The 72,089-nt window shown below is 40.0% G+C and overlaps 1 protein-coding gene and 1 pseudogene across 2 annotated transcripts; both read left to right on the forward strand.

Moving 5' to 3' along the window:
* Nucleotides 1-16,465: 16,465 nt before the first annotated feature.
* Nucleotides 16,466-50,982, forward strand: LOC147003506 (sulfotransferase 2A2-like). 2 transcript variants are annotated; one of them, XM_085842172.1, is made up of 6 exons: nt 16,472-16,698; nt 17,749-17,957; nt 21,218-21,344; nt 39,986-40,080; nt 42,532-42,709; nt 50,766-50,982. In XM_085842172.1, the coding sequence occupies exons 1-6, from the start codon at nt 16,563-16,565 to the stop codon at nt 50,876-50,878; spliced, it is 858 nt and encodes a 285-aa protein (XP_085698298.1). In that variant the 5' UTR covers nt 16,472-16,562; the 3' UTR covers nt 50,879-50,982. The 2 variants fall into 2 exon arrangements, with proteins under 2 accessions (XP_085698297.1, XP_085698298.1); XM_085842171.1 differs by lacking the exons at nt 39,986-40,080; nt 42,532-42,709; nt 50,766-50,982 and adding an exon at nt 22,223-23,818 and having other exon boundaries at nt 16,466-16,698.
* LOC147003507 (histone acetyltransferase KAT6B pseudogene) lies at nt 24,340-36,601 on the forward strand (annotated as a pseudogene).
* Nucleotides 50,983-72,089: the final 21,107 nt, after the last annotated feature.

The raw sequence follows: 72,089 nt of genomic DNA on the forward strand, positions 1-72,089 counted from the left end.
CCTTAAAGAATTAAAGGAAAACACAACCAAACAGGTGATGTAATTGAACAAAACCATCCATGATCTAAAAGTGGAAATATATACAATAAAGAAAACCCAAAGGGAGACAACTCTGTAATAGAAATCCTGGGAAAGAAATCAGGAACCATAGAAGGAAGCATCTGAAACAGAATGAGATCGAAGAGAGAATGTCAGGTGCAGAAGATTCCACAGAAAATATAGACACAACAACCAAAGAAAATGCAAAATGCAAAAAGATCTTAACTCAAAACATCCAGGAAATCCAGGACACAATGAGAAGACCAAACCTATGGATAATAGGTATAGATGAGAATAAAGGTTTTCAATGTACAGGGCTGGTAGTTATCTTCAACAAAATTATAGAAGAAAATTTACTTAACCTAAAGAAAGAGATGCCCATGAACATAAAAGAAGTCTACAGAACTCCAAATAGACTAGACCATAAAACAAATTCCTTCTGAGCACAACGTGGAGCAACGACAGAATGTAAACATGCAGGAGTGTGCAACCTGGGTAGCAGTGCAAAGGAAGGTCCTCAGCGGGGCTGGATGAGGAAGGGCCAGGATCACACCCAGACCAACAGCCTTACATCACAGTGTGAAAGGATTTGACATGATCCCCACCCCAGTGGGTCCGACCATTCCTCCCACCCCTTAGGCCTGGCTCCAGGATCCTGGCTGTCCAAGAGAGTGCTGCAAACAAGAATCCGAAGCTGCAGCCTAATGAAGATGGTGAGCACAGCACTCTACCAGCACCCACCTCTAAAATTTACCCTGACATAGAAGAAACCCCTGAGTGGCCTTTTCCCCTGCCCCCACCTTATCCTTGAGCTCCCCAACCTGTACCCCAACCCTCTGCTCCTCCGGCCCCTCTTCTGGCCCTGGTCCCTGGGACCAGAGGAAGAGAAGGTCCTGAAAGAGGAAAATTACTGCTGGCCACCTGAACTCTTCACCCCAGAGTCCTACCCCTCCCATCTGGAGATTGTTCCCGGAACACTCGTGAACTCTTCACCCCAGAGTACATTCCTGAACTCTTCAACACAGAGTTCGATCCCCTCCCAACTGAGGACTGTTCCAGGAACATTTTTTAGATAAAGGCTTCCTGGAACAACCCCAAGAACATTTTTGAGATAAGAGAACAACCTCAGAATGTTCCAATAGATCGGGTACATTGCCAAATATAGGACACGACCCCTTGGTTACGGAAAGCCCCTTGGAAAGCCCCTTGGAAAAACCCTTGGCAAAACCCCTTAGTTATGCAAACTTGTATTTTCCCTGCCCCACTTCCCCCCTTGGCATTTTCCTATATAAGCCTGTGAAAAATTTGGGTCGTCCTCGATTCTCCTCTACACCATGCCTGGTGTATGAGTTTCGACCCCAGAGCTCTGGTTTATGTGCTTTTTATGTGCTTTCTTGTTGTTGCTTTATTAAATCTTACTCTCTACATCTTAAGTTCGGTCTCAGTGTCTTCTTGGGTACGCGGCTGTCCCGAGGCTTGAGTGAGGGTCTGCCCTCCAGGGATCTTTCAGTCCCTCAACAGGGACGAGGAGCTGACTGGTTCCTGAAGGACTGGCTGACTCCACTGTAGCGCTTCCCATTAGGGCTGTCAGACCACCCCCAGGCGATCAGAATGACTTACAACTTTTACACTATTGGCCCTTTTCTTCCTCTGATCTTTATAACTGGAAGATTAATCACCCTCCCTTTTCAGAAAACCCTGCAGGGCTTACAGGCTTGATAGAGTCCTTGATGTTCTCCCATCAGCCTACTTGGGATGACTGTCAACAGCTTTTACAGACCTTGTTCATCACTGAGGAGAGAGAGAGAATTCTCCTCGATGCTCAGAAGAATGTCCGGGTTGATGCCGGACACCCTGTCCAGACCCTGGCCCAGAGAGATGAAGGATTCCCCTTGACCCGCCTTCAATGGGATTATAACATGGCACAAAGTAGGGAACAGCTGTATAATTACCAGCGGACTCTAGTGGCGGGTCTCAGAGGTGCCATACAAAGGCCCACAAATTTGGCAAAGATAAGGAGGTTATTCAGAGGACCACTGAGCCCCCCTCAATTTTTCTGGAGTGACTCATGGAGACTTACAGAAGGTATACCACCTTTGACCCTATGTCTGAAGGGCAGCAAGCCTCTGTGATTATGGCTTTTATCAGACAGTCAGCCCCCGACTACATAAGGAAATTGCAACGGATTGAGAGATTATAAGAGTATACTGTAAGGGATGTGGTTAAAGTGGCTTAGAAAGTGTATCATAAGAGAGAGACAGAGGATGAGAAACAAGAAAGAGAAAAGAGAGAGAGAAGAGATGAAGACAGGAGAGACAGGAAACAGGAAAAGACTCTGACTCGATTAATGGCCACAGTAGTAGATAGAGATAAAAGAGACAGGACTAGGCAATCAGGGGATCTGGGAGAAGAGAAATGGCAGGGGCCAAAGAGACCCAGAAGAGATAGACTGCCCCTGGAAAAAGATCAATGTGCACACTGCAAAGACAAAGGTCACTGGGTTCGTGAGTGCTCTAAGAAGACACAGGGAGCAAAAGTACTGTCCCTTGAAGATGATGAAGACTAGGGGAGATGGGGATCGGCCCCCCTCCCTGAGCCTAGGGTAACATTAAAAGTGGAGGGGACCCCTATAAATTTCTTGGTTGATACTGGTGCAGAATATTCAGTGCTCAAAACACCTTTGGGTAATTAAACAAAAAACAAAAAGACCCTAGTGATTGGGGCCACCGGGCAGAAACCATACCCATGGACCACTTCCCGGATGGTAGACCTAGGAAAGAGCTAAGTAATTCACTCATTTTTGGTCATTCCAGAGTGCCCTATGCCCTTACTGGGAAGAGACTTATTGATCAAATTAAAGGCACAAATAACATTTGCCCCCTCTGAACCAGAATTGTCCGGGGGGATTGAGACACCTCAGACCTTAGTGTTGTCTTTACAATTAGGAGAAGAGTATCAAATTTATCAAAATGAAATGAAACCCCCTGACGGTCTACAGGACTGGCTTACTCGATTTCCTCAGACATGGGCCGAAACAGGGGGAATGGATATGGCCAGACTAATTCTCCCGGTGGTGACTGAACTTAAGTCTGGGACCACTCTCATTGGGATCTGACAGTACCCCATGGGCAGAGAAGCACAGGAGGGCATACGCCCCCATATCACCAGACTGCTCCAACAGGGGATCCTAGTCCCATGTAAGTCTCCTTGGAATAGCCCCCTACTCCAGGTAAAGAAACTGGGGACGAATGACTATCACCCTGTACAGGACCTTAGAGAGGTCAATAAAAAAGTTCAAGATATCCACCCCACAGTGCCCAATCCTTACAACCTACTCAGCATGCTGCCACCTGAACGAACCTGGTATATGATCTTAGATCTTAAAGACACTTTCTTTTGCCTGAGACTACACCCTAACAGCCAGCTCTTGTTTGCCTTTGAATGGTGAGACGCAGAGAACAGAAGAACCGGACAGCTCACATGGATGAGACTGCCTCAGGGATTTAAGAGTTAACCCACCTTGTTTGATGAAGCTCTACATCGAGATCTTGCCTCCTTTCGGGCCAACAATCCCCAGGTGACTCTCTTACAATATGTAGATGACCTTTTGGTGGCCGCAGAAACACATGAAGAGTGTGAACTCAGGCCTCAGAAAATCCTGGCCAAGTTAGGTGAGTTGGGGTACCGGGCTTTGGCTAAGAAGGCACAGTTATGCTGGACAGAGGTGACCTACCTGGGATATGCCCTGAAGAATGGGCAACAATGGCTCACAGAAGCTAGGAAGTGGACAGTGACACAGATCCCGACCCCAACCACCCCTCGCCAGGTAAGAGAATTCCTGGGGACTGCGGGATTCTGTAGACTCTAGATCCCAGGGTTCGCTGCTTTAGCAGCCCCATTATACCCCTTAACAAAAGAAAAAGAAAAGTTCATTTGGGCTAAGGAACATCAATTGGCTTTTGAAACTCTCAAAAGGCACTGCTACAGGCCTCTGCCCTAGCACTGCCTGATTTAAACAAGCCTTTCACCCTATACATCAATGAGAGAAATGGTGTAGCCAGAGAGGTGCTCACTCAAACCCTAGGACCCTGGAAGCACCCAGTAGCCTATCTGTCAAAGAAGCTGGACCCTGTGGCCAGCGGATGGCCCTCCTGCCTCTGGGCAATAGCAACTACGGCTGTACTGGTGAAAGAGGCTGATAAACTAACTATGGGCCAGAATGTGACTGTGGTGGCCCTGCACTCCCTTGAGAGCATGATTCGGCAGCCACCAGACCAATGGATGACTAATGTTGAGATGACCCACTACCAGAGCTTGTTATTGACTGATCATTGGGTGACTTTCGCTCCTCCTGCCACTCTTAATCCTGCCACCCTACTGCCTGAAGCTGACAAGACCCTCGTACATCAGTGTGAGGAGATACTGACAGAGGAAACTGGGACTCAGCCAGACCTAGCCAATCAACCTTGGCCTGGAACGGTAGCCTGGTTCAACAATGGAAGCAGTTTCGTGGTAGAGGCCCAGCTGAAGGTTCTTGAACTCGTGAGGAAAGAAACCTGGGAGCAGTTGATAGAAACCTACGCCATTGACTTACAGGTTCCACATCAGTTTGAAGTGGGAGACTCGATCCTGGTGAGGAGACACTGAGTGGGGAACCTCGAACCTCAGTGGAAAGGACCCAACCTGGTACTATTGACTACACCACTGCACTTAAAGTAGAAGGAGTCCCCTCTTGGTTTCATGCCTCACAAGTCAAGAGGGCTCCCCCTGCAGCTGATCGTGATGACTGACTGGACTCTGGTAAAGACTATTAATCCTCCAGTTGCTCTTGCATAGCAAGAGCGACTCAGAACAGAGACTTCAACCCTCATACTCCAATTCAACAAACTTGGGAAGTGCTTAATGAGGAGGGGGGCATTGTATAGTCAACCACCTCAGTACAAACCCCGTGGACCTGGTGGCCTGACCTCACATTTGATATCTGTAAGTTAGTAGCAGGGTCACTTACCTGGGACCTCCCTGACCTTCATAAACCACCACCTGATAAACAGTTCTTCCCGAGCAGGATAGGGAGCACATTTGGATGCTCGGGACAGTTCTATTGAGCCAATCTTTGGTCTGCAGAATTTTATTTTTACCCTGGCCAAGGCCAACCATGAAAGCTTTGGCTTCAGTGTAGAGGGGCACTGGACTTTTACTGTGCTGCATGGGGTCCTGAGACCACAGGTGAAGCTTATTGGAATCCTATCTCTACCTGGGACCTGATCACAGTAAAAAGGGGCAGTAGCTATGACCGGCCCAACCAAGGTGAGAGAGATAATTCTAAATACCTTGAGAGTGGGTGTGCCTGGTTCAACAGCCCTAATGGACCTTGTAAAATAACTATTGCAACCCCATACATATAAAGTTTACTGACCAGGGGAAATGAGAACGACAGAGCTGGCTTAAGGGAAACAATTGGGGTTTGCGTATGGACGCAGTAGGGAAAGACTCTGGATTAGTTTTCAAAATCAAATTGACTGTGGAGAGTCCATCCCCAGTGCCCATAGGACCTAACAAGGTCCTTCCGGAACAGGGCCTCCCTGCCAAACCCAAACCCCCGGCTCTGATATTTGAGAACCCCCTCAAGGTCGTCACCCCCCAAGATCCCCTGACCACAATCCCCTCAGATCTCTGGATTGGACAGAGACTGTTCTTCTGATTAGAGGAGCCTTTTATGCCCTTAACAGCTCGGATCTGGATGTTACTACTGACTGCTGGCTATACCTATCCTCAGGCCCTCCCTACTATGAAGGGATTGCCTTTAATGGAGATTTTAATAAAAACCAGTAGTCATGCCTCCTGCTCATAGGGCACAGGAAAGAAATTAACCCTGACTGAAGTGTCAGGAAGGAGCCCTGGTCTCTGCATAGGGATACCTCCCCCTTACCACCAACACTTTATGTGGCCAGACTCATCCTGTGTCCAAGACAAATACCAACTATTACCTTGTGCCATATCCAGTCAGTTGGTGGTCCTGTAACACAGGGCTCACCCCATGTGTATCAACTGGAGTTTTTGACCCCTCTCATGATTTCTGTGTTATGGTTCAGCTCCTACCTCGCTTGTGTTATTATCCTGCTTCCCACCTAGAAGATGAGTATACCAATAAGAGATGGAAAAGAGAACCAGTCTCCCTTACCCTAGCTATGTTGATGGGGGTGGGTCTTATGGTAGGAGTAGGAATGGGTGTAACAGCCTTGATTGAGGGTAGGCAAGGAATCCAATCCTTAAGAGAAGCTATAAATGAAGATTTAAGTATGCTAGAAAAATCTATCGATGCATTAGAAAAATCCTTGACCTCCCGGTCGGAAGTAGTATTACAAAACAGAAGAGGTTTAGATTTATTGTTTTTAAAAGAAGGTGGACTATGTGCAGCCTTAAACGAAGAATGCTGCTTCTACACAGACAACATGGAAATAGTCAGATATTCTATGCAGAAACTGAGGGAAAGACTAGAAAGGAGAAAGCGAGATCGAGAAGCTCAACAGAGATGGTTCAAGTTGTAGTACTCTTAAATCTCCACAAATGACCACTTTACTTTCCACTTTAGCTTGACCAATTCTTACTATATGTTTGGTTTTGATCTTTGGCCCCTGCATAATAAATAAGGGAATTGCTTTTGTTAAGAGTAGAGTGAATGCAATGCAGCTTATGGTGCTCCAACACCAATATCAACCCATAGTAAAGATAGTAGAAGAATATGATTCCTACCCCCCACATGAGGATACAGACCTTTAAAATTCTAAGATGAGAATTATTTAGTAAAAGAAGAAGGTAATGAAAGAAAGAAAATTAAATTCAAGGCCCATGATTCATACGTCTCATGATGAGTAGTCAGAAGGTTTACAGACCTAAGGCAGAGAGCATAGCAAAACAGGCCCAGGCATGACCAGACAGGCTGGCACAAAGGCTGTTAAGTCATTCCAGGAACTAACTGGCTATAAAGATAAGAGAGGCATGCAAGGACCATCTCTGGACAAGCACAGTTGAGTAATGGGCCACCTGGTCTGGTATCCTCCTGATATGGTTTGAATTTAACCATATGCTCTGCCCATAAAGATAAGCAACCTGCCTTTAGAGTTGCTGTTGTCCCGACTGCTTGCTGATGTTTAAACTTTTCAATTGTGTGTAACCGCGCCAATTTCTCCTATCCCCTGACTTTTTTTCTATATAAACCCCTAACTTTTGAGCTTCAGGGTCGATTCCTCTGTCTCTTGCGTGAGACACATGTCAGCCTGGAGCTCTATCATTAAACTACCTCTTGTGTTTATATCAAAAAAAAAAAAGGAAAAAAAAAGAAAATCCTTCCAACACATAATAATTAGAACATCAAATGCACTAAACAAAGATAGAATATTAAAAGCAGTAAGGGAAAAAGGTCAAGTAACTTATAAAGGCAGACCTATTAGAATTACACCAGACTTCTAACCAGAAACTATGAAAGCCAGAAGATCCTGGACAGATGTTATACAGACCCTAAGAGAACACAAATTCCAGCCCAGGCTACTATACCCAGAAAAACTCTCAGTTACCATGGAAGGAGATACCAAAGTATTCCATGAAAAAAACAAATTCACACAATATCTTTCCAAGAATCCGGCCCTTCAAAGGATAACAAAGGAAAAACGTGCCAGTATAGGAGGGATATTAAGCCCTAGAAAAAGCAAGGAAGTAATTCTTCAACAAACCTAAAAGATGATAGCTGCAAGAACAGAATTCCAAATTAACAACAAACATAACAGGAAGCAATAAAGACTTTTCCTTAATATCTCTTAATATCAATGGACTCAATTCCCCAATAAAAAGACATAAACTAAAAGACTTGCCATGTAAACAAGACCCAACCTTTGCTACATACAGGAGACCCAACTCAGGCATAAAGGCAGACAATGCCTCAGAGTAAAAGGCTAGAATAAAATTTCCAAGCAAATGGTCCGAAGAAACAAGCTGGAGTAGCCATTATAATATCGAATAAAATTGACTTCCAACCCAAAGTTATCATAAAAGACAAGGAGGGCACTTCATACTCATCAAAGGTAAAATCTTCCAAGATGAACTCTCGCTTCTGAATATCTATGCTGCAAATGCAAGGACAGCCACATTCATTAAGGAAACTATAATAAAGAGCAAAGCACATATTGCAACTCACACAATAATAGTGGGAGACTTCAGCACCCGACAGATCATGGAAAGAGAAACTAAACAGAAACACATGGAAACTAACAGAAGTTATGAAACAAATGGATTTAACAGGTATCTACAGAAGATTTGATCGTAAAGCAAAGAATATACCTCCTTCTCAGCATCTCATGGTACCTTCTCCAAAACTGACCATATAATTGGTCACAAAACAGGCCTCAAAAGATACAAAAATATTGAAATTATCCCATGCATCCTATCAAACCACTACAGACTAAGGATGACCTTCAATAATAACATTCAATTCAAGCCAATATTCACATAGAAGCAGAACAACGCTCTACTCAAGGATAACTTGGTCAAGGAAGAAATAAAAAAAAAAAACATCTTGGAGGTTTCTTAATTAGAAATTTTCTTAATTAGAAATTTTCTGAGGCTGGTGAGATGGCTCAGTGGGTAAGAGCACCCGACTGCTCTTCCGAAGGTCCAGAGTTCAAATCCCAGCAACCACATGGTGGCTCACAACCATCCGTAATGAGATCTGATGCCCTCTTCTGGTGTATCTGAAGACAGCTACAGTGTACTTACATATAATAAATAAATAAATCTTTTTTTTTTTAAAGAAATTTTCTTCTTTTACATTTCAATTGGTATCTTGAAAGTCTACTATACAGTCCCCCTGATGTGATTCTCAAGCCACCCAATCCAACTTCCTGGCCCTGGCATTCCCATGTACCTGGACATATGATCTTCACAAGACCAAGGGCTTCTCCTCCCACTGATTAGGCCACCCTCTGCTATATGTGGAACTAGAGACACAGCTCTAGGGGGTACTGGTTAGTTCACATTGTTATTCCTCCTATAGGGTAGCATACCCCTTTAGCTCCTTGGCAACTTTCTCTAGCTCCTTCATTAGGGGCCCTGTGTTCCATCCAATAGATGAAGGTGAGCATCCACTTCTGTATTTGCCAGGCATTGGCATAGCCTCACAAGAGACACCTATATCAGGGTCCTGTCAGCAAAATCTTTCTGACCTATCCAATACTGTCTGGGTTTGGTGGTGGCTTATTGGATTAAATCCCTTTGTGAGACAGTCTCTGGATGGTCCTTACTTCTGTCTCAGCTCTGAACTTTGTGTAACTCCTTCCATGAATAATTTGTTGCCCAATACAAGAAGGAAGGTAGTATCCACAATCCGGTCTTCCATCTTCTAGAGTTTCATCTGTTTTGTGAATTATATCTTGGCTATTCTAAGTTTCTGGGCTAATATCCACTTATCAGTGAAAGCATATTATGTGTGTTCTTTTGTGACTGGGTTACTTCACTCAAGATGATACCCTCCAGACATGTCCATTTGCCTAAGAATTTCATAAATTCATTGTTCTCAATAGCTGAGTAGTAATCCAATGTGTAAATGTACCATATTTTTGTATCTATTCACCTGTTTAGGGACATCTGGGTTCTTTCCAGCAACTGGCTATTATAAATAAGGCTGCTATGAACATAGTGGAACATGTTTCCTCGTTACAAGTTGGAATATCTTCTGGGTATATGCCCAGAAGAAGTATTGATGGATTTTTCTGCTTGTACTAGGTTAAATTTCTGAAGAACCACCAGACTGATTTCCAGAGTGGTTTTACCAGCTTGCAATCCCATAGAATACCCAAGATACATTTTGCAAAACAAGAAAATAAAGAAGTGTCTTAGTCAGGGTTTCTATTCCTGCACAAACATCATGACCAAGAAGCAAGTTGGAGAGGAAAGGGTTTATTCAGCTTACACTTCCATACTGCTGTTCATCACCAAAGGAAGCCAGGACTGGAACTCAAGCAGGTCAGAAAGCAGGAGTTGATGCAGAAGCCATGGAGGGATGTTCTTTACTGGCTTGCTTCTCCTGGCTCGCTCAGCCTCCTCTCTTATAGAACCCAAGACGACCAGCCAGAGATTGTTTCACCCACAAGGAGCCTTTGCCCCTTGATCACTAATTGAGAAAATGCCTTACAGCTGGATCTCCTGGAGGCATCTCCCCAACTGAAGTTCCTTTCTCTGTGATAATTCCAGCCTGTGTCAACTTGACACCCAGATCCAGCCAGTACAATTGACCCCTTGTCAACTTGACATACAAACACATCACTAGTAAGCCTCAAACCTTAGTTCTTATTCATCCCCAAGATCTTAAATAACTTTAAAATCCCACAGTATTTACATATTAAAAGTTCAATCTCTTTAAAATATCCAGTATCTTTTAAAATTCAGTCTCCTAACTTTGGGCTTCACTAAAAATCTTCCTTCAAGATGGAAAAATATCAGGGCACAGTCACAATCAAAAACAACAATCTCCAACCATCCAATGTCTCGAATCCAACTAACGATCTTCTGGACTCCTCTAAGGGCTTGGGTCACTTCTCCAGCCATGCCCTTTGTAGCACACGTGTTGTCCTCTAGGCTCCATATGCCTGTACTCCACTGCTGCTGCTCTTGGTGGTCATCTCATGGTACTGGCATCTCCAAAACACTGCATGGTCTGTTCAATCCTGAGCCATCAATTGCAACTGAGGCTACACCTTCACCAATGGCCTTCCATGCCTCTCACAGTGCTGAGACTCAGCTGCTCTGTGTGATCCCTTCATGCCTTCAAAACCAGTACCACCTGGGTGACTCTTACACATTACCAAGTCCAGCCACATCACAAGGTACAACTTTGGCTATCTTTGAAACACAGCCTCTGTGCTTTCAGAAAACACTTCTCAGAAGATGTCACCTCAATGATGCTGGTCTCTTCTTAATCACCAGCTAACCAGCATCAATAGTCCCAGTAATGCCAAGGTTTTGCTTTAATAGTTCTGGTATCTTGTTAATCACAGCTGATTCTTCAGCCCCAATTAACCAGAACCACTGAAACTTCACAATCCAAAATAGTAATGGCCCTGCAAACAGTCTTTAATTTTCCCTCTTAAATTTCACAAGCCAGGCCTCCATCTTCTGCACTGTTTTCAAAATTATCTTCCAAGCTTCTAGACAACATCTGACAGTGTTCTTAACACCAAATGGATCTTCTAACCCAAAGTTCCAAAGTCCTTCCACAGTCCTCCCCAGGCCAGGTTGTCACAGGAATACCCCACTCTGCTGGTACCAATTTGTCTTAGTCAGCGTTTCTATTCCTGCACAAACATCATGACCAAGAAGCAAGTTGGAGAGGAAAGGGTTTATTCAGCTTACACTTACATACTGCTGTTCATCACCAAAGGATGCCAGGACTGGAACTCAAGCAGGTCAGAAAGCAGGAGTTGATGCAGAAGCCATGGAGGAATGTTATTTACTGGCTTGCTTCTCCTGGCTTGCTCAGCCTGCTCTCTTATAGAACCCAAGATGACCAGCCCAGAGATGGTTTCACCCACAAGGAGCCTTTCCCTCTTGATCACTACTTGAAAAAATGCCTTACAGCTGGATCTCCTGCAGGCATCTCTGCAACTGAAGCTCCTTTCTCTGTGATAACTCCAGCCTGTGTCAAGTAGACACTCAGAACCAGCGAGTACAAAAAGGAAGACCAACGTGTGGATATATCATTCCTCCGTAGGGAACAAAATACCTATGGAAGGAGTTACAGAGACAAAGTTTCAGAGTGAGACCAAAGGAATAACCATCTAGAGACTTCCCCAACCAGGGATCCATCCCATAATCAGCCACCAAACACACACACTATTGCATATGCCAGCAAGATTTTGCTGAAAGGTCCCTGATATAGGTGTCTCTTGTGAGGCTCAGCCAATTCCTGGCACATACAGAAATGGATCCTCACAGTCATTTATTGGATGGAACAGAGCGCCTCCAATGGAAGAGCTAGAGAAAGTACCCAAGGAGCTGAAGGGCTCTGCAAAACTATAGTTGGAACAACAATATGAACTAACCAGTACCCCCAGAGCTCATGTCTCTAGCTCAGTATGTAGCAGAAGATGGCTTAGTCGGCATCATTGGGAAGAGATACCCCTTGGTCTGGCAAACTTTATATGCCCTAGTAGAGGGAGATACCAGGGCCAAGAATTGGGAGTGTATGGGTAGGGTAGCAGGATGAGGAGAGGGTATAGGGGACTTTTGGGATAGCATTTCAAATGTAAATGGAGAAAATATCTTATGAAAAATACTGGCTCTTTACCTCAGATTTATTTCTTAACAAGAGAAGAATTAAAAATAAAAATAAAAACTAAGATATACCTTCTTAATTGGTCAAAATCTTTAGCAATTAAGGAAATAAAAATTAAACTAGTTTGAGATTTGATCTACTCTAGTCAGAAATAATATGACCAAACCAAAAACTTACAACGAATGCAGGTGAGATAAATGATTGTAATAATTTGGGAAATGGCGACCCTCATGAACTTAAATGCATTTCAATCTGATGAAGTCTCCCTGAAAATCAGTGTGAAAAATATATCATAAGGCACGGATAAAATATTCCTTGAAAATTGTGAAAGGACTTCATATATTACTCCACAAATAGGTTCTCAACCATGTTTATTACTGTTCTAGTCATAATAACTAGAAAACAAAAACAACTTAAATGTCCTTCAACTAATAAATGACTAATGAAACTGTGGTTCATATGTACAATGAAAATTTACTTAGCTGTGAAAATAAATGAAATCATGAAACTTTTAGAGAAAAAGGTGGATCTAGAAATGATTTGTGCATTCTGGCTTTGAATCTGTAAATGTGTGCATATAACTTGGAGTAACCACAGTAACCAGGAAAATTAATAGGAATCGTTTGGGAGAGAAATTCTAGACACTGGATTAGCACACAGGTGTTACAAAGGGAGAAATGGGGGAAATAGTATGGAGTGTATTTTGGAAAAATTACACAGGTCTAATACACAGTAATAGAAAAGACAAAAGGATAAATAATACCAAGGATGTTTTAAAAAATGTAGAAAATCCTCTTCCAGTCCACTCAAGCACCGGGGTAACTTGCCAGTGGAGTCTCCGGACACCCACAAGGACCCACACAGGATTCCCCACGGGATCCTAAGACCTCTGGTGAGTGGAACACAGCGTCTGCTCCAATCCAATTGTGAGGGACCTGAGACTGCATTAACTACAGAAGCAGACAACCCGGCCTGAGGTGGGGCACAAGTCCCTTCCGGTCCACTTGAGCACCAGGGTGCCTTGCCAGTGGAGTCTCTGAAACCCGCAAGGACCCACACAGGAATTCCCCATGGGATCCTAAGACTTCTGGTGAGTGGAACACAACTCTGCCAGGAGGCAGGTTCGAACACCAGATATCTGGGCACCTTCCCTGCAAGAATAGAGCTTGCCTACAGAGAATACTCTGACCACTGAAACTAAGGAGAATGTCAGCCTCCCAGGTCTGCTGATAGAGGCTAACAGAGTCACCTGAGGAACAAGCTCTAACCAGAGACAACTATAACAGCTAGCTTCAGAGATTACCAGATGGCAAAGGGCAAACTTAAGAATCCTACTAACAGAAATCAAGACCACGCACCATCATCAGAACGCAGCACTCCCAGCCCACCTAGTTTTGGGCACCCCAAGACAACCGCAAATCTAGAACCAGATTTAAAATCATATCTCATGATGATGGTAGAGGACATGAAGAAGGACTTTCATAACTCACTTAAAGAAATGGAGGAGAACACTGCTACAGAAAAGAGGAACACTGCTTAAAGAAAAAGAGGAAAACACAACCAAACAGGTAGAAGTCCTTAAAGAAAAACAGGAAAACACATTGAAACAGGTGATGGAAATGAACAAAACCATACTAGACCTAAAAAGGGAAGTAGACACAATAAAGAAAACCCAAAGTGAGGCAACGCTGGAAATACAAACCCTAGGAAAGAAATCTGGAATCATATTAGCGAGAATCAGCAACAGAATACAAGAGATGGAAGAGAGAATCTCAGGTGCAGAAGATTGCATAGAGAACATCGGCACAATAATCAAAGAAAATACAAAATGCAAAAGGATCCTAACTCAAAACATCCAGGAAATACAGGACACAATGAGAAAACCAAACCTATGGATAATAGGAGTGGATGAGAATGAAGATTTTCAACTTAAAGGGCCTGTAAATATCTTCAACAAAATTATAGAAGAAAACTTCCCAATCCTAAAGAAAGAGATGCCCAAGATCATATAAAAAGCCTACAGAATTCCAAATAGACTGGACCAGAAAAGAAATTCCTCCCGACATATAATAATCAAAACAACAAATGAACTAAATAAAGATAGAATATTAAAAGCAGTAAGGGAGAAAGGTCAAGTAACGTATAAAGGCAGGTCTATCAGAATTACACCAGACTTTTCACCTAGTTGGCCATCACTGGAAAGAGAGGCCCATTGGACATGCAAATTTTATATGCCACAGTACAGGGGAATGCCAGGGTTAAAAAAATGGGAATGGGTGGGTAGGGCAGTGGGGGGAGGGTATGGGGGACTTTTGAGATAGCATTGGAAATGTAATTGAGGAAAAGATGTAATAAAAAATATTTTAAAATGTAGAAAATCATATTATCCAGTATTTATCTAAAATCACGTTAATATGCATATATGTTTGAAATATTAATATGTATTTTAAAGATATTTTGCCATTTGGAATGATAATGTTCTCCACAAGAACTATGGACTATATATTAAAAGCCCAATATCATACATGAGAAATATTCTCTAAAGTAGTTTGTAGAATCTGAGAATTCCCCCCAAAAAATAACCTCTTGATGCCCTTGGTTGCCTCCCAGAACTTGAAGATGCAATTCAGACACACAGTTTGGAGGAACTGATCTAAAATAGCCTGGAAATCTCTTGCCAATGAAGTGGTTTTCATAAAGTAAGACCTTGCTCACTATGCCAGGGAGAGGAACAATCACTCAATCTATGCAGGTATGAAGCCTGTGAGCCAGAAGAATGACTTGACTGCAAGACATCCAAAGAGCAAAATGGTGGCACTTTTACTTAGGGTCATCAAAGGCTATACAATTAGACCTTAAGCCTACTCAAATAGAGGAGAGCCATGTCTGGTATTATAGACATAAATCCAGATGGAAATGGAAAAAGCAAAACCCTATGAGTCTCATTACCAACAGTTCCATAAACCAGTGTAATTTCCAGCTGTTTTCTGAGTACTTGAACTTATACCCACAGGTTAATGCAGTTAACCCATTGAAAAAGAACTTTCTTTTTGCAACATGTGGTGCCTCTGGCAAGGATCCACAATGGACCAAAATGTAGATATAACAGAAAGGTATACAACCCAAACTGATATATCTGAAATAAATCCCTACAACCTGAGAGGATCACAGAAAAGATCACAGAAGAGGGTACAGAGTTGCCCCAAATGCCAAGGTTCCTGTTGATACAATATGTCTATCTTAGACACAACAGGAAAATAGACACATGAACTTTTAACAGTATAGTTACCCAAACAAACCAGCATAATGGTACTAGTAGGTATACTAAAGAGGCCAGGGGAAATTCTATATATTTTTACCTTATAAGAAGAAATACTTCATATCAATTGTTGCTAAAATATGGAGAATAGGCTGTGTCTGAAGATGAAATCTCACATTGATTTTTCTAATCTCAACTGCACACCTCAGGATACATCGTGTACAACCTCAAATGCATGCACACAGTAGCTTGACTATATACATGTGTGCATATATAAATAGCAACAGATATTAAAGAAGAGATCAAAATATGGGAAAAGGAGGGAAGGCTTTGAGGGGAAGAAAAAGGGAACTTAATATACCATGAGTTTCTCAAAATCAACCACTATTAAAAAAAGAAAAAGAAAAAGAAAGCAAGAAAGCAAGAAAGAAGCAAGAAGAAAGCAAGAAAGAAAGAAAGCAAGAAAGAAAGAAAGAAAGCAAGCAAGCAAGCAAGCAAGCAAGCAAGCAAGAAAGAAAGAAAGAAAGAAAGAAAGAAAGAAAGAAAGAAAGAAAGAAATTCCATGCAAAGGTTCTGTATGATCTCTGTAATTTTTCTGCACATTCAAAATCATTCTGAAAGCTAAATTATATTACTAGACATTTTAAATTAACTTGCATTTCTATGTCCTATTACGTCATCCTGAGTCTCTGATTCGGGGTCATGAACTTGGCCTCACAAATTCTACAGAATGTTATTTGTACAACTTTAAAATTGCTCAATATAGTAACCTTTGACTGTATGTGACAATATTTATTTCTCGCCATCAGTAAATATTTCAAAACACATAAAAGAATGTTAATAATTTTTTACCTGCACTATAAATCTTACCTCTCAGCATTTGTTATAAGTTGAATAGGTGTCCTGGGCTGGAATCCTAACAGCACCTACAAGGAGTTATTCATGATGTCAGACTATAATTGGTTTGAAGGCATACCTTTTCCTGCCATATCATATCAAAGAGAAATTTTGGAAGATATTCGTAATAAGTTTATGGTGAAAGAAGAAGACTTGTTGATATTGACTTACCCCAAGTCAGGTAAGGATCATCAGTAAGACTAATTCTGAAATGTATAAGGGAGATTAGTACTTTGATCCTAATTCATTTCGGGTGATGAGTAGAGTGTTCTATATATTAATGTGTAAAATGACTTGTGGGCATGGAGATTTGTGTGTGTTCCACTCAGACTGACCTATGTGGGCAGAGGAGGTCAGCTATGGCACCAAAACAATGACAGTGCTCCCTGAGGCAGAATATGTCATTGGTCCCTCTCTCTGGGGAAGAGATAGAAGAGAGAGAGTGATGAGAATAAATGCAAGAAATAAGAGATAGAGGCATGTATGTGAGCATATGTGGAAGAGAGGACAGTTTCAGGTAAAATTACTATGGACCTTGTCCAGGATGTAGAAAGAATCAGAACACTCAAGAAAGCAAAAAGCAACATCATGGTAGTTTTGTGATATGGATGATTGCTGTGTGGAAGAAGCACTGAACATTGAGCAAGTATTAGGTTGTTGACATATAAAGAAAAATGACACAGAAATTCCATAGGCAGTGGGAATATAGGAAAAAAGTACCAGACACTATCTCAGAGAAGGAAGCTAGAGAAACATCCAGTGATAAATGAGCACATAATCGGAAATAAAGTGTGTGTGATAAAAATGCACAAGGGAATTGATTCACCTTAAAAAGGAGAAGTACTCAGTCATATATTGCAGCATGGGGGCATCTCAATGACAGTGAATTAAATTAAAGGAGGTAGTCTCCAAGGGCATGTGCTATGATTATAACATTCTGAAATATATGAGATACAAATTCATTCCACCAGAATATAGAATGATGTTGGCCCAGGTCTGGAGGAGATATTCCATTGCCAGGTTGCTGTTTACTGAGTATAAGGTTTTGCAAATGAAGTCTAGAATATGATGAGTGAATATACTTTGCACTAATGTCACACAGACATTGTGAATACAATTCTGTGTGCTTGAAATTGGGCAGCACTGTAAATTTTATGGGCATATATTCTACTTGAGGCTTTTTCACAAGTAATGTTGAAATGAGTAACAGTCACTTTTCCTTTTCCTTCAGGAACAAACTGGCTGAAGGAGATTGTCTGCTTGATTCAGACCAAAGGAGATCCGAAGTGGATTCAAACTGTGCCCATTTGGGACCGCTCACCCTGGATAGAGACTGATATAGGATATCCTGCATTAATCAATAAAGAAGGACCACGACTCATAACCTCCCATCTTCCCATCCATCTCTTCGCCAAGTCTTTCTTCAGTTCCAAGGCCAAGGTCAGTGTCCAGTGGTTGAAATTTTCTTTGACTAAACACTCTGAACTTATTTTACCTGACAAATCCTGGAGGTCTTGCTGAAATGTGAAGATGGGATTCTCATGCACTAGGTGATGCTGATGTTTCCCCACCTCAGACTATATTAGATAGAGTACAAGGATGTGGACCAGCACACAGTGATCCTGGGCAGCTTTAAGAAATAAAGTGAAATATCACACTGAAACATTCATGAACTACATATATAGGCCAAACAGAGTTCAATCTCTAATGTACAATGGATATTACTATATCATTGTCATCAAAACGCTAATCTTTCTTATATAATGTATAACTAAGCCCTGTGGGTGAAACACCAAAGACACAATTGCCCATAGGGGAACAAAACTGACCAGCCATCAATGTTCAAAGATCAGTTATATATACAGGGTCATCACGTGTGTAGCTGTTTATTGAGATCAGTAGCCACAGAAGTCTCCCATGAAATGGAAAGAGGAACAGTAGAAGTAATCAGAGATATCCACATACTGACCTATGAAAGGTCCTAGTTTGTAAGAAAGTTTTGTGTAAATTCCTCCATCCATAAAAGCTATAGTTTATGCTGCAACTACAAAGACAAACTTAGAATAATCTCTCACTAAAATGGCACAATGTTTGTGGCCATTCATATATATGTGTGTGTCTTATCTGGATTTGGAAAATTTTGACCAGGAAAACTGAAGCTTAAAGAGATGAATTCTATATTTCTGGCAGAGCCTCTCAAAAGACAGTTCCTGACAGCATGCACTTCTTTGCATCGAAAATAGTGTCTTGGTTTGGTTACTGAATATGGGATGGATCCCCAGATGGAGCAGTATCTGTATTGTCTTTCCTTCAGTCTCTGCTCAACACTTTGTCTTCATGTTTCCTCCCATAAGTTTTTGTCCCCCCTTCTAAGAAGCATGGAAGTATCAACGCTCTGGTCGTCCTTCTAGAGCTTCATGTGGTCTGTGAAATATATTTTGGTTATTCTGACCTACTGGGCTAATAATAAATTATCAGTTAATGCATACCATTTGTATGCTTTTCTGATTGGGTTACCTCACTCAAGATGATATTTTCTATTTTTATTAATTTTCCTATGAATTTCAAAAGTCATTGCTTTTTATTGATGAGTAGTATGCCATCGTGTAAATGTACCACCCTTTCTGTATCATTTCCTCTGTTGAAGGACATCTGATATATTTCCATAATCTGTCTCTTATAAATACAGCTGCTATGAACATATCCTTGTTATATGTTGTAGCATCTTTTGGATATATGCTCGGGAGTGGGTCCTCAGGTAATACAATGTCCAATTTCCCTAGAAACCACCAGAGTGATTTCCAGAGTGGTTGTACCAGCTTGCAATCCCACCTGCAATAGATGAGTGTTCCTCTCTCCATTTGTCCTAATGACAGTGTTCTTTGCCTTACAGAAACTCTGCAATTTTATTAGGTCCCATTTGTCAATTCTTGACCTTTGAGCATAAACCATTTCTGTTCTGTTCAGGAACTTTTCTCTTGTGCCCATGTATTTTAGGTTCTTCCCTACTTTATCTTCTATAAGTTTCAGTGTATCTGGTTATATGTGGAAGTTCTCGATACACTTGGAGTTGAGCTGTGTAAAAGGAGATAAGAATGAATCAATTCCCACTGTTCTACAAGCTGATAGCCAATTAAACAGGCATCATTTGTTGAAAATGCTCTCTTTTTCCCAGTGGATGGTTTTAGAAGCTTTGCAAAAGATCACCTGAACATAGGTGTGTGGGTTCAATTTTGGGTTTTCAATTCTATTCCATTAATCCACCTGCATTTCATTGTACCAATAGCATACATGTTTTATCATTATTGCTTATAACACAGCTTGAGATCAGGGATGGTGATTCACCCAGTAGTTCGTTTATTGTTGAGAATAACTTTAGCTATCCTTGGGAAGAAGGAGTGGATGGTTGTCAGAAAACACTTTCATTGAAGCAGGGGGAAGGGGATTGGATTGGGGGTTTACAGGGAGGAGGTAGGAAGCTGAAAAAGGTGATAACATTTGAAATGTATACAAAAACATCCAATAAAAATATTTAAAATTTCTAAGAGGACTTAGCGAGATGGCTCAGCTGTTAAGAGTACTGGCTGCTCTTGTAAAGGACCTAGGTTCAGTTCCCAACACCCACATGGTGTCTCACAACTCTCTGCAACTCTAGTGCCAGGGCATCCAACTCCCTTTTACTTAATGTCTGTGGGTTTCTGTCCACATATGGTGTGCAAAAATGAATGTGTGCACTCAGACATGCATAAATCAATACATTTGAAGATAAAAAGATGAGATATAGAATAATTGGTACAAAATATGAAGTTCATTTTATTAAAAATGATTACTTTGGGTGCTGGAGTGTTGTCTCCAAGGTAAAGAGCAGTAATTGCTTTTCCAGAGGTACTGACATCAATTCCCAGAAACAACATGGTGGTTCATGACGATATGTAATGAGATCCATTGCCTTTTGGTATGTCTGAATACAGCAACAGTGTATACCTATGTATAAAATAAATATATTTTTAAAAAATAATGATTTCTTTTAATTTATTTCTTTTATGTTTTGACATTTTATAATAAAATATAATTATATTTATATCATTTTCCCCTACCATATTACCCTGCAAAATTAATATATAATTTTTTCTCTCTTTCAAATTTATGTTTTCTTTTTTCATTAAATTATGTTGCATATATATATATATATACATATGAATATACATATATATTTCTAAATATATTCCTATGTTTATGTATTCCTATATAGATATATATATATACATGCTTCTAATGTATACAGTATATATTCCTAAATAAATAAATAATCAATGTATTCGTAAATGAATCTGTATATCCCAAAACACTTCAGTGCATCTTTCTCAGTCACTACAGTATTAATTGTATGTTTATTTTACAGGCATGGCATTTGGTGTTGGATAACCAATTGTTATTATAATCTTTAGAACTGTCGAATCAGTCTGTTTTTTTTTCATTATTAATGTACTAGTCATTTTGTTGTTCATTTTTTACAAATCATATAAAATTAGAAAAGGGGAATTATGACTATAGATTTTTCACTTGTGTATATGTTTTCCCACATAGAAATAGCTAATGTAATTAGAAATAATTAGATATTAGAATATATCATGTAAATTATGACAGTTAAAATGTGAGGAATAACTGTTGACCTTCATTTACATTTTCATCCATTCAAGGCGATCTATCTCATCAGAAATCCCAGAGATATTCTTGTGTCTGGTTACTTTTTCTATGGAAACACAAAAATTGGGAACAATCCAGGGTCTTTTGGAACATATTTTGAATGGTTCCTCAAAGGAAATGGTGAGTAATCTGTTAAATATAGGAGGGGGAGAAACTCAGAGAAATTAATTTCATTAATTAATTTATAAATTAATAAATTTATTTATCATATTATATATATTATAAAATTATTTGTTTGTTTGTTTGTTTATGTCACAATATACAGCACCACTCTCCTCTTAATGACCCCTACTCACAGCTCCTATCCCCATCCTCTTCTCTTCGGTGAAGGGATAGTTGCCCTAGGGTACCTCCCTACCATGACACAACAATTCTCCCCAGGACGTGGTGTGTCTTCTCCCACAGAGACAAGACAAGGCAGCCCAGATAGAGGAATAGGATCCACAGAGAGGAAACATGTTCATGGAGAGCCCCAGCTCCAATTGTTGGGAGATCTGCTCAAAGACCAAGCTACAAATCTGCTACATATGTGCAGGGCCCCTAGGTCTAGCTCTGGATAACTTTTTCTTTGGTGGTTCAGTATCTGAGAGTGCTAAAAGGTCCAAGTTAGTTGACTCTTCTGGTCTTCATCTGGAGTTCTTAACCCCATTGGGTACAACAATCCTTTCCCCAACTTTTCCAAAAGACTTCCACAGCTCTAACTAATGTTTGGCTGTGGACTTATATATCTCTGTAATTCAGCTGCTACGTGGAGCCTCTCAGAGTACAGTTATTCTGGGCTATTGTAGGTAAGCATCTAAGAGTATCAGCAATAGTATCATGGATTGTTTCTTGTCCATGGTGTGTGTCTCAATTTTGGCCAGTAATTGATTGCCCATTCTTTCCATCTCTGCTCCATCTTTATTTCTGGACATCTGGTTAGGACACATTTGGGGCCAAAGGTTTTCTGAATGGGTTGCTATTCTTATCCCTCCACTGTGAATCCTATCCGCCTACAGGAGGTGGCATTTCAGATGTGGGAGACCTTAGCACTGTGCTCTCACCTGTCAGACTTCTCCAGAAAATGGCTCCCAAGATCCCATCTCCTCACCAAATAATGAAAGAGTTTGTGACTGTAGTTTCTTCTGAAGAGGTGTCTGATGTGTATGTCACTGAAAAGTACAGCAGACAGGAGGCCTTGGCAGGCTCCTCTCTCAACCTCTCCATGCTCCATTATGATAACACTTCAGAAACCATGGCAGACAGAAACCTTTCCTTTCCCAAAAGCACATTTGGGTCCAGGAAGAGATCAGCCATCTGGAAGCACTTCTACTTGTCACCCCTTAGTAGCTCAAAGGCTATGTGTGTCCACTGTATGAATGAGTTCAGTAGAGGGAAGAACAGGAAGGACCTGATCACAAGCTGCCTCATCAGGCACAGGTGGAGAGCACATTGCTCCATTGTACTGCAGGAGAACGGGAGCAACACAGGCATCCAACCATTGTACCCTGTGCCCTGAACCCTGATGCCTGCCCTGCTGCCCCCAGAAGGGGATCTCAACTCTGCATCGTTATCTCCAGGCAAACGAGTCAAAGAGTCCCCTTCTGCCTCCTCATCCCCCGACAGACTTCCTGAGGTCCTGTCATCACACATAAATCCTGGGGATGTGTCCCCAGAAGATGTGTCCATGTTTTCATCCACTGATGACTTGGGGGAGGCCTCTGTAGTGTTTTCTCCAGAGAAGCAGCCACCAGACACAGTAAATCCAAGGTTTGAATCAGGCACTGTCTTCCAGCAAAATTAAGGTGATGAGAAAACTATAGTCAGATGTCTGGCATCACTTTTCCCTGGCCCTAATGGTCAGTCTCAAAGCAGTGTGCCGGTACTGTATCTGCATTATTAGTCGGGGGAAGAAGGGAGATGTTGGCACCAGTTGTTTGATGCAACACCTGTACAGACGCCACCCTGATGTGGTTGGGAACCGAAGAACTTTCTGGGTGCAAGTTTGGCAATCTCTCCATATGCCACTTTGGCCTCTGCAGAAATATCCTCCAAATTAACTGACTTGCCAACAGTGGTCAGAAAAAAAAATCATCAAGGTGTGTTTCCTACTAATAGCAAGAAGACCACCAAGCTATGGAATCACTTTTCTATTTGTTCAGCAGACTCAACAAAGGTGGTGTGCCTGCACTGTGGCCGGACCATCAGCAGGGGCAAGAAGCCCACCAACCTGGGCATCAGCTGTCTTCTGAACCATCTGCAGCAGTTCCATGGCCATGTACTCAAGAATGGCATCTCAGAGACCACTCTGTCCCATTCTCCAGGCATCTGGAGGCCTCTGGGCATAGAGCTCTTAGGGCCTTTCCCTATCCGTGACTCCACAGAGAAAATCTATGACTCTCATCCAGTTGCCAAAAAAAATCACAAGTCTCATAGCTGAAATGATTGCACTTGACCTTCACCCATATTCCCTTGTAGACAATGTTGGCTTTAACAGGCTGCTCGAATACTTGAAACCTCAGTACTCTTTACCCTCCCCTTCCTACTTCTCTAGAACAGCTATCCCAGATATGTATGACAATATGAAACAGATAATTATGTCACATCTGAAGGAAGCTGAGAGTGGTGTGGTTCACTTCACCTCTTGAATATGGATGAGTAGCCAGACTCGTGAATATCTGACCATTATAGCTCACTGGGTCACCTTCACACCCACTGTCCAACCACATTGTGAGGACCACCATTGCTCAGCACTTTTAGATGTGTCACAGATTGACTGTGACTATATTGGAAATAGCATTCAGAAGCAGCTGGAGTGTTGGTGGGAAGCCTGGGTGACTTCCATTGGCCTTCAGATTGGCATCACTGTCACTGACAATCCAAGCATAGGGAAGATGCTGAGTGAGGGTGAACACTCAAGTGTGCAGTGTTTCTGATTGTGAATCTGATTGTGAGTGAGGCTATCAAGAGCCAGAGGATGTTCAAGAACTTACTGAGTATTGCCCAGAAGCTGTGTGAGCGGGTCCATCAGTCACCCAGAGTAAGAGAGAAGTTAGCAGAACTAAAGAAAGACTATGAGCTGCCACAGCACCAGGTGATCCAGGATGTACCGTCTAGGTGAAGCACATTGTTCCACATGCTTGAACATCTGATTAAGCAGAAGAGGGCAGTTAACCAGGTATCCATTGAATGTAACTTCAGAGAATTGATCATCTGTGACCAGTGGAAGGTCATGAGGTCTGTGTACCATGTGCTGAGACCATTTGATGCTGCAAGCCGAGAGATGAGTGCCCACATATATATGCTGAGCCAGGTAATCCCCATGATCCACAGCCTCAGCAGAAATGTGGAGATGCTGTTTGGGGAGACCATGGGCATTGACACCATGCTTAAGTCCCTGAGGGAAGCCATGGCGAGCTGCCTGTCTGCCACCCTTCATGACCACAGATACATCATTGCCACACTGTTGGACCCTCGCTACAAAGCTTCCCTGTTCACAGAAGAGGAGGCAGGGCAGTACAGGCAAGACTTAATCAGGGAGCTAGAAATACTGAATTCTACCTCAGAGGACACTGCCACCTCCAATGGCTGTGACTCAGGGAACCCACTTAAAGACACTGGCACAGAGGAGAGCCTGTGGTCACTCGCACCAATAGAGAGACATCAGAGAGAGAAACTATCTGAAGACATGGTGCTTGCGTATTTGGAGGAAGAGGTGCTGGAACACAGCTGTGACCCACTTACCTACTGGAACCTAAAGCAGTCATTGTGGCCTGGGCAGTCTAACTTAGCAGTCTGATTTCTGGGCTGTCCCCCAAGTACAGTCCCCTCAGAAAAGTTGTTCAGCATACCCATAGATGCTGGCAGCTTTGGTCAGCCCAGTCTCATGATGGAGCATTTTGAAAAGCTCATCTTTTAAAAAGTGAATCTTCCTTTGATATGCTTTCAGTATTGAACTCATTGATGGAGCCACCAGACTGTAAACGTCCATCAGAGTGCTAGCTATTGTACCAGGGCTGACTTGCCTGGATGGGCCATTTAGGACCCCAGACCAGGCATCTGGGGCTACCTGCCAGTTCTCACCATAATACCCACGTGTGCCTTACTCCTCCTTCAGGCCAGGTGTCAAGGTGCATTTTCAGAAGCCCACTAGAAACAAAGTCTTGGCAATTATGAATTAGGATGATCAGGTTTAAAACTATAAAGGTTTTTTGTTTTGTTTTAAGGGGATAATAATCTGTTTTACTAGAATGAAAGGAAGATGTAAACAATTTTATTATGTAGGGTTTTTATTCAGTTGTGTAAAAACCACAAATTAGGTGCTGTATTTTAATTAAATATTTTATTTGCAACCAAACAGCTTTTGTGGCTGTTAAATGAAACCTGTAAATAGGAGGTGGAGGTTAAGCCATCCTGACTGAACAGTTCTTAACCACAGGCTCCAAAAGTATGTCCTAGAGGGAATATTCTGGAAGCTGTTTACATTACAGAACCAGGCATTTGAAAACAAAACTCAACTTGGGCATATCATGGAGTGTCAATCACATGGCGAATTGGTCATGAGCACGTTCCAATGTCAGGTGTTGCAATCAGGTTTTACAGGGTCAGTTAACTCAGAGATATCCTGCTTATTATGAGTCCCTTGAAATTGAATCCAATTTTTAAAGTCATGCTTAGGACTTCACCAGTGCATGATATGACACGTATAAAAGAGATGGGGCCTGTTGATCAAATATCCCTGCCTCTGGTTTACTTCTTGCATCTCTATACAATAAAGCTATCTCGTAAGAAGTATGTACTGACCCCTCACAGCTTGACCAGATACAGCTCAGATTCTACTTTGAGGAGGTAGCTTGTTGACAGGGAAAGCGCTTGTATATTGCAGTCATGAGAAAAATCTTAGATATTTAGATTTTTTTCCTATGATAGGGAAGCCTAAACCATCATTGGTACATTATAGAGTGCCAAGGATATCAAAATGAAGTATCAGCTATCAGACACTTTACCTGACTCCAAAGTTTTTGCTTATGTATTAAAAAAAAAGTTTTTCATTTTCTCATTGCAAATCAGTTAAATATTATGGGTGAAACAAATCACTCATTTGCCTCTGACATTTTAGAAAAAAAATGTTTTGTTGAAATAGTGTATGTAGGCTCTGTATTTAATTTGCCGGGACTGTGTTTTCATGTGTTTATAAATGACGAACTTGGATACTGAAATGAAACTTTTTATTTTTTTATTTTTTAATATTTTTATTAGGTATTCTCCTCATTTACATTTCCAATGCTATCCCAAAAGTGCCCCATATCCTCCCACCCACTCCCCTACCCACCCATTCCCACTTTTTGGCCCTGGCGTTCCCCTGTACTAGGGCATATAAAGTTTGCAAGTCCAATTGGCCTCTCTTTCCAGTGATGGCCGACTAGGTCATCTTTTGATACATATGCAGCTAGAGTCAAGAGCTCCGGAGCTAGAGAAAGTACCCAAGGAACTAAAGGGATCTGCAACCCTATAGGTAGAACAACATTATGAACTAACCAGTACCCTGGAGCTAGCTAGACTTCAAGTCCTATATTGAACAGTTAGGGAAAGAGTGGGCAGCCTTATCCAGTCCCTGCTTTTAGTGGGATTGCTTCCAGTTTCTCACCATTTACTTTGATGTTAGCTACTGGTTTACTGTATATTGCTTTTATTATGTTAAGGTATGGGCCTTGAATTCCTGATCTTTCCAAGACTTTTATCATTAAGGGGTGTTGGACTTTTTCTAATGTTTTCTCATCATCCAAAGAGATGATCATGTGTTTTTTGCCATTGAGTTTGTTTATATAGCAGATTATGTTGACAGATTTCTGTATATTGAACCATCCTTGCATCCCTAGGATGAAGTTTGCTTGAACATGAAGGATGATGGTTTGATGTTTTCTTAGATTCGGTTTGTTAGAATTTTATTAATTATTTTTGAGTCGATATTCATAAGGGAAATTGATCTGAAGTACTCTTTCTTTGTTGGGTCTCTATATGCTTTAGGTATCAAAGTAATTGTGGCTTTATAGAATGAATTGGGTAGAGTACTTTCTGTTTCGATTTTTTGGAATAGTTTAGGAGATTTGGAATTAGGTCTTCCTTGAAGGTCTGATAGAACTCTGCACTAAACCCATCTGGTCCTGGGCTTTTTCTGTTTGGGAGACTATTGATGACTGCTTCTATTTCTTTAGGGGAAATGGGACTGTTTAGGTCATTAATCTGAACCTGATTTAACTTTGGTACCTGGTATCTGTCTAGGAAATTGTCCATTTAATCTAGGTTTTACCGTTTTGTAGAGTATAGACTTTTGTTGTAGGATCTGATGAATTTTTGGATTTCCTCAGATTCTGTTGTTATATCTATCTTTTCATTTCTGATTTTGTTAATTAGGATACTGTCCCTCTGCCCTCTAGTTAGTCTAGCTAAGGGTTTATTTATCCTGTTGATTTTCTCAAAAACCAGCTCTTGGATTGGATAATTCTTAGAATAGTTCTTATTGTTTCCACTTGGTTGATTTCAGCCTTAAGTTTGTTTATTTCCTTCCACCGATTCATATTGGGTGTTTTTACTTCCCTTTGGTCTAGAGATTTTGGGTATGCAGTCGAGCTGCTAGTGTGTGCTCACTTCAGCTTCTTTTTGGAGACGCTCAGATCTATGACTTTTCCTTGTAGGACCGCTTTCATTGTGACCTATACTTTTGGGTAGGTTGTGGGTTCATTTTCATTAAACTCTAAAGAGTTTTTAATTTCTTTCTTTATTTCTTCCTTGACCAAGTTATCATCGAGTATAGTGTTGTTCAGCTTCCACATGTATGTGGGATTTCTATTATCTATGTTGTTATTGAAGATCAGCCTTAGTCCGTGGATTCTAATAGAGCACATGGTATTCATTCTATATTTTTGTATTGCCTAGGCCTGTTTTGTGACTTATTATATGGTCAATTATGGAGAAGGTAATCTGACATGTTGAAAAGAAGATATATCCTTTTATTTTTGGATGAAATGTGTAAAGATAGCATTTAAATCCATTTGTTTCATAACTTCTATTACTTTCACTGTGTGTCCATTTATTTTCTGTTTCCAGGATCTGTCCATTGATGAGAGTGGGGTGTTGAAATACCCCAGTATTATTGTTAGAGTTATAATGTGTGCTTTGATTTTTATCAAATTTTCTTTAATGAATGTGGATGCCCTTGCATTTGGAGCATAGATGTTTATAATTTAGAGTTCATCTTTGTAAACTTTACCTTTGATGAGTAAGAAGTGTCCCTCCTTATCTTTTTGGAGAACTTTAGTTTGAAAGTCCATTTTGAGTTGAAGGTGTAGAATTCTCACCTCCTCCTGCACCAGGCTTGTCTAGATGCTTCCATGTTCCTGCCTTGATGATAATGGATTGAAACTCTGAGCCTGTGAGCCTGCCCCAATTAAATGCTTTTCTTATAGGAGTTGCCTTAGTCATGGTGTCTGTTCACAGCAGTAAAATCCTAACTAAAAAACCCCTGCTGATCCCATTCCAATATGGAGCTTCTGTTTGAGGACTAAAGAGTCAAATTGTGAAAAGAAACCAGAAGAACTTGTATCTTGTGCAGATTGTGTCAGTAGTGGATATCCATCTTGTCTGAATTTTTTCCTGAATTAACCACAAATGTGAAGGCCTTGAAGTGGCAGTGCATCGAGTGCAAGACCTGCAGAACATGTCGAGTCCAGGGAAAATATGCAGATAATATACTTTTTTTTTTTATTCCTGTGATAGAAGATTCCATATGGCGTGCTGTGACCCACCACTTTCCAGACTGACAAAAGAATTGTAACCAGTGATAAAGGATCAATAAGTGCATTCACAGGAAGGGGTCACCTGATACTGAAATTAAAATAAGCATCAAAAAAGAAAGTGCAGATGTAAGTCTGATGGGAAACACAGATATCGTGACTGAAGAGTATCTGGACAATTTTAAGCAGGCCCAGGACTGTCTTGGGAGAAAATAGAATTTGAAAGTGGATTGGAAGACTGTGGTCACTACCCCTCAGTAATAGAGTTCAGAAAATATGATATCCAAACCTGGTACTCCTTGCCTTACCCACAGGAATATGCAAGATTACCAAAGTTTTACCTGTGTGAATTCTTTCTTAAATATATGAAGAGTAAAAATATTTTGCTATGACACTCAAAGAAGTGTGGATGGTTTCGTCCTACAGCAAATAAATTTTCCTGAAGGAAAGACCTTTCGGTATTTGAAGTTAGTGGGAATATATGTAATATGTACTGCCAAAACATTTACTTCACCAAGCTCTTACTAGACCACAAAACCTTGTATTATGATTTTGAGCCATTCCTTTTTAATGTCCTTACAAAAAAATGATGAAAAAGGCTGTCATGTGGTTGGATAATTCTCCAAGGAAAAGCTCTGCCAGCAGAAGTATAATTTGGCCTGCATAATGATCATGCCCCAGCACCAAAGGGAAGGATTTGGATGCTTTCTCAGTGAATTCATCTATTTGCTTTCTCAAGGAGAAGGCCAAGCAGGGTCTCACGAAAGCCACTCTCTGACCTGGGCCAGCTCTCCTATCTGACCTACTGGAAAAGTGTCATCTTGGAATACCTCTACAACCACCACAAGAGGCACATCAGCATCAAGGTCATTAGGAGAGCCACAGGTATGTGCCCACATGGCATTGCCACCACTCTGTAGCACCTCCACATGATTGATGGAGAGATGGCAGGTTTCTCATCATAAGAAGGGAAAAGTTGATATTGAGCCACATGGAAAAGCTGAAGAACTGTTCCCAAACCAACAAAATTGATCCAGAGGTTCTAAGATGGACTCCAATTTTAATTTCTATTGCTGTGGTTTCTGAGGAAGAGTGAGAAGCTGAGAAAGAGCCTGAATGACTAGTGGAACAAGCCAGCTGCTGGGAGAAGGAGGATCAAGAGATCCTGTAGTCTAGAGTTACCAGTAGGCAATCATCTGCAAAAGTACAATAAAAATAAATAAATACCTGCATTGTCCAGATAGGCAGCCAGTGGCCGGGGAGAGAGGACAGTAGTTAAAACTGTGAAAAGAGAGCAGTGAAGAAGAGGAAGAAGAAAAGGAGGAGGAAGATGACGAGGAAGAGGAAGAAGATGGGGAAGAGGAGGAGAGCATTCACACATCTCCCCCACAGTTGACTAAGCCACAGTCAGATTCTATTAAAAGAAAGAGGACTTTTGTAGTAAAGAAGATAAAAGGTCATAAACGCAGGAGGATCAACAGCAGTGTAACCACTGAGACCATTTCCAAGAGGACAGAAGTGCTGAATGAGCCCTTTGACAACTCAGATGAGGAGAGAACAATGCTGCAGCTGGAGCCTACCTATGAAGTCCCAGTGAGGAGGGGGACAGAAAGCCAGTTCTGAGAAAAGCATTCCAACATCACGCAGGGAAGAAAAGGCAGACAGAGGAAGAGGAAGGAATCAACAATCATTTCTTCAAGAATGCTGCCCTTTGTAGAAAACATGTAGGCAATGGTGCATAATACTTGAAAGTAGGCAGTAAAGACAATCCTGAGCCTCTAAAGTGCAGACAAGTGTGGCCAAAAGGAGTGAAGCAAGGGCTCTCCAAGAGGAAGCAAAGCAAAGAGAGGATAGATGAGTTCAAGCTGAATCTGTATGGGAAGAACAGGACAAGGAAGGAGGAGGAGGAGGGGGAGGAGGAAGAGGAGGAAGAGGAGAAAAAGACCAAGGTGGTGCTGAAAGTAAACAAAACACAGAAGAGGAAATCTCCTAGGAAAAGGAAGACCCTGTGCATTTGGATGACCATGAAGAGGATGAGGATGAGGAAGAAGAGCCATCTCACAATGAGGACCATGATGCAGATGATGAAGAATATGGCCACATGGAGGCTGCCAACATGGAGAGAGGAGACCTCCCAAGAGAAACCTTCAAAGATGCACTAAAGGGCCAGGAGACTTATTTAGACCTGAGCATTCAGTTGAGCCACTTGAACCCTGGGGTCTTGATAAACTGCAGTGTTGATCTCGCAGTGTCATGTAACAGTGAGCCAAAGGAGTTTGCTGGGGACACTGGAATGGCACCTGAGTCTGACAGGAAGCACCAGGAAGAAAAGACACAGAAGCAGGACCAAAAGAACAGTGATGGTATGGATGCTGATCTCAAAGAGGGAGGCCCAGCAGCTGTGGAAATTGACTCCAAGACTGCCCAGGCTATTCAGTCTTTGACCCAAGAAAACAGGGAAAAAGATGACACCTTTCCAGATTGTGCTGAGACTCAAGAGGCCTGTAGAAGCCTGCAAAACTAAACGCACACAGACCAAAGTCCTCAAATTGCCACCATACTGGACGAGTGCCAACAGTCCAAGGTAGCCCACTTTAATCTGTCCATTCCTTTCCTGGCAAGTCAGTTCATTCTGTCAATAGCCCCAGTGTCCCTGCTAGAGAATAGCTTTATCCAAATTAGCCCTGATCAGACTGCCATCACAGTGCCACCTCTGCAGAACATGGAGACCAGTCCAATGATGGACATCCTGTCAGTGTCAGATCACTCACAGCAGGTCATTGACAGTAGGTTCAGTGACCTGGGCAGTATTGAGAGCACAAGAGAGAACAACGAGAACCCAAGCAGCTATGACTCAACCATGGGAGGCAGCATCTGTGGAAATAGCTCTTCCCAGAATAGTTGCTCCTATAGCAGTCTCACCTCTAGCAATCTGACACAGAACAGCTGTGCTGTCACCCAGCAGATTTCCAACATCAGCGGTAACTGCAGCATGATGCAGCAGACCAGCATCAGCTCCCCTCCAACCTGCTGCATCAAGATTCCCCAAGGCTGTGTGGTGGAGAGGCCTCCCAGTAGCAGTCAGCAGCTAGCTCAGTACAGCATGGCCACCAATTTCACCCCACCCATGAAGCTGGATGACATCCCCGAGACCAGCAATACCAACATTGGCTTATATGAGTGAATGGGTCAAAGTGATTTTGGGGATGGGCACTACCCACAGCCATCTGCGACCTTCAACCCTGACAAACTGCAGCAGTTAACTAATACACTTATTAATCATTCCACTGCTGTGACCTCCTATGCAAACAGTGCCTCTTTGTCCACACCATTAAGCAACACAGAGCTTGTTCAGCTTTCACAGTCTCTACACTCTGTCCCTGAAGGAACCTCAAGCACAAGCTACCATGACCCCACCCCCTAACCTGACTCCTCCTCCCATGAATCTGCCACCATCTCTCCTGCAGCAGAACAAGGCAGCATCGAATATTGGCATCTCCCACAGCCAAATACTGCAAACTCAGATTGCCAGCAAGGGCCACGTCTCCATGAGAACTAAGTCCGAATCTCTGCCACCAGATGCTGCCACCCATCAGTCACAAATCGATGGGCGTTCCCAAACTGTAGCCATGCAGGGTCCTGCATGGACTTTAACAATGCAAAGAGGCATGAACATGAGTGTGAACTTGATGCCAGCGCCAGCCTACAATGTCAACTCCGTAAATATGAACATGAACACTCTGAATGCCATGAATGGGTATAGCATGTCCCAGCCGATGATGAACAGGATGATGAACAGTGGTTACCACAACTACCATGGCTACATGAATCAACCCCCCCAGTACCCGATGCAGTTGCAGATGTGCCCATCTGCTGGGCATATGATGGGAAGCCAGCCATATGCCCAGCAGCCGATGCAGACCCCACCCCACACTAACATGATGTACACGGCCCTGGGACCCCATGGCTACATGATCATGGGCATGTCCAAACAGTCTCCCAATGGATCCTACATGAGAAGGTAGACAGCCTGGCAGCCCACCCAGCCCACTGGGCCCCACTATTGGATTGATCTGCACAAATACCTTTGAAGAGTACGATTTCAAAACCAGCATTGGTGTGAGTACAAAAACATTTGTTGGCACCATTTATTCAAAAAAAAAAAAAGCTGTATGCAGCAGAATGGCTTATACAAGTCGTTTTTCTTTTTTCCTTTGTTTTTCTTTTTTCATACCTTTATTTCTGTTACTTTTATATAAAATTCTTTGCAAAAGAAGGCCTCTCTTAGGACTCTAGTTGGCAGTAGGCACACATCTTGCCTGTTTCCGTTAAACAGTGTGCATAAAAGCCCCTTCCCAAATCACCTGTTTTAATACTGAACCTCCAGCTTTTCTTCTTCCTTGTCTACTCCATGGAAATGCCTTTAGCATTTCAATTACTGTATATTTTGTTTAAGGTGATCCTTCAGTATGCCACTAATTTCTTTGATGGTGACAGTGCATTTTGTAGTACTGTACAAGTGTTGTGCTAACGGTAAGCCACTTCTTAAGGTTTATGGTTTTTGGTTTTTGGTTTTTTTTTTTGTTTTGTTTTGTTTTTGCCTTGATTAGGGTACCCTAATTTGAGGTTTTAAAAAAGACTCTATTTTTATTAAGTATAAAACTGTAAAGAGCGATCACAGCTATTCCCGTCTGGTTAGTGAAGGGGGTTTATTGCTAAATGTTTGGTGTAAAGTTGAGAAGACCATTTTCCATTTTGGTGGCAGGCTCCTATGGGGAGAGGCAGCTTTCTGTTTTATAAATGCACACTTCTATTTATTAAATGAAGCATGTCTCAGTGTTTATCTGTCAGGTTTTGAAGCATTTCATATATGTACAAATACCTGGCAAGATTTTTTTTAAATCATGAATTTGGTGTAAAGTTGCTATTTTATGGAAATGCCTCTTTACATTTTCATTTCATCTGTAGATTTTTCTATCTTTATAAAATATTGGAATTATTTTTTAAAGAAAATAGAAAAGTAGCTTGTGAATAGCACAAAGTAAGCTTACAAATATCAAGTATAAAAACAAGAAAACTTATTTGTGTCTGTTTCTATTGCTTCCTTTTGGAGCCTTTGTACCTGGACAGATGGCAGTAAGGGCTAAGCAGAACAGGTGTGCATGACCTTTTATAAAGTAGGAGCCAGCAGAACTCTTGTATTTACCTGTTTTCTTTTTATTCAGTTACTTCAAAAAAAAAAAAAGAAGGTAAACACCCTCCCCCCAGAAAAGCTGTATATTTTAATATAAAATAAATTATGATGAGCCATTTTTAAAAAAGAGAGAAAGTCCATTTTATTTGATATTAGAGTGGCTACTCCAGCTTGGTTCTTGGGACCATTTGCTTGGAAAATTGTTTTCCAGCCTTTTACTCTGAGGTAGTTAATGTCTTCCTTTATGCCTTAGGTGGATTTTCTGTATGCAGCAAAAAGTGGGGTCCTGTTTACATAACCAGTCTGTTATTGTATGTCTTTTTATTGGGGAATTCAGTCTATTGATATTAAGAAATATTAAGAAAAAGTTGTTATTTCTTCCTGTTATGTTTATTCTTAGATTTGGAATTCTGTTCATGTGGCTATGTTTTCAGGTTTGTTGAAAGATTACTTTCTTGCTTTTTTCTCGAGCGTAGTTTCCCTCATTGTGTTGAAGCTTTCCCTTTATTATCCTTTGAAGGGCTGGGTTTGTGGAAAGATATTGTGTGAATTTGGTTTTGCCATGGGATACCTTAGTTTCTCCATCTATAGTAATTGAGACTTTTCTTGGATATAGTAGCCTGAGCTGGCATTTGTGATCACTGTGGCTCTGTATGACATTTTCCCTGGATCCTCTGGCTTCTGTAATCTGTGGGGAGAAGTCAGGTGAAATTCTGATAGGTCTGCCTTCATATGTTCTTGACTTTTTCCCTTTACTGATTTTATTTGGTGGTTTGATTATTATAGGATGGGAGGAAATACTTTTCTGGTCCAAACTATTTGGAGATCTGTAGACTTCTTGTATATTCATGGGGATCTCTTTCTTTAGGTTGGGGAAGTTTTCTTCTATAAATTTGTTGAGGGTATTTACTGGCCCTTTAGGTTGAAAATCTTTCTTCTTGTCTATACCTATTACCATTAGATTTGGTCTTCTCACTGTGTCCTGGATTTCCTGAATGCTTTGGGTTAGGATCTTTTTGCATTTTCCATTTTATTTGATTATTGTGTCAATGTGTTCTAAGGTGTCTTTGCACCTGAGAGTCTCTCTTCTATCTCTTGTATTCTGTAGGTTATGTTTGCATCAATGGCTCCTGACTTCTTTTCTAGGTTTTCTATTTTCAGAGTGGTCTCCCTTTGTGAATTCTTTATTGTTTATACTTCCATTTGTAGATCCTGGATGGTTTTGTTCAATTCTTTCACCTGATTGGATGTGTTCTTCTGTGTTTCTTTAAAAGAGTTATTTATTTCCATCTTATAGTCCTCCATCATTATCAAAAGAAGTGACATTAGATCCATATCTTGTGTGATGCTGTATCCAGGACTTGCTATGGTGGGACAGTTTGGTTCTGATGATGCCAAGTAGCCTTGGTTTCTGTTGCTTCTATTCTTACACTTGTCTCCTGTTATCCGATTATCTCAAGTGCTTGCTGCCCTCAATATGTCTGATTGGAGCCTGTCCTTCCTGTAATCCCAGTTGATTCAGAACTCCTCAGAGTCCAGCTTTCTCTATGATCCTATGATTCCAGGATCCTATGACCCTGATTTTCTGGGTGTGTCAGAGTTCTTGGCAGTCAAGCTTCCTCTGAAACCCTAGAATCCTGTTGTGACCACGCTCCTGGGTACTGGGATCCTCAAATCCTAAGATTGCCGGTGTGTTAGAGAATCTGGAATCGGAATCTCCTCTGGGGACCATGGGACATTGTGTTCGAAACCAAGGTAGACCAGCACTGATCTGAAGGAACCCGAGCTGCTGGTCAGGCAGGACTCCTGTGTCCTTGCTTTTGCTGGCACAGGCCCATCATGATTGTTTTAGAACAGATGTTACACTCTACTCATCAGGGATCCTAAGATCCTGTGCATGCAAGGGCACCAACAGAGTGTAGAATCCTCTGGGGACAGTGGACTGTCTGCTGAGTTTGCACACATGGTGGCCTGAAGCAGGCACTGACCTGAAGAGGTGATATATTATTTTAAAATGTGATATACTTATATATTTGGAATTATTTGAAATTTATATTGAGAATAAGGTATGTATTTTCAGTATTGCTGTAGACAAGCATCAATATAAGATTTTTCAGTTGATTGTGGTTTTATATCAAGTAACTTTTAGAGTACTCATTTTTATTGTTATATTATTTTATAAATTTTTACAAAATATGATAAAAATCCTGAAAGATATGGCAGGTATTGAAGGGGGTTCTCTGGGAGGAATAGGGGAACCAAAGGAAAAGAAGAATGTGATGTAACTGTATGTACTCAAAATATGTTTTTAAATGTTAAAATATGTTTTAAATGTTAAATGTTAATTTCTGATAAATTGAAATTATCTTTTCTCATCATAATGCAATAAAACTTAAATTAAAAAATAAAAAGTCACATTAATAAGTTGTTATAATTTTAAGTTGACTATCAATGCCTGTCATTTTGATGATTTTGCTAAGGTACACAAGGTGTTCTCCTATTTCCTGTTTAATGATTGGTCTAGTTTGGTTTGTGTTTTTTTCTGATAAAATAGTCTTTCCAGAAGCAACTTAAGAGCAGAAAGAGTTTATCTGACTTACACTTTCAGGTGAAAAATCTATCAACAGGAGAAATCAGGGGAGAATCTTGAGAAAGAGCTGAAGTGAAAACAGTTTACAAATCAGCTTACTAATTTTCTCAATGTCTCACTCTCAGTTTTTTCATTCAGACCAGGTCCACATGTTTATGCTCTTTGAGCTACCATGTCATTGGTCAATAAAGACAATCACTCAAATACACATTCATAGGCAAATTTCATGGGGACAATCTCTAAACTGAGAGTCTAAGGTGACACAGGGATATATATGGTTGACTGCTGAAACTAACTCATGTGGATGGGCTTTTAAGATAAAATAGTTTTTCTCAAGTAGAACAGGCTTGGTGGCCATTAATTCATTTCATATGTTTTTCAACCTGAAAAAATGTTGAACATCCTTAATCATCAGGGAAATACAAATCAAGACAACCCTGATTCCACCTCACACCAGACAGAATGGCTAAGATCAAAAATTCATGTGACAGCAGATGCTGGCGAGGATGTGGAGAAAGAGGAACACTCCTCCATTGTTGGTGGGATTTCAAACTTGTACAACCACTCTGGAAATCATCTGGCTGTTCCTCAGAAAATTGGACATAGTACTACTGGAGGAACCAGCAATGCCACTTTTGGGCATATATCTAGAAGATGTTCCAACTGGTAATAAGGATACAAGCTCCACTATGTTCATAGCAGCCTTATTTATAATAGCCAGAAAGTGGAAAGAATCCATATGTCCCTCAACAGAGGAATGGATATAGAAATTGTGGTATATTTACAAAATGGAAAACTACTCAGCTATTAGAACAATAAACTTATGAAATTCCTGGGCAAATGGATGGATCTGGAGGATATTATCCTGAGTGAGGTAACCCAATCACAAAAGAACTCACATGATATGCACACACTGATAAGTGGATATTAGACCAGAAACGTAGAATACCCAAGATATAATTTGCAAAACACATGAAACTCAAGAAGAACTAAGACCAAAGTGTGAACACTTTGCCCCTTCAGAATTGGGAACAAAACACCCATCGAAGGAATTATAGAGACAAAGTTTGGAGCTGAGAGGAAAGGTCGGAACATCCAGAGACTGCACCATGCATCCATCCCATAATAAGCCACCAAAAGCAGACACTATAGCATAGGCTAGCAAGATTTTGCTGAAAAGACCCTGATATAGCTGTCTCTTCTGAGGCTATGCCAGTGCCTGCAAACACAGAAGTGGATGCTCACAGTCATCTATTGGATTGAACACAGGGCCCCAAATGGAGGAGCTAGAAAAAGTCCACAAAGAGCTGAAGGGGTCTGCATTCCTATAGGTGGAACAACAATAGGAACTAACCAGTACACCAGAAATTCGTGTTTCCAGCTGCATAAGTCCTATGTTTTGACTTGATTTATTTTTCAAAATTTTTGTGTTTTATACATAATATTTCTATTCTTTAAAAAATTAAAAATGAATATGTTATATCACATTCTACCAGATTTGCCAGTATGCATTCCAACACACTATACATTCCATAATATGTCCATAGCAGAACTTAATTTTTTTCAAAACAGTACAACCCACTAATGATAATTTGTGGTGCTCATATGTGCATGGATGTAGGGCCATCCATGTGGGCACTAGAAACATAAAAGTGGCCCTATATGAAAAGGGTGTGGAAGTCTTTCTCATCTAGTAGCCATCAACTGCAAATAGATCTTCAGTGAGGAGTGAGGATTCAGGACACCCTCTCCCATGCATCCTGGAATATTGATCGGCTTTATGTTATGCAGTTTTGCTATAGGCAACCATTGGTGATATGAGCACATTTGCATAACAGCTAATTCATGTTCAAAGGACAATATTTACAGAGGAATATTTCAAATCACTCCACCACATTCTCTAGCTTTTACTTTCTACTTCCTGTCCCATGGTATTTCCTGAGTCTTCGGTACATCAATGACTGAGCACTCACAATTAGGCTGCACATTTTGATCACTTCTGAGTCTACATTATCCAGAGCCAGTTGCAAAATTAATCTCTAAAAAGATATAGAACAGCACAATTCCACAGGTATAAATACAAATATTTAGACGGTAGTTTGACAATATGACCATTTAGTTAAATGACAGTAGGAACCCTAGTTTGGAACTATGACATCATCAACCATGGGTTCATGACCAGGATTATAGTACCAGGCATGAATTCCATCTCAAGGATCAAGGCTCAAATCCAATCAGACATCATTTATGTAACCCCATAACAATTGTGTCATTATTGCACTACAAGACACTTTCGGCCTGGTACATCTATATTGTAGCATGTGAGTTCAGCTCAGGATAAGAGCATTATGTGGAAAATCAGGGGCTGAAAATTGAAAACTGAGAAATGGAAATGATACCCCTATATACTCCCAAAGGGAACTGTAGACATAGGTATGCTGAGTTGAGGGAATCTGTTAAAATTCCTCTGTCTCTTGTCTTCCCCACTTGGCAGTGCCTTATATAGTTCTCATAATCAACAGATCTGCATCCAAACATATGCTAAGATAATTCTAAAACCTCACATTCTCTCTCTCTCTCTCTCTCTCTCTCTCTCTCTCTCTCTCTCTCTCTCCCTACCCCTTACACACACACACACACACACACACACACACACACACACACACACACACACCATAAAGGTGCCTTATCCCCTTACCTAACTTTGTTGATGTGATTATTAATGATGTCATATAGCTTTGTTTTATACATCTATTAGATTTCTGCCAGTAGGTTGCTGTATAAATTGGAATGTTTCTCTCCAACACCATATAAAATACTGTTCTCCCATCTCTGTTATCAAATCTTTCTGTTGTCTTCATATACCTCACTAGGAGGCAGGTACTTACAGAAATCACCTCTGGATTTCTGTATTGGTGTGATAGGTTTCCCCCAGCACACACCTCTGACCTTGTACCTTGGCAGTAGAATATCTCCTCATGGCATCAATGGTAAATCTTAGTGGTAATGAGTTTGATAATGAACTTGATTTTATCAGTTCTCTATTTGTGTATCAACCTCAAATATCATGTTTAATGCTATAAATACAGACTAGTTAGATTTTTCTTAGTGAAGCTTTCTGCTGCTGCTTTCAGAAAATGAAGAAAGTCAAGCAGACCCTTTGTTAGTGCTTTGTAACTGACACTCCACTTCTCCCTGCACACAGTCATATATGGATCATGGTTTGAGCATGTCCGTGACTGGCTATCCATGAGAGAATGGGACAACTTCTTGGTACTATACTATGAAGACTTGAAAAAGGTGAGCTTACACTTATCACTCAGTTAAGAACGAGAACACATTACAACAACAATAACAACAAAAACAAAAGATGAATATTGATCATAGGATCTAGAAAAGCAGAGAGAAAGCCAAAAATCTGCTCTCAGCCTACCTGCTTCCCTGAAGGAATGGAGAAAAATAATTATTAATAAAAAGTAAAAATGCAACCAGACAAAAACTGAAAGATGAAATTATTCAAAAACAAATTTGACCTCATAGAGTTTTCTCTCAGGAAATAGGAGGGAGGAACCTGGGAGGGAAAGTATATGGGGGAACTGGGAGGGAGAGGTGAACCTGATCTAGTATTGTGTGAAGGAAAAGGACTGAAACTCTGATGGCCAGCAGTAAGAATGGAAACAGGCATCCTCTAAAATTAGGATGTTTAGGGGACCCTCCAGAATTTACCAGAGACCTGGTAAGTTAAAGACTCTCAGGACTCAAAGAGAGACACCTTAGATGAATTTCCATGCATTAGGGAGAATGATGTTATAGACCCTACCTGCACTTCCATCAGGAAGACAGGGCATCAAATGAGGGAGAGTGGGCCCATCCCACAGTCATAACTCTGACCCATAATTGTTCCTGTCTGAAAGAATGACAGGGTTGGAAATGGAGAGGAACCTGAGGAAAAGAAGGTCCAGCAAAAGACCCAAAGTGGTGTCCAGCTCAAGGGGAGGTCACAAGGCCTGACACTATTCCTGAGGCTCTGGATAGTTTGCAAAAAGGGACCTATCATAAATGGCCTCTGAAAACACCAGCAAGCAGCTGAAAGAATCAGAGGCAGATGTTTGTACCCTGCCAATGGACAAAAGCAGCTGATCCTTGTTTTTGAATTAGAGTAGGCTGAAGGTAGCTGAGGAGAAGGGTGATCCTTTAAGATGACCAAGAATCTCAATTTATCTGGATCCCTGAGATCTTTCAAAAGGTGGACCACCAAACAGACAGCATACACCAGCTAATATGAGGCCTCCAACACATATACAGTAGAGAACTTTTGGTCAGTGTTCATTCAGAAATGATGCACCTAACCCTTGGAGACTGGAGGACACAGGGAGATTAGAAGTCAGCTGGTTTGGGGAGGACATCCCCATAGAGACAGGATGGTGGGGAGAAGATATGTGCTGTTGTTGAACAGTCATAGGGTGGATCGGCTTTGGGGAAATAACATATAGAGTGTACAAAATAAATTAATTTTACAATTTAAAAAGTTTCATCATACTCTTTTTCCCATATGTAGAATCTTTTACTTAATCATCATTAAGTTCACTTTTCCCAAGAAAGGATCACTACCCAGCTGTCGGCTACACACTACTACACAGTCTAATAAGTCTTCTATCTGACCATTAATACATTCTTTTCAGTTATTGTCATGATTGTTTACATACATATGAAATATTAAGCAGAATTCTAATAAATATGCAAAAAATGTTTTAAACCAAGAAAACCTCATGTCCCCATGGGGAAGGCTAGGATTAAAAGCACAATTTTTGACGTTCTAAGATTTTTCCTTGTAATGACTATATCAGAAGATTAAATTAATTGTGGTAGTACACAGATATCATTACAACAGTTAGAGATCTGAGACAGAAAATTTGGGAATGTGATGCCCATATAAGCTGCAACCTGAGATACTTTCTCAAAACAAAATCTCTTGGAAGTACCCTCAAAAAACAAATATTGAGAACATTTCTATGAAACTGTCCTAAAATCTGTATTGTTTTCAGATACCTAAGCAAACACTATTATCTGGAACTAACAGTAATCTCTGCTGAGGATTTTGTGCACATGTGTTCATTTGCCTTGATCATTGTCTAGCAGCATTTCTATAAGTTTCTTTAAACCTGCCAGGGCAGGATAGGTATGCTTGTACATACTTTCAGTGCCAGCACTTGGAAGGAAAAAGCCAGATAGATGGATTTCTGATCTCTGTGAGCATGACATATACTAATCTCCACAGCAACTTCCAACACACAAGAAAAAATTCCATAGTGAGGCCCTGTCTTAAGAAAAAAAACTCAGTATACTGAGAGACTGTGTCAGCACACATCTGTGACCTTAGTACTATGGAGATTGACCCAGGAAGGTCTGAAATTTAAGGTCATGATCCTCTAAAAAGCAAGTTTAAATTTAACCTTGGTTCTATGAGAGCCTCTCTCTTACATTTCATCTTCCCTAAAAAGAATACCCAGTCTCTGTCTTTTAGAGAGCAGAGATGAGCCACATTGAGAGCCCACTCAATATATAAATGTTGAGTCTGAGTCCTTCCTCCCGTTGTTCCATTTCCTTTATTGTCTAATTCCTATTCATGCTCTCTCATTTGATGATGACCTTTTCACAACATTTTGATCATCCCCATCTACAGATCACATGTTTGAATCTTTTCTCTCAGTGCTCTCTGTTGATTGCCCTCATTTCACTTTCTTCTTTTAGGATACAAAGGAAACCATAAAGAAGATCTGTGACTTCCTAGGGAAAAATTTAGGGCCAGATGAGCTGGATCTTGTCCTCAAATACAGCTCCTTCCAAGCCATGAAAGGAAACAACATGTCCAATTATAGTCTCGTTAAGGACGATTGGGTTCCCAATGGCTTCAAGCTCATGAGAAAAGGTAAAGACATCATCTAGCTTCAGAATATGTCAGAACAAGTGAAGGGCTTGTTGTGCCAATGAAGCTCTAAGTAGTTTTTGGGAATGTACTGAAAGTCACTGCTCATCACCGATAGCTTCTCACAGACATTACAGGGAAGGTTTTTGTGGAGAAGATGTGGGTTTAAGACACTCTGCAAAGTTGATTTATTCTGGTAGATGAACTTGGGATTGGAGATGGTCATGTCTAAAAACTTCAATGAAGAAAATGGGAAAGTAGTCAGTATTCTATGAGGCATTGTAAAGTTTCCTGTATCACATTCCTCATTTCTAAAATATAAAAAGTGTAATGCAGTAGACCAAAGATATATCTAAGATGATAAGCATAGAACTGCAAAAATTACATTAACTGCTGGAAAAGATGTTGAACAGGTCAAGATTGCTGCCAAATGTAAGCCAAGATTATACTCCTATAGGAGTAAAAAAAAAAATCTCTAATGTTAAAATCTGATGTTATTTGCTGTGATGGTTTGTATATCCTTGGACCAGGGAGTGGCACCATCTGAAGGTGTGGCCTTGTTGCAATAGGTGTGACCTGGTTGGAGTGGGTGTGTCACTGTGGGTGTGGGTATAAGATCCTCACCGTAGTTGCCTGGAAGTCAGTCTTCCACTAGCAGCCTTTGGATGAAGACATAGAACTCTCGGCTCCTCCTGCGCCATGCCTGCCTGGATACTGCCATGCTCCCACCTTGCTGATAATGGACAGAATCTCTGAACCTGTAAGCCAGCCCCAATTAAATGTTGTTTTTTATAAGACTTACCTTGGTCATGGTGTCTGTTCACAGCAGTAAAACCCTAACTAAGACAGAAGTTGGTACCAGGAGTGGGGTATTGCTGTGATAGGCCTGACCATGCTTTTATTTGACAGAATGTGGATTTTGGGACTTTGTATTTGGAAAGCAATGGAATGCTTTAAATGGGGCTTAATGGGTCATCCTAGTAGGAATATGGAAGACTTAGTTGCTGGGAGTAATTTGAACTGTGTTGACCTTGCCCAAGTGATTTCAAAGGAGAAGAATTTCAGAATGTGGCATAAAGACTGGTTTTGTGGTATTTTGGTGAAGAATGTGGCTACTTTTTGCCCTTGTCTGAAAAGTTTGCCTGAGACTAAGGTGAAGAGACTTGGATTAATTGCATTGACAAAAGAAGTTTCAAAAAAGCCCAGCAGAGACTTTGTTCTCTGGTTAAGTCTTATGAAGAGAAGTTTGAATAAGCATAGCAAGCTTAGAAAGGAAAAATATAAAATATATGGTTTGAGTATTAAAGGAGTACCAGGAAGTGAAATGGAGCAAAATCTTGTGTTCTAGGAGATAAAGATTAAGGGAGTGGGACCTTGGGGCAAGATCCTACCCGGCTAAATTAGATCCAGGCATGGTGGTACACACCTTTAATCCCATGAGACAAGCATGTTGATCTCTACATTCAAGGTCAATCTACCGAGCAAGAACCAGGATAGCCAAGCTTAGGCAGTGAAGGGTTTAGAAAACATAAAGCTAGTGATAATGTAATAATACAAGGGGATCATGTTCTAGTTCCTGTAAGCAGCAGAACTCGGCAGCTTCAGCCATGTGGCTCTGGCTCTAGAGTTAAGAATGGAAGGAACCACTGGGAAAATTGATGCTGGTTAGCTGGAGCTAAGAAATTAGCAGTGATTAAGAAGAGACCAGCATCACTGAGGTGAAATCTTCTGGAAATTGTTTTCTGGGAGCACAAAGAAGCTGTGTTCCAGAGATAACCAAGGTTGCACCTCATGCTGCGGCTGGACTTGGTAATATGTAAGAGTCACTCAGGTGGTACTGCTTGTGAAGGAATGAAGGGATAATGGAGAGAAGCTGAGGCTTAGCACTGTGAGAGGCCAAGGAAGGCCATTGGAGAAGGTGAAGCCTCAGCTGTAGTTGATGGCCCAGGACTAAAGGGGTCATGCAAAGGATTTGAGGCTTGGCACCCTGAAGAGAGCCTATGAGAGGCTATTGGTGAAGCCTAGTTGGAGTGGAATATCCCAGTGTATTGGAGATGTCAGTATCATGGAGTGATCACCAAGAACTGCAGCCGTAGTGGAGTGGATCAACCTGAGCTTAAAGTGCTACAGAGGGCAGAGCTGGAAAAGTGATGCCAGCCCTTAGGAGGAGTCCAAAAGATCAAGTGGAATCCCAGACACTGAAACAAGAAGCTGTAACATTGAAATTGCCTTGGAGACTCAAAGATGTTAAAGATGCCAGAGCCATGGGACACATGCTGAGGAAAGCCGCTAACAGGGAGTGGAACCAGCCCAGGAGAAAGCAGTTTGTTGCAGTCAACAAAGATGAAAAAGGAGTGGAGATCTGAAGACCGCTTTGACATCAGCCATGGAGATGCAGAGTTTGGAGTTTGCCCAGCTGGTTTCCTGCCTTGCTTTGGAGATTACAGTTAATTAAGTTGGATGAATCTTAGAAGAGACCTTGAACTTTGGACTTTTAACATTGTTGTGACTGCTATAGACTATGAAAACTTTGAAAGTTGGACTAAATGCATTTTGCATTATGCTATGTTTAAGTGTGGCCCCCATAGACTCATGTTTTTGAACAAGTCTATGGGGACCAGGGAGTGGAATGTGATGGTTTGTATATCCTTGGACCAGGGAGTGGCACCATCTGAAGGTGTGGCCTTGTTGCAATAGGTGTGACCTGGTTGGAGTGGGTGTGTCACTGTGGGTGTGGGTATAAGATCCTCACCGTAGTTGCCTGGAAGTCAGTCTTCCACTAGCAGCCTTTGGATGAAGACATAGAACTCTCGGCTCCTCCTGCGCCATGCCTGCCTGGATACTGCCATGCTCCCACCTTGCTGATAATGGACAGAATCTCTGAACCTGTAAGCCAGCCCCAATTAAATGTTGTTTTTTATAAGACTTACCTTGGTCATGGTGTCTGTTCACAGCAGTAAAACCCTAACTAAGACATTTGCCAACCTATGTTTAGATTGCTATAGGGTCATGACCCCTCTCTTCTTTGGAATTATCTTTCCTGAACGGGGAATTTCAATGCTCTCTATTTATTTGCCAACTCCTCTCTATGATGGGAGCAGATTGTTTCTGTGTGTGGTGTCATAGCTGTACAGTTATGGAGTGACTTTGCCAGAATGAATCAGACCTTGAACCTCACCCAGACATAATTAGATAATGATAGGTGAGATGGAACTTAGAGTAGAAGAAAGAAGGTGTCAGTCATCAGATATTTAACACTGAATAAAAACATGGGTATAAATGAATGAAGTATAAATTATGAGTTTAATTTTCTTTATCCATAATTTAAATGTTTTAGCCTTTAACTTCAATCGACAGTTTTGGAGTCTGAAATTTGGATACTAACAATATATGTTAGTATCTTTTCTTTATACATAATTGAAATATTTCAGCATTTGCCTTCCGTTGACAGCTTTGGCGTGTGAAATTTGGAAATGAACAATATAAGGATATAAGGAGTTTTCAAAGAAAACATGAAGTCAAAGTAGATACCAGATTGTATTTAGTCCAGGACTAGTACTATCCAAATAATGGGAAATTTTGACTGAGATGTAAACATAAAGATATGTCACCACTAACTAAAAGATAATGGAAATCTATACACTAAAGTCCAAGGCATGTGGAAAAATAAACTTTCTTTCCAGCTGCCATCACACTACTGTACTCCTGACTCTGTGGAGACATACTGCACTAGAAAAATGGTCTCACCTGAGCAAAGTGGTCTGTTTCTGGATTTTCTATAATGAATGAGAATTTGGCAGTGTTAAAACATTGTAAGAAAATAAGTCTGTTATTACATACCTAAAGGAATGAAGTAGCTCTGTTAAGAGCAAAGGGATAAGGAAACTGACAAGCAAAAGCATTAGCAGAGACAAATCAGAGCAGATGGAATAGAATTTAAGACAAAATTCCATGAAGACAACTGTTGTTTCTGCTTTGCCAGGAAGATTCTTTTAGGATGAGACCATACTTGGTTTTATTCTCTTCCAAATACAAATACTATTTGCCATGCAGCACAGATGATAGCAGAAATACATACATACATACAGTAATTATAATATAGTTCTGCCAAAATACTTGATAAGACTTCATTAGTCTTTAGAAATTTAATTATCCTAGTGATTATATGTAGCATATGTTTTTTGTTGTTGTTGTTGTTGTTGTTTGTTTTTTTGGTTTTTTTTTTTTTTGTTTTTTGCATTTGAAGACAGATTTTATTTGGGGGGATTATTTTTCTTATACTAGTGTGACACCAATATCCTTTAAGCCAGGTAATTCTGGAAACCAGGTCACTGATGAGGGACACAAAATACATTACCCACTTGCTTCACTAATTCATTATAGAGAATGATGAAATGGATATGTCTGGAAATAACTTTGAAAGAAAAATGTATGTAAAGATTATATTTGTCTTCTCAATTTCTCTATCAGATTGGTGCCAGTTTTGAATCATCAAAATATGTGCAAATCTAAGATAATGCTAAAACACACTCCATTATTTACCATTAGGCAACTTAATTCCCTATATCATAAAGCATTAAAAAGCTGTAGTAAGTGTTAGACTTGCCTGAGCCATGAGGAATTCACTAGACCTATTTTCCAAAAATCCTTTAATTGTTCTTATCTTAAGACACAAGAAATTACCTTTTATTGCCTCTCCAGAGCTGCTTTGTAAGCTTTATCCCAGAGACTCAATCATTCAAGTTGTTGAGGTGCATCTGGTTTTAATCTCCAAGCAATGATTTTCCATGTACAATTGTAGTCATTGTAATTCAATATTTAGGCTCTGCAGGAAATGCATACTAGAGAGATATTTAGCTACTCTTTGGGTGACAAGACTTTATAAGGACAATGCCACAATCTAGATATGTATAGGAAACATATTCTGGCAAACCTCAAAATTCCCAGCACTCATTACTTCACAGTGTATTATTTAATGGACACAGTAGTTGGGCCATTGATCATTTTTACTGGTATCTTCAGAAGACCTGAATCAGAGTCAAAAGAGAAGATGACCCAAGGACAGAAGAAGAAGCCTCCCATCATAAGGTCATAAAGAAAATCCTACAAAGGTTTGGACAGTACTCTGATGTGAGATCTGCAGCCTCCAGAACTATGAGGAAGTTCTTTTTCAACAAGAGTTAAGCCACCACATGTTAGGGTTATCCTGACATCTGACACACAAAAGTTTGCGGAGATTTTTAGAAACAAGGAAAGAAAATAAAAGTGCATCAATAAGGTGCACAGAATTTGCAAATAGGTGAACTTACAACTCCATGTGTGTACCTCCAAAGATGTGGTTTCTCAGATGGACTGATTTATTCCATTGGGAATCCATATTGAATTTGTTTGAGATGTTTGAGTCTAACATCTATCTGGTTTGGCCTATCAGGATCCAGGCATGCTGTCAAAAACCATAAGATATCATGTTCTAATAAAGAAAAGAATGAACCTGAGAGCACAATGGATATTAATAGGTACCCATCTCATTAGATGACACTTTTATATTCATATCAATTATAGTATATTATTTTAATATGCTGTATCAAGGATTTACATTTTTATGAATTCTTTATATTTTCCTTAATATAGCCCTCTGGGGAATTAAAATTAACTTATGTGATGATACAGAAAGAAAGTAATGTGATAAAGAAAAGAATGGCTTCTATTGTCATTCTTTTTGGATTCAAATACACATCCATCACTGTCATACTGGTAACATCTCAAAGACTAATTTTTCATCATCAGCAAAATAGGAGCACTGCCTATACCTTTCTCAGGTATGCACGAATTTATTTAACAATCCCACACTGAGTATATCCTATATGTCAGTCACTCTGTACAATGAACCATTTAGTAATTTCAGAAACATTTTCTTTCCAAATATATTTCATGCATATTCTGTGTGTATATTCAAAGCATAAATACATGGTCTAAATAACAGTGTCACAGCTAGGAAACAAAGCAAGGATGGGACCTGCTGGGTTGTAAATGGAGGAAAGATGGGAAGAGAAGGTTACAGTGTCATTAATAAAAAGACAAAGAGCAAGATGTAATTATATGAAAATTATTAGTCCTCTAGGATGACAGAAGACACAACACAAAATGAACAGTTGATTAATCTCTAAGGTTATAACTAAAGACATTCTGGAATGGAGTGGTGAAAAACAATATATGGTCAGAAGACACAGTGCTACATTGGACATGTGCTAAAATTATGCAGATCTTCATGCATCACAAAACACCATGGATGAGTGAACAGAGTCCTTCAATGCCCTCAGCTGTGAGGGGCTGGGTTCACTGTATCTAGTGAGAAAATCAAGACAGCTGAAATGCTGCTCATAACTGTGTGTATCTGCAGCACTCATGTGACCACACACACACACATAAGTAGAAACTATTTTAAGATATTAGTTAAAAGTTGCTTTAAAATTATTGACTTCTATAAGTAAATACTAAGATGTAGACAGAACAGTTGAAGTCTATTTGGATCATTGAGATGATAAACACTTCTGAGTTGGATAGCATGATAGGAACAGGTTTGATGGGAAGCAGGAATACTCTGTGTATATATAAAAAGATCAAGCCATTGTTGCTGCTATTAGATTGTCTAGCATATAGGTTGGGAGAGGAAAAGGTAGGACATAATTTAGACAGAGGGAGAAGTTTGTATATATGATTTCAGGACTTAAGAAATTTTTGGCAAGGCATGGTGGCACATGCCTTTAATCCCCTCACTTGGGAGGCAGCCTGGTCTACAAAGTGAGTTCCAGGACAGCCAGAGCTATACAGAGAAACCCTGTTTAAGAGAAAAGAGAGAGAGAGAGAGAGAGAGAGAGAGAGAGAGAGAGAGAGAGAGAGAGAGAGAGAGAGAGAGAGAGAAGAGAAGAGAAGAGAAGAGAAGAGAAGAGAAGAGAAGAGAAGAGAAGAGAAGAGAAGAGAAGAGAAGAGAAGAGAAGAGAAGAGAAGAGAAGGGAAGAGAGAAGGAAGGAAGGAAGGAAGGAAGGAAGGAAGGAAGGAAGAAAGAAAGAAAGAAAGAAAGAAAGAAAGAAAGAAAGAAAGAAAGAAAGAAAGAAAGAAAGAAAGAAGTTAATTTTCTACAGAAAATATTAGTTTGATTTATTAATGCCACAGACCAGGCTCAGTCAGCCCCTTTCAACCTGTGGGAATCAAGGTTCCAACAGGTGAGCATAGACAGACACAGAGAGGAGAGAGTGTGCTGAATCTGAAGGTATTGTCACAAATCAAACACTAGTCTTATATAATACAGAAAAGAAAGGAGTAGTGTGTCACAGCAGGCAAAGTACATTGAAGTATCTGACACAAAACAGAGAAATGACTTCAAAAGACTTACAGGAACTAGGTAATATTTACAGTAAAGATAAAACAGCCCTGCCTAGAGTCAGCTAATGTCAGGTAAGGACTTCACAACCTAGTCACAATTTCTTCTACTCCTTTGAGCCTTTAGAAAGCTAGCATGAGGGGGTTCTGCTCTAGCAGACCTTCTCATGAGTAATATAATACCACAACCCTTCTATATCCTAGGCCTTGATAAATTCTTGCATATGAGTGTAACTTGGCTGTTCTTTAAAGTGTCTGTAGGGAATCTCCATTTGTCAGAAGAATTCACCAACTTGCTTCTAATATGCAATGTAGACTGCTATACCTGGTTGTAATGAAGAGTCTAAGTATACTTTGCTAAGCTTGCCCTGAGACTTCTAACTCTTATCCAGTAAATAACTTAAGAAAGCATGCAAGACCCTCCACAATATTGCAGAGAGAAATCTGGGGCATTCTAGCTATGGGAATGCCAAGGTTCCAGGAGGCTCTTTCCTTGAAACTGTGCCTCAGGACTGCTTCCAAATTTCTAAACCTGTAATGTGAGTCACTACTAGAGTGGATGTAGGATATTAATTGTGTGATCATTATCAAACGGAAGGTAAAAACATATGATGGGAAGAACTAGTTTAGTGTTATGACCATTATAAATCCACCTATGTATCTTCTTCACATTTTACAGGCACAACTGGGGACTGGAAGAATCACTTCACAGTAGCCCAAGCTGAAGCCTTCGATAAAGTGTTCCAGGAGAAAATGGCTGGATTCCCCCCAGGGATGTTTCCATGGGAATAAGTTTTCAAAACTTTTAAATAATATATGAACACTGATGTTTATGTTCCTCTTGTTCTGTATCCTGAATACCTGGATGTAGTCATAGAATAAATCCTGTTGTGGAATTGTGAGAGTGAATTTTTAAAAACTTGTGTTACTGATACTAGTAGTAGCAATAGTGGTGCTGCTGGTGGTGTGTATACCTTTATGTTTGTAGTGCCTTCAGTGGCCAGAAGAATACATTGGTTCCAAGGGACCTGCAGTTGAATGTAGCTGTAAACTTCCTGCTTTGAGTTGTAGGAACTGATCTTAGGTCCTCTACCTAAGCAATACAATACTTCTAAAATCTGTCCATCTTTGAGAGTCATCTCTTAAGCCAAGAATCATGGAATTTTGAGTCATCATATATTTGCTACTTTTATTATTGTTTTGTTGTGTATTATCAGCAAATTCCAATGCACTTTATAGAATTCCAGCTTTAAAACATTTTATTTTCATTTAAATAAGACATTTATTTGTAGTTTTATTGACTGAGATTGGACATGAAAAGTTTATAAGTGTGACGCTATGGAAATTATACAAGTTTTACTCAGTATTTGTGTATTAATCAAACTTTTCATGAATATCAGCTCCATTGTTTGCAAAGAAACATATATATATATATACACATGTATATATATATATATATATGTATGTATATATATATATATATATACACACATGTATATATATATACATATATACATATGTATATATGTGTGTGTTTATATATATGTGTGCATATATATAAACATATATATATATATATATTCTTAATGTTTTCATTTGTTTATTTATTCTCTTTACATCCTGCTTGCAACCAACTCCCTACTCTCCTCTGAGCCACACATTTAAAACTTCCTCCCTCCATCCCCTCTCCTCTTCTCCTCAAGAAAGGGGGTTCCCTTGCATTCACCCACTCAGGGAAAAACCCACCCTGGTGCATCAAATCTCATAGAATTAAGTACATCCTCTCCCACTGAGGCCAGACAGGGCAGTCCAACTGTGGGAAAGGGATACAAAAGGAGGCAACAGAGTCATAGCCAGAGACAGCCCCTGCTTCAATTAGTCTTCATGAGACACACATAAAGATTAAGATTCATATTTATTACATATGTACAGGCAGCCTAGGTCCAATCAGTGCATACTCTTTTGTTGGTGGTTCAGTCTCTGGGAGCCCCCTAAGACCCAGGTTAATTGGCTCTGCAGGTTTTCTTCTGATGATCTTGACCCTTCCAGCTCCTTCAATCTTACCCACAATTCTTTCATAAGATTCCCTGAGCTCTGTAGTAGAGGTTGAGAACACAGATGGTGACACATCCCAGAAGTTCTTTTCTTGTACAGGAGTTTTTAGCTTTCTCATCTTTCTCATTTTTGTTTTGTTTTGTTTTGTTTTGTTTTGTTTTGTTTTGTTTTGTTTTGTTTTGTTTTGTTTTGTTTTTAACCACATAAAATGAAGAATTATTCTTTCAAGGTGGGTAAAGAATTCTTTAGGAATTTTTATAGAAGTCACACTGAATCTATAGATTGTTTTTTGGTAGAATGGCTCTTTTAACTATGTTAATCCTACTTGTACATGAGCATAGAATATGATGCCATCTTCTATTTCGGCTTCAATTTCTTTACAGACACCTGAAATTCTTGTCATACAATTCTTTTACATGCTTGGTTAGAGTCACCCAAATGTATTTTATATTATTTATGGCTATTCTGAAGGGTTTGTTTCCTTATTTTCCTTTTTTCTTTTTCTTTTTCTTTTTCTCTTCTTTTCTTTTCTTTCTTTTTTCTTTTGTTTGTTTGTTTTTTTTTGATACAGGGTTTCTCTGTATAGGTCTGGCTGTCCTGGAACTTACTTTGTAGACCAGGCTGGCCTGGAACTCAGAAATCCACCTCCTTCTGCCTCTGGAGTCCTGGGATTAAAGGTGTGCACCACCATGCCCGGCCTTTAGCCCTTTCATCTTTTGTGTAAGTGAAGGTTAATAATTTGGCTGAAGAAGCTTATCACCTGTAAGAGTTCTTTGATAGAATTTTAGTGGTCACTTATGTATACTACCACATTATCTGCACATAGTGATATTTTGACTTCCTCCTTTCTAATTTGTATCTCCTTGATCTTCTTTTGTTGTCTTATTGTTCTATCTAGAACTTCAAGTACTACATTTCAAAGCTATGGTGAGAGTGGACAGCCTTATCTTGTATCTAATTTTAGTGAAATTACATTGGATTTCTCTCCATTTAATTTGATATTTGCTATTAGCCTGATGTATATTACCTTCATTATGTTTAAGTATGTACCATGCATCCCTGATAACTCCAAGACTTTTAAAATAAAGAAGGAATGTTAGATTTTGTCAAAGGCTTTTCTCATAATCTGATGAGGTAATCACATGTTTTTTTTTTTCCATACTGTTTGTTTATATGATCAAGAATATTGGTAGATTTTTGTATGTGAACATCTCTGCAGTCCTGGGATGAAGCCTATTTGATCATCATGGATTATGGCTTTAATGTGGTCTTAGATTGGTTTTGCAAGTATTTTGTTGAGTATTTTTGCATCAATGTTTACAAGGCAAATTTATCTGTATTTCTAATTTTTGGTTGAGTCTTTGTGTTGTTTAGAAATCAGGGTGGCTGTTGTCTCATAAAATGAATTTGGCAATGTTCCTTCTGTTTCTATTTTGTAGAATAATTTGAAAAGATATCAGCATTAGCTCTTCTTTGAAAGTCTAGTAGAATTCTGTGCTAAAACCATCTCTCCCGAGGCTTGTTTGTTTGTTTGTTTGTTTGTTTACCTTGGCATGAAAGAGCTTTATGTCTGCTTCTGTTTCTTTGCGGGTTATAATTTTATTTAAATTGTTTACCTGATCTTGACTTAAGTTTGTTAAGTGAAATCTATCAGGAAAATCATTGATTTCACTTCTATATTCCAATTTTTAAAAGTACAGGCTTTTAAAGTAATACATAATGATTCTTTGTATTTCCCTGGTGTCTATTGTTATATCCCCATTTTCATTTACAATTTTGTTAATTTGGAAGTTCTTTCTGTCTTTAGTTAACTGAAATCTTGTCTATTTTATTTATTTTCTCAAAAAAAAAGAGTTATTTGCTGCATTGTACGTTTGTATTGTACTCTTTGCTTCTAATTTATTGATCTCAGACTTGAGGTTGATTATTTCCTCTGATCTACTCCTCTTGTGTATGTTTGCTTCTTTATGTTCCAGAGCTTTCAGGTATATTATTAAATAGCTAGCATGAGAACTCATCAATTTCTTTATGAAGGCATTTAGTACTATGAATTTTCCTCCTAGCACTGCTTTCATTGTGTATCATAATTTTGGTATGTTGTGTTTTCATTTTCATTGAATTCTAGAAAGTCTTTAATTTCTTCTGTATTTCATCCTGACCCAGTAGTCATTCAGTAGAGAGTTGTTCAGTCTCCTTCAGTTTGTAGGCTTTCTGCTCTTTCTGTTGTTCTTGTTGAAGCCCAACCTTAATCTGTGGGGATCTGATAAGATACAGGAGGTTATTTCCATTTTTTGTATCTGTTGAAATTTGCTTTGGAACTGAGTACATGGTAAATTTTTAAGAAAGTTCTGTGACAGGATGAGAAGACAATATATGCTTTCATATTTGGGTAAAATATTCCATAGGTATCTGTTAGGTCCATTTGAGTTCTAACATCTGTTTGTTTCATTATTTCTCTGTTTAGTTTCTGTCTAGATAACATATCCATTGGTAGGAGTGAGATGATAGTTTTGCACTATCAATATGTGAAGTTTGATGTGTGATTTAAGTGTTAGTAATGATGCTTTTATAAATGTGGTGCCCTTGCATTTGGGGAATGGATGTTCAGTATTGAGATATCATCGTGAAGGATTTTTTTCTTGGATGAGTATGAAAAGTACTTCCCAATCTCTTGATTCATTTTTGTTGGAAGTCTGTTTTATTAGATATTAGAATGGTTGCTCCAGCTTGGTTCTTGGGTACATTTGCTTAAAAAAATCTTGTCCCAGCCATTTACTCTGAGATAATGTCTATCTTTGTGGCTGAAGTGTATTTCTTGTGTGTAGCAGAATGATGGATCCTGTTTTCACATATATTCTGTTAGCCTGTGACTTTGTATTGAGGAGTTGAGTACATTGATGTTGAGAGATATTAATTACCAATGGTTGTTAATTCATATCGCAGTAAATTTTCAACCTCAATAAGCCCATGAAGATAACATACAACTCAATTCTTATGTTTATATACTGTATGCTTAGATTGGGCAGTACTACCACTATACCAATCTATTCCCCAAGTATGACATAGATCCCTTGCTACTTGCAACTTCTCTAAGCCATGTGATTCTTTTCCAACTTCCTTCTACCTCTTCTTTCTCTGACCTTCTTCTCTATCATGCCTAACCTTCTTCCACTTTCTAAAACTTCCAGCCCCACCTTTTCCCTTCTACTGTCCAATCATGGGCCCCATCATTTATTTGACCAGTTAGAATGGGGAGAAAGTTCACATAAAATCACCTGAGTATGTGATCTATTATTAATTGAGGTAGCCCCTCTTGGGGATGCAGAATTAACATCAGACTACAAACAGCACCAGGGCCACCTGTGGGGCAATGGGCTATGCAGAGACAGCCTGGTCTCCGGTCGAGCTGAGGGCTTGAACTCCAGTGGGACCCGATGGGTGGTAATTTCCACCTACATGGGATAGAAGGCATTTGATCATGTCTCCTGGACCCCGGCTCCTGTTAAAGTTACAAACACCACATCCTCCACAAGAGAAGCATGTGGTTAGCAGTCATGTAGAAAATGTTCCAAGCTTTTGGCATTCTTGCTAGACTCCTCCCCAAATAAATGTATTAACAGCACGATAGCTAGCCCACTATAAGAGAGGCTGCTTGGCCACTCTTTGCTCTCTTAAGCTTTCACTTTTCTTACTCTGGAAACTTTTATCTCTCTTACCCTCTCTTACCTTCTCTCTCTCTCTCTCTCTCTCTCTCTCTCTCTCTCTCTCTCTCTCTCTCTCTCTCTCTCTCTCTCTCCCTTCTTTCTTTCCCCCTGCCTTTGTCCAATGAAGCTCTAAAATCATAGAATGTCTCTGACTATCAAGACCTACCATGCTTGAACGATGGGATAGGCTTTCTTGTAACAATCCAGGTCTAAACTCCTGACATAAGGCCTTCTATACTGCAGCCAAGAACCGGAATAAGGACACCCGCCTGTGTGGGAACCACACAGCACCTGCCTCTCTCCCTCCCCTCTTCCCTTATCTCTGGGGCCAACTGCCACCTCTGGGCCCCTATTCTGTTCTCAGCTCCTCTGCCATATTGAGCATGTAATACTGGAGGCTGAGAACCTGGTACCTGGAGCTGCCCCTTGTCCACCATCTGCCATGTGGGGTCAGTGACTTAACACAGCCAGGTGCCCATCCAGGGCCGCATGAAAAGCTTCTGGCAATCCTACCGCGTCCACCCACCCAGACCACTGGATCTATGGTGGGACAATCTAAGACAAAGGCAAGAATAGGTGGTTCAAAAACATATATCCAATTCAGCTTTTTTGTCACCATAGTCAGGGCACTCAGCAAACTCACAGGTCAGGTTGTCACATGAATCATTGTGACAATTGTCATGCTTCTGAGCATTCTGTGGAGAGACCCTAATCTTTTTCCCTTTCCCCAATAGGGTAGCTGTTCCGGATCATGCCATATGCCAATAAGTAGATCCTTTTCATCTCACCTAGACATGATTATGTCTAGTTTTAAGGTACTATAAGGCATTTATTAAGTTCTTTGATATCCAAATTTCAAAATTCTTAAAAAGTATATGATTTAAATAATGTGCATAGGGATATAATTCCTCCCCCTTTTGTGTTTTAAGAAGCTATATTTTAATACCTTGTCTTTGAGAATTATTAAATTGTTGACGAAACATCTCAAATACTTGACTGTTATAGTCAGTTTTAATATAACATGGCCAGTGACTAATTACACTTTCAGTTGTTTCTCTTGAACAGTGGTTGTTACTAGAAAGCATGAAAAGTTATTAATAGTCACATGTGCCTAATTTATTTATTTATTTATTTATTTATCAGAAATAAGAGCATTCATTTGCAGCAATTGATTAAGTATAGGTCCTCAATAAGTAATACAATTATGTGGAAACAGGTAGAATCTGAAGACATCAAGAACAAATTCTTTTCTTAACAATTTGATATGCACATTCTCTAAAACTACCAAACTATTATTATCTTAAGCCAATACTATTTTGATTATATAAAGAACGAGATTATTCTTATGTTAGGCCTGTAATCTGCCCAAGATATAAATCCAGCATGGCATTGCCTAAAGGGGTCTTGTCCAGGCAAGATAACATCCACCAAAGGTATAAGTCACTTTAAGACCTTAAGGTGAGACCTTAGCCAATTAACATCTTCTGGAAGCTTTTGAAAATAAAATTTTGAAGCAAATCAATTTTTCATTCTAGAATTTCTGTACCACATTTTTATAGTATAACTAAAACCCTAATATTAAAAAGATATTGCCTCTGAATCTTTTCTGGAGCAACAGCTACTCCCAAGAACTTTAGAGCTCATTGTGTGAGAGCAAACATTTGAAGTAAATTTCCCCTGAGAGGCATTAGCTAGTAAAATACTTTCCACTTAGGAAACAATATACAGTGAAAGATTCGAACTCTTAGCTTCTTGTATTGAAGCAGAGACAATAAAAACTTTTCTAACATACTGTAAAGCTATATTAGCCATACATAGAGACAAAATTTTCCAGTGATTACCAGTTCACTAGAAGCAAACCTTTTACAGTTATCAAGATGCAAAGGAAAAAGCAAACCTTTAAACCTATAATAACTTTACATGAAGTAGGCAAGCAAGATTGTAATACCTTTATAAGTTCTACAGTCTGGTTGACCTTTTATAAACTTTGAATTTGAACTTCATTAGAACAACATCTGGATAGATCTGCAACAGTGTTCTTTTAGCTAAAGAGAAATTACCCTGGGGAAGGGAGAGGCAAGTTTCAAGAACTAACTTAGGCACACCATTTGCAAAACAAAAGAAAGTCACACAAGCCTCTCTGAGGCTGCTCTGAGCTTTGTATGGCTTTATGGCCACAGAGAGCTGTATTGGTACTCCATAAGATGATTATTCTTGTAATAATCTTAATTAACACTATATGGGTGAGTAGAAAATCTTAAATTTGTGATCAAACTGCAAGTGGCAGTCAGTGGAACACTGGCAGTTTTAACCATAATTTTTAAGTTTCTTTTGCAACGTTAGGATAATATCTACAACCTTGGGAAAGCAAAACCCAATTTTAAAACAATTTATCACCTTTAAAATCAATATTAGAAGCATTATTATCATGTTATGAAATTTTGGCTGCCATTTTATACCTATGAGTGCATGACAGTGCAAATTTTAATGCTTCATTAAAGAGACATTGTTTTATTTTTTTTAAATACTTTTTTTATTACGTATTTTCCTCAATTACATTTCCAATGCTATCCCAAAAGTCCCCCATACCCTCCCCCCAATTCCCCTACCCACCCATTCCCACTTTTTGGCCCTGGCGTTCCCCTGTACTGGGGCATATAAAGTTTGCATGTCCAATGGGCCTCTCTTTCCAGTGATGGCCGACTGGGCCATCTTTTGATACATATGCAGCTAGAGACAAGAGCTCCGGGGTTCTGGTTAGTACATCATGTTGTTCCAACAATAGGGTTGCAGATCCCTTTAGCTCCTTGGGTACTTTCTCTAGCTTCTCCATTGGGAGCCCTGTGATACATCCAATAGCTGACTGTGAACATCCACTCCTGTGTTTGCTAGGCCCCGGCATCGTCTCACAAGAGACAGCTATATTTGGGTCCTTTCAGCAAAATCTTGCTAGTGTATGCAATGGTGTCAGCATTTAGAAGCTGATTATGGGATGGATCCCTGGATACGGAAGTCTCTAAATGGTTCTTTGAGAAAATCAACAAGATAGATAAACCCTTAGCCAGACTCACTAGAGGGTACAGGGAAAGCATCCTAATTAACAAAATCAGAAATGAAAAAGGAGACATAACAACAGATCCTGAAGACATCCAAAACACCATCAGATCCTTCTACCAAAGGCTATACTCAACAAAACTGGAGAACCTGGATGAAATGGAGAAGTTCCTAGACAGATACCAGGTACCAAAGTTGAATCAAGATCAGGTTAATGATCTAAACAGCCCTATATCCCCCAAAGAAATAGAAGCAGTCATTAATAGTCTCCCAACTAAAAAAAGCCCAGGACCAGATGGGTTTAGTGCAGAGTTCTATCAGACCTTCAAAGAAGATCTAATCCCAGTTCTTCACAAACTATTCCACAAAATAGAAACAGAAGGTACTCTACCCAACTCATTCTATGAAGCCACAATTACTCTGATACCTAAACCACAAAAAGACCCAACAAAGATAGAAAACTTCAGACCAATATCCCTTATGAATATTGATGCAAAAATCCTCAATAAAGTTCTTGCTAACCGAATCCAAGAACACATCAAAACAATCATCCATCCTGACCAAGTAGGTTTCATCCCAGGGATGCAGGGATGGTTCAATATACGGAAATCCATCAATGTAATCCAGTATATAAACAAACTCAAAGACAAAAACCACATGGTCATCTCGTTAGATGCAGAAAAAGCATTTGACAAGATCCAACACCCATTCATGATAAAAGTCTTGGAAAGATCAGGAATTCAAGGCCCATACCTAAACATGATAAAAGCAATCTACAGCAAACCAGTAGCCAACATCAAAGTAAATGGTCAGAAGCTTGAAGCAATCCCTCTAAAATCAGGGACTAGACAAGGCTGTCCACTTTCTCCATACCTATTCAACATTGTACTTGAAGTCCTAGCCAGAGCAATTCGACAACAAAAGGAGATCAAAGGGATACAAATTGGAAAAGATGAAGTCAAAATATCACTTTTGCAGATGATATGATAGTATATATAAGTGACCCTAAAAATTCCACCAAAGAACTCCTAAGCCTGATAAACAGCTTTGGTGAAGGAGCTGGATATGAAATTAACTCAAACAAATCAATGGCCTTTCTCTACACAAAGAATAAACAGGCTGAGAAAGAAATTAGGGAAACAACACCCTTCTCAATAGTCACAAATAATATAAAATATCTTGGCGTGACTCTAACTAAGGAAGTGAAAGATCTGTATAATAAAAACTTCAAGTCTCTGAAGAAAGAAATTATAGAAGATCTCAGAAGATGGAAAGATCTCCCATGCTCATGGATTGGCAGGATCAACATTGTAAAAATGGCTATCTTGCCAAAAGCAATCTACAGATTCAATGCAATCCCCATCAAAATTCCAAATCAATTCTTCAACGAATTAGAAAGTGCAATCTGCAAATTCATCTGGAATAACAAAAAACCTAGGATAGCAAAAACTCTTCTCAAGGATAAAAGAACCTCTGGTGGAATCACCATGCCGGACCTAAAGCTCTACTACAGAGCAATTGTGATAAAAACAGCATGGTACTGGTATAGTGACAGACAAATAGACCAATGGAATAGAATTGAAGACCCAGAAATGAACCCACACACCTATGGTCACTTGATCTTCGACAAGGGAGCTAAAAACATCCAGTGGAAGAAAGACAGCATTTTCAACAAATGGTGCTGGCACAACTGGTTGTTAACATGTAGAAGAATGCGAATCGATCCATTCCTATCTCCTTGTACTAAGGTCAAGTCTAAGTGGATCAAGGAACTTCACATAAAACCAGAGACACTGAAACTTATAGAGGAGAAAGTGGGGAAAAGCCTTGAAGATATGGGCACAGGGGAAAAATTCCTGAATAGAACAGTAATGGCTTGTGCTGTAAGATCGAGAATTGACAAGTGGGACCTCATGAAACTACAAAGCTTCTGCAAGGCTAAAGACACCATCAATAAGACAAAAAAACCACCAACAGATTGGGAAAGGATCTTCACCTATCCTAAATCAGATAAGGGACTAATATACAATATATATAAAGAACTCAAGAAGGTGGACTCCAGAAAGTCAAATAACCCCATTAAAAAATGGGGCTCAGAACTGAACAAAGAATTCTCACCTGAGGAATACCGAATGGCAGAGAAACACCTGAAAAAATGTTCAACATCCTTAATCATCAGGGAAATGCAACTCAAAACAACCCTGAGATTCCACCTCACACCAGTCAGAATGGCTAAGATCAAAAATTCAGGTGACAGCAGATGCTGGTGAGGATGTGGAGAAAGAGGAACACTCCTCCATTTTTGGTGGGATTGCAAGCTTGTACAACCACTCTGGAAATCAGTCTGGCGGTTCCTCAGAAAATTGGACATAGTACTACCGGAGGATCCAGCAATACCTCTCCTGGGCATATATCCAGAAGATGTCCCATCCGGTAAAAAGGACACATGCTCCACTATGTTCATAGCAGCCCTATTTATAATAGCCAGAAGCTGGAAAGAACCCAGATGTCCCTCAACAGAGGAATGGATACAGAAATTATGGTACATTTACACAATGGAGTACTACTCAGCTATTAAAAAGAATGAATTTATGAAATTCCTAGCCAAATGGAAGGACCTGGAGGGCATCATCTTGAGTGAAGTAACACAATCACAAAAGAACTCACACAATATGTATTCATTGATAAGTGGATATTAGCCTAAAACTTAGGATACCCAAGATATAAGATACAATTTGATAAACGCATGAAACTCAAGAAGAATGAAGACCAAAGTGTGGACACTGTGCACCTTCTTAGAATTGGGAACAAAACACCCAGGGAAGGAGTTACAGAGACAAAGTTCGTAGCTGTGATGAAAGGAGACATTGTTTTAAATCTTATCTTTAAGTCTACCTTTTAGGATAAGAATCACATTAAATATTATCTCAACTAGAAGTGTCTTTAGAGGCCTACTTTTTGGCCTGCTTTATGCCACAAGTTTGAAAGACTCCAAACCTGAGTTACCAATTTAAAGCTCTTGCTACCAGTGTTACACCTTTAAGACCAGTAAAAAAAAAAAAAACAAATGCAGAGGGTACATGAGTCTTATAAATTTAAACCAATCAAAGAATTTTACTGTTTATAGCTATAATTATAAGATAAAAAAGCACTTTGTCATTTGCTAAACACAATAATGATTGCAGAGAATTTTCTAGGAAAAAACAACTATCAGCTTTTTTTGCCTTAAAACTAAGAAGCTGCAGACTCCTTTTCTTTAAAAGCAGTTTTTTACAGCAGTGGCTCCCCTGCTGTGTTTGATTCTTGGCTACTCTCAGGCTCTGCTGAAACAGCAGATAGTCTTAGCCATTTTTATTTTCCAACATAAAACACAAAACAACAGGCATACATACAAGGAAATAAAGACAGACATGAATTGACAAGTGGACAAATATTGGTGCACCAAACACAAACAACACAGAGAATGTAGAGAACTTGATGTAACCAAATCTAAGAGTGTCTCCTGTAGGGGCCAGAGAGAATAAAGCAGGATATCCCCCGATTTTCTCTCTGTCTCCAGGAGAGTTTCAAAATCCATTTTCCTCTATTTTATTTCATTTTATTATCTTATTTTATTTTATATTATATTATTTTATATTGTTTTATTTTATTTTATTATTTTAAGCACTATTTCTCTAGCCTGATGCAGTTCTCGACTGCGGACAACCACATGTTTTATTATTTTAAACCCTATCCCTCTTGCCTGAAGCAGCTTTGAAAGCTGCAGACAACACCCTGATTCAAAGTTTCTAGTCCCACATATATTTTGCTGTCAAACCTAAGTGGACCTAGTGCCAGGTCAGCACTATTTCAAACTTAGCCCTATTCCTATCGCCCCTCCAGAAACACTTTTAAAAAATGACGTTTAAAGCCAGCGCTAGCATAAATACCTGTTTTTCACTGTGCCAGATATGATCCTCTGATTCTTCCTTCTCATGGAGCTCCACACAAGACAGCGATTCCCTCAGTGTTTCCCTGCCATTTCCATGTTTCCAGCTGGTAGCTGTTCAGGCACCAATCTGTTGTATGCCTGCCCATGGCCTACATGAACCAGGTACACCTGGGAGGCAGGCTGGAGCTGAAAGAGACTTAGACTATGAGAGTAATTAATGGAGACCATGACACATTTCTGTTCAAGGCCTGTGAGTTTACTAAGAGATGATGTTTATAAGGGGGAAGCCACCCCCCCACCCACTACCACCTCCGCCAATCCATTCTTGGTGCCTGGAGGCATTCTGTCAGCTCTTGGTTGCCAGACTGGTTGCTTATTCAGTAATGTCTCAGGAAGAGAGGTTCAGCCTCTCTGCAGACAACAGAATCTCAGAGCAGTTGTCACTTCAAAAAGGAGCCAGCCAAGTCTGAAAGCTGTACAGCAGGTGGCACCACCTCAGTGGCAACAAGGTTTGTACCAGCCCACTTCAGGCTGGGGAAAGCTACAAATTTGGAAAGAACCCATAGCTTTTCTCTCCTTATAGAAATATAGGCATAACCCTTCTGCCTAACACATTTCTCATCTTCCATTCTGATGTCTGAACATCCTTAAAGTAAAACAGGCTGGTTTAGTTTAGCAGTTTTTTTTTTTCAAAAATTCAATATCTTTTAGCAGTGTTAGTTTTCTTTTGATTAGCATTTTAAAAATTAAGGTTAATAAAGCACTATGTAATCTATCTCTGGGTGCTTTTGTTGCCCGCCATTGCCTGTTAAGCATCTCTTTTAGAATTCAATTGGATCGTTCCACAATTGCTTGTCCTGTATTAATTATGTTATATGACTATAACATGTTTTATCGTATAATGTATTAAAAATTGTTTCATCTTATTGGAGACATATGTCAGACTGTTGTCCATTTTAGTTTATGTGGGTATTCCCATAATGGCCATAACTTCTAACAAATGTGTAATACCAGAATCAGCCTTTGGTTATTGTCCATTGAAATCCTGAATATGTTTCTATAGTATGATGCACATATCAGTTTATCAAACTCTGTAAAAAGGAACATATCTCTGCCAAATTTCATTTCTTTTCCTACCATTAAGGTTACTTCCAGTAGGTAATGGAGTATGGTTATATAGTAAACAAGTAGGAAAGTGCCTCAGAATTTTCTTGGCTTGATGCCAAGTGATAGAGAATTCTTTAATTCTTTGCTGTTAACATGTTTTGTTATTTTTAATGGAATTCTGAGTCCTCTCATATACTTCCTATCAATAGCTGGTCAATTTCATTATTACCTTGTAACAGCCGGCCTTGCAGACCTGTATGAGATTATATATAGTGGATTACTCCTATTTCTGATCATTTCTTGTAGCTGAATATATAGTGAAGTCAATTCAAAATCATCCTGAATAAGTTCAGCAGTCTCTATGTGTAAAACAGTGCTTTCTGCATATTGAGAGGCAGTTAATGTAGTAAGAGACCCTTGAAAATCTGACAACACCATGAGTATTATATATAATTCAGATTTTTGGACCAACTTATATGGACTCTCAGCTACCTTACCTACATCTTCTGGTCTGTATCTTGTCTTTCTTGATTTATTAGTGTGTATATAAATCTATCCTAAAAGCAAATAGTACCAATTTTATAAATTCACAGTTCAATCAATATCTGACAGAAGAAGTAGGCAGCTTGCATTCTCCAGTTCGCTGACTCAGAGCAGCCATCTTGACTCTTCACACTCCTTCTCAGAGCCCTCTTTCTTTCTTTCAAGGTTTCCATGCTTGAGTCATCACATCACTAGACTCTGCTCAGCTCTCCAAACCTCCAAATTTTTAACTCATAGGCTAATAATTTTAAATTCATAGTAGATTTTTGCCTCAGAGTTTGGAATACCACCTGTAGCTGTAATTATGAAATAAGAATCCCACACTACCACCAACTAGGCACCAGTGGATAGGCTAGACTCTTCTCAGCCCAGCAGACTCTTTGACCCAGAGTTCTGAAATCTCTCCACCTGGCTCACTAAGTTCACATGGCACTTCTCACATTCCCATGCTTTGCTGCAGTACCATTCTCTCTAGAACTCACTTGAAGTGAAGTTCCTGAATAGAACAGTAATGGCTTGTGCTGTAAGATCGAGAATTGACAAGTGGGACCTCATGAAACTACAAAGCTTCTGCAAGGCTAAAGACACCATCAATAAGACAAAAAAACCACCAACAGATTGGGAAAGGATCTTCACCTATCCTAAATCAGATAAGGGACTAATATACAATATATATAAAGAACTCAAGAAGGTGGACTCCAGAAAGTCAAATAACCCCATTAAAAAATGGGGCTCAGAACTGAACAAAGAATTCTCACCTGAGGAATACCGAATGGCAGAGAAGCACCTGAAAAAATGTTCAACATCCTTAATCATCAGGGAAATGCAAATCAAAACAACCCTGAGATTCCACCTCACACCAGTCAGAATGGCTAAGATCAAAAATTCAGGTGACAGCAGATGCTGGTGAGGATGTGGAGAAAGAGGAACGCTCCTCCATTGTTGGTGGGATTGCAAGCTTGTACAACCACTCTGGAAATCAGTCTGGCGGTTCCTCAGAAAATTGGACATAGTACTACCGGAGGATCCAGCAATACCTCTCCTGGGCATATATCCAGAAGATGTCCCAACCGGTAAAAAGGACACATGCTCCACTATGTTCATAGCAGCCCTATTTATAATAGCCAGAATCTTGAAAGAACCCAGATGTCCCTCAACAGAGGAATGGATACAGAAATTATTGTACATTTAAACAATGGAGTACTACTCACCTATTAAAAAGAATGAATTTATGAAATTCCTAGCCAAATGGATGAACCTGGAGGGCATCATCTTGAGTGAAGTAACACAATCACAAAAGAACTCACACAATATGTATTCACTGATAAGTGGATATTAGCCCAAAACTTAGGATACCCAAGATATAAGATACAATTTGCTAAACGCATGAAACTCAAGAAGAAAGAAGACCAAAGTGTGGACACTGTGCACCTTCTTAGAATTGGGAACAAAACACCCAGGGAAGGAGTTACAGAGACAAAGTTCGTAACTGTGATGAAAGGATGGACCATTTAGAGACTGCTGTATCCAGGGATCCATCCCATAATCAGCTTCTAAATGCTGACACCATTGCATACACTAGCAAGATTTTGCTGAAAGGACCCAAATATAGCTGTCTCTTGTGAGACGATGCTGGGGCCTAGCAAACACAGGAGTGGATGTTCACAGTCAGCTATTGGATGTATCACAGGGCTCCCAATGGAGAAGCTAGAGAAAGTACCCAAGGAGCTAAAGGGATCTGCAACCCTATAGTTGGAACAACATGATGTACTAACCAGAACCCGGGAGCTATTGTCTCTAGCTGCATATGTATCGAAAGATGACCTAGTCGGCCATCAATGGAAAGAGAGGCCCTATGGACTTGCAAACTTTATATGCCCCAATATAGGGGAATGCCAGGGCCAAAAGAGTGGGAATGGGTGGGTAGGGAAGTGGGGGGCGCTATGGGGGACTTTTGGGATAGCATTGGAAATGTAATTGAGGAACATATGTAATAAAAATATTAAAAATTAAAAAAAAATACAAACAGCAACAGGGCAATCCACAACAAATGGATAGTAGCTGTAAGGTCACATTTTCAGAAGACTAGGATAGGAGGAGAGAAGGGAGGATGTGCGACTGGGATGTAATTTGAATAAAAAAATAAATTATGAGGGAAAGAAATGAAACTTTCTGGAGGTGCCAATACCATCTCTGATTATGTATTCCTCTTCTCACATTAATCCAATGAAGGAATTCAGACCATAAACCAGTGGGATTTAGAAAATTCAAAACCTCTTACACCCTCTCAGAGTGTGGATGGAATCATCCCTCTTATTGATAATCCTAGCCTAAGCCAAACTTATTAATTATGCCAGGGAGGAATAAGATTTGCTATCCTTTTATTGTCTGTGTGTTCTTCCCTGGCAATGACACATAAATACATTGCCCAAACCCTCACACTGAGAAAAATACTTTTATTTCTCCTCAGCTATAATTGTGTAACAGCAGAGGGTCATTTATTGTTACTGTTGGTTAGCCAGTACAGTGTAGAGACCACCAGGGTAGCCTCCTAACATGACTTTGTAAAGTGCCCTTCTTCAAGTTGGAAAAAAAATGTTAAAATCAATAGCTGGCACAGCAGATACCGGCACCTGCTTTGCAAGCTGAATGTAATGAGTTCCTTGCATATCATCCATAAAGCAGAAAGAAGTAATAACTCCCCACAGAGTTCTTTTTGTCCTCCACACAGAAGTGGTGACCCATATCCACAATGTAATTATACTATATAATATTATATATCATAATAGTTTCATATCAACTTGACACAACTTTTCTTAAAGGAGGGAACCTCAATTCAGAAAATGCCTCCGTAAGTTCTGGTTGCAGGGCATTTTTCTTTTATTATTAACTTTATTTTTTTTTACAGTCCAGTCATTATCCACCTCCCAGTCCTACCTCCCACAATTCCTCATACCATTCTTCCTCCCCTTTTTTCAAATCCCTCAACTTCCAACCCACAACTGCACCAGCCCTCTGACATCCATAATCCCTGTGCCCTCAAGTTTCTAGAGGGTTACATTCATCTTCTCTCAAGAAGCCAGACCAGGTAGTCCTTTGTTGTATATGTATGTTTTGGGGTGCTCATACAAGCTAGTATATGCTGCCTAGATTGATGGCTTAGTATCTGAGACATCTCAGGTGTCTGGGATAGCTGAGACTACTGGTCTTACTGTGGGTTTGCCTTCCTTCTCATCTTCTTCCAGTGTTTCCCTAATTCAAGGGAAACAGGAGTCTCCAAACTCAGTCCATTGATTGAGTGTAAGTATCTACATCTATCTCAGTCAGCTGCTTGTTGGGCCACACAGAGGGCAGCCATGCTCCTGTCTGTAAGGACACCATAGCATCAATAATAGTAACAGGCCGTGGAGCCTCCCCTTGAGATGGATCCCAAATTTGGCCAGTCACTTCTTTCAGGTTTTTTTTCCATATTTTCCCCTGAAGTTCTTTTAGAAAGGAACAATTCTGGATCAGAGTTATTGACTGTGGAATGGCAAGCCCATCTCTCAAATAGATGTCCTGTCTTTCATCTGGAGGTGGACTGTACAAGTTCCCTCTCCCCAGTGTTGTCCATTTCATCTAAGGTCCCTCCTTTTGAGTACTGAGAAACTCTCACCTCCAAGGTTGTAGGTACATTCTAGAGGGTCCTCACACATCATATCCCCAAGATTGCATATTTCCATTCCTTCAACTGGTCCTAAGGGCTTTTTCCTATGTCACCGCCAATACCTGATCATGCTCCCCTTTTCTCCACCTCTCCCCTCCTCTCCCTCCTTCTGCCCCCATGATTTTTTTTTTTTGCTACCTCCCTAGTATGATTGAACCACCCTTACTTAGGCCATTTAGCTCGGTAACCTGTTGAGTTCTGTGGATCATATCCTGAATATCCTGTGTTTTTTGACTAAAGCCACATATTAGTGAGTACATATTATGTGGGTCCTTTTGGGTCTGACTTACTTCACTCAGGATGATATTTTCGAGTTCCATCCACTTGCTTGCAAACTCATATTGTCGTCATTCTTAATACCTATGTAGTATTCCATTGTGTAAAGCTGCTGTGAACATAGTGGATCAAATGTCCCTGTGGCATGGTGGACACATATATCTTTTGGGTATATGCTCAAGTGTATAGCTGTGGCTTCAGGGAGATATATTTCCAATTTTCTAAGGAACCTCCAGATTGATTTCCAGATTGATTGTACCAGTTTGCAATCCCAGTACCAATGGAGGAATATTTCTCTTTCTCCACATTCTCCCCAACAGTTGCTGTCACCTGGGTTTTTGATCATAGTCATTCTGATTGGTATGAGGAAGAATCTCAGGGTAATTTTTGTTTTCGTTTTTGTTTTTGTTCTTATTTCAAATGCTTTCCCCTTCCAGGTCTTCCCTTTGGAAAATCCCTACCTCCTCCCTCCTCCCACTGAATCTATTGGGATACTCTCACATCCATGCACCCTCTCCCAACTTCCCTCCTTGGCATTCCCCTACTTAGGGTCATTGAAAACCCTCAGGCTTAAGGGCCTCTCCTCCCACTGATGTCCAACAAAGCCATCCTCTGCTACATATGATATCAACACCATGGGTCCTTCCATGTGTATTCTTTGGTTGGTGGTTCAGTCCACAGGAGCTCCAGGGTTTCTGGCCTGATGACACTGTTGCTCCCTCCATGGGGCTGCAAACCAACTCCTCTCAGCTCCTCAGGCTCTTTTCCAATTCCTTCATCAGAGACCCCCATGCTCAGTCAAATGGTTGGCTGTGAGTATCCTCCTCTGTATTTGAAAGACACTGGCAGAGCCTCTCAGAAGATAGCCATATTAGTCTTCCATTACCAAGCCCTTCCCAGAATCCATATTTGGTCACTATATATGGTATGGATTCCCGGATGAATCAGTCTTTAGATGACTTTTCCTTCAGTCTCTGCTCCACACTTTGTCTCCATATTTCCAACTGTGAGTATTTTCTTATTAGTTCTAAGAAGCACTCAAGAATCCACATATTGGACTTCCTTCACCTAGGCTACATATGGTCTGTAAATTGAACCTTGTATGTTCCGAACTTTTGTGCTAATATTCAGTTATCAGTGAGTATATACTGTATGTGTTCTTTTGTGACTGAGTTACCTCACTCAGGATATTATTTTCAAGTTCCATCATTTGCCTATGAATTTCTTGAAGTCATTGTTTTTAAGAGCTGAGTAGTATTTCGTGTGTAAATGTACCATATTTTCCATATCCATTCCTCTGTTGAGGGACATCTGGGTTGTTTACAGGTTTGAGCTATCATTAATATGGCTGCTATGAACATAGTGGAGCATGTGTATATGTCCTTATTACATGCTGGAGTGTCTTTTGGGTATATGTGCAGGAGTGGTATAGCTGGGTCCTCAGGCAGTAGTATATCCTATTTTCTGAGGCACCACCAGACTGATTTCCAGAGTGTTCTTACCACCTTGAAATCGCACTAGCAATGGAGGTGCTATCACCTGATTTTTTTTTTTTTAATCTTAGCCATTCTGACTTGTGTGAGGTTTGGTCTAAGGGTCTCAATGTCATTTTGATTTGCATTTCCCTGATCACTAAGGACTTTGAATATTTCTCTAACTGCTTCTTGGTCATTTGAAATTCCTCTGTCATAAATTCTCTGTATAGCTCTACTCTCCATTTTCTTATTGGTGGGTTGGTTTCTGGGAGGTTAGCTCCTTGACTTCTTAATATATTTTGATTATTACCCCTCCATTGGATGTGGGGTTATTGAGGTTTTTTCCTAGTCTGTAATTTGCCTATTTGTCCTATTGGCTATGTCCTTTGCCTTGGAGAAGCTTTTCAGTTTCATGAGGTCTCGTTTATCAATTCTCAGTTGTCAGGAGCCATAATGTGACAAGGTAATATCTAGCACGTGATCTTTCTGAGATGGCCTGCTTCTGATTATAATATAATCTGTGACAGGGTTGCCCTTATTGGGAAGTGCTTTAAGGAAATACATTTTAGGAAAGTTTCCTACTATTAATATACTTTTCCTGTTGTTATTAAACCTATATAACAATCATTAAGTAACAGCACAAGCCTTTGGAGCAGGTCACTGCAGATACACAAAGATGCATTTTCTTGAAATGATGCTATATAGACAAATAGATGACTTCTTATGTCTTAATGATTATCCTAAAAGAATTCCTAAATTATATTTGTGATTAATATGCTTTTTTTTTGTAGTGGGACTGCTATTAGGTCCTTTTCTGATAATAAAAACTGCAATGAGAACTCGTGAGTCTCCCACGTGTCACACTTTAAATTCTCTTAGTAGTAACCAGACTCTCTCCTACTCAGAGAACATTCCAAGAGGTTGTAAAACAATTAATCAAAGGTCATAAAAGAGATCTAATGACTTTTTACAGGTTAGAGGATAGAAGATAAAATATTGACTGGTTTTTCTATACAAAACTTCACTAATATCTTAGTTATAGTTTTAAACCTTCTGTAAACCTGTGAATTTGTGACCTGGTGATGGATGTTTAGCCAGATAATTACTCCTATTGGATTTGCATGTAAATATTCTCTGTTGAAAACTATTTCAATTTATGATATGATTTATTTGTGTGAACTTGTGAAGAACCTTGTAACATGTGACCATGTATTCTGAAAGATGTATAAGTACTGAGGACAAATAATGAGAGGCAAATACAGAAGAATTTTTCCCTTAGAACATTTTTTCCCTTACTAGGATTTTTGCCCCTTCCCCTAGCCCTACCCCACTTTGGATCTTTCTGCTTTTCTCCTAAGTTTGCTTTCATAGGAATGTTTTTACAACATAGTAATAAATACTTTAATCACTTTTCTAAGTGTCCCTTTCTCTTCCTGCTATTTACAAATAGGTGGCTGATAGAGCAGTAGAGTTCCTGCTGAGATAGTACAAAGGCTATTCACTTAATCCTTTGATAGTTTTAGGAAGAAACTAGTTTCTGATCTCAGATGATCGCAGGAGGCAGGTCAACTACAGTAGCAAGGTAACATAGACTTAGATCTAAGTGTCATAGTGAGGTTTTCTATTCCTGCACAAACATCATGACCAAGAAGCAAGTTGGGGAGGAAAAGGTTTATTCCGCTTACATTTCCATACTGCTATTCATCACCAAGCAAGTCAGGACTGGAACTCAAGCAGTTCAGGAAGCAGGAGCTGATGCAGAGGCAATGGAGGGATGCTCTTTTGTGGCTTTGCCTAGCCTGCTCTTTTATAGAACCCAAGACTGCCAGCCCAGAGATGGTCCCACAAGGGGCCTTTCCCCCTTGATCAATAATTGAGAAAATACCTCACAGCTGGATCTCATGGACGCACTTCCCCAACTAAAGCTCCTTTCTCTGTGATAACCCCAGCCTGTGTGAAGTTGACACATAAAACTAGCCAGTACAATAAGTAAACTGTTTATTATTATACAACAACCCTAAATATCTGGTAAGACAAAGTCTTATGCCTGTATCTCATGAAACCAAGTCTTACTCTCTGCTGATGCTCTTCCCTCATCTCTACATCAAGAAGAACAGACAAGAAAGAAGAATCCCACTGGGATTGGCCCTGG

This window comes from Mus caroli, unplaced genomic scaffold (genome assembly GCF_978045245.1).
Source record: "Mus caroli unplaced genomic scaffold, Mus_caroli_1 scaffold_8, whole genome shotgun sequence".
In the NCBI taxonomy this organism is placed as follows: domain Eukaryota; kingdom Metazoa; phylum Chordata; class Mammalia; order Rodentia; family Muridae; genus Mus; species Mus caroli.

Excerpts from the sequence above, each read along its gene's own strand:
- LOC147003506 (XM_085842171.1), top strand. The coding sequence starts at position 16,563 with ATGATGTCAGACTATAATTGGTTTGAAGGCATACCTTTTCCTGCCATA. Across the intron at positions 16,699-17,748 it reads ATTGACTTACCCCAAGTCAG|GAACAAACTGGCTGAAGGAG; the intron begins GTAAGGATCATC and ends CTTTTCCTTCAG. Across the intron at positions 21,345-22,222 it reads ATGGTTCCTCAAAGGAAATG|GAGGTGGCATTTCAGATGTG; the intron begins GTGAGTAATCTG and ends ATCCGCCTACAG.